The sequence below is a fragment of the Chlorocebus sabaeus genome, chromosome 24 (assembly GCF_047675955.1).
Source record: "Chlorocebus sabaeus isolate Y175 chromosome 24, mChlSab1.0.hap1, whole genome shotgun sequence".
NCBI lineage: Eukaryota > Metazoa > Chordata > Mammalia > Primates > Cercopithecidae > Chlorocebus > Chlorocebus sabaeus.
The window spans coordinates 36,670,951-36,743,039 of record NC_132927.1 but is presented as its reverse complement, the minus strand read 5'-3'; the positions used below and the strand labels follow the sequence as shown (position 1 = coordinate 36,743,039).

General features: G+C 37.5%; 1 protein-coding gene across 4 annotated transcripts; it reads right to left on the bottom strand.

Annotated features, from left to right (window-relative positions):
- Nucleotides 1–19,662: 19,662 nt before the first annotated feature.
- Nucleotides 19,663–68,286, bottom strand: PPM1A (protein phosphatase, Mg2+/Mn2+ dependent 1A). 4 transcript variants are annotated; one of them, XM_037984079.2, is made up of 7 exons: nucleotides 68,184–68,272; nucleotides 67,380–67,481; nucleotides 34,861–35,714; nucleotides 32,963–33,080; nucleotides 28,779–28,887; nucleotides 27,246–27,303; nucleotides 19,663–26,240 (listed from the first exon to the last, which is right to left on the bottom strand). In XM_037984079.2, the coding sequence occupies exons 3-7, from the start codon at nucleotides 35,692–35,694 to the stop codon at nucleotides 26,211–26,213; spliced, it is 1,149 nt and encodes a 382-aa protein (XP_037840007.1). In that variant the 5' UTR covers nucleotides 35,695–35,714; nucleotides 67,380–67,481; nucleotides 68,184–68,272; the 3' UTR covers nucleotides 19,663–26,210. The 4 variants fall into 4 exon arrangements, with proteins under 4 accessions (XP_037840007.1, XP_007985048.1, XP_037840008.1 ...); XM_007986857.3 differs by lacking the exon at nucleotides 67,380–67,481 and having other exon boundaries at nucleotides 68,184–68,286; XM_037984080.2 differs by lacking the exons at nucleotides 67,380–67,481; nucleotides 68,184–68,272 and adding an exon at nucleotides 46,982–47,004.
- Nucleotides 68,287–72,089: the final 3,803 nt, after the last annotated feature.

The window sequence follows — 72,089 nt, the reverse complement described above, 5'->3', positions numbered from 1 at the left end:
ACAGATCCAAACCATCTCATTCCACCCTGGCCCCTCCCAAATCTCATGTCATTCTCGCATTGCAAAATACAATCATCCCTTCCCAACAGTCCCCAAAGTCTTAACTCATTCTAGCATTAACTAAAATTTCCAAAGTCCAAAGTCTCACCTAAGACAAGGCTAACCCTTCTGCCTATGAACCTATAAAATAAAAAACAAGTTAATTACTTCCAGAATACAATGGGGTATAGGTATTGGGTAAATACTCCCATTCAAAAAGGGAGAAATTGGCCAAAACAAAGGGACTACAGGCCTCATGCAAGTATAAAACCCAGCAGGGCAGTCATTAAACCTTAAAGCAACAAAATAATCTCCTTTGACTCCATGTCCATATCCAGGACACACTGGTACAAGGGGTGGTCTCCCAAAGCTTTGGGCAGCTCTGCCCTTGTGGCTTTGCAGGGTTCAGCCCCCATCACTGCTCTCACAGGCTGGTGTTGAGTGCCAGAGACTTTTCAGGCTGAGGGTGCAAACTGTCAGTGGCTCTATCATTCTGGGCTCTGGAGGAGGGTGGCCCTCTTCTCAAAGTTCCACTAGGCAGTGCCCTCAGTGGAGACTGTGTGTGGGGGCATGAACCCCACATTTCCCCTCCACATTGCCCTAGTTGAGGTTCTCCATGAGGACTCCACCCCTGCAGCAAGCTTCTGTCTGGACATCAAGGCTTTCCCATACATCCTCTGAAATCTAGGTGGAGGCTCTCAAGCCTCAACTCTTGCATTCTGTGCACCTGCAGGCTTAACACCATGTGGAAGCCACCAAGGCTTATGGCTTGCACCCTCTGAAGGAGTGGCCTGAGCTGTACCTGGGCCCCTTTTAGCCATGGCTACAGCTGAAGTGGCTGAGATGCAGGGAGCAGTGAACTGAGGCTGCGCAGAGCAGCAGAGTCCTGGTTGTGGCCAGGGCTTGTGATGGGAGGGGCTGCTGAGAAGGTCTCTGAAATGCCTTCAAGGCCTTTCCCCCATAGTCTTGGCTATTATCACTTGGATCCTCATTACTTATGCAAATTTCTGCAGCCTGCTTGAATTCTTCTGCTGAAAATGGGCTTTTCTTTTCTACCACATGGCTGGGCTGCAAATTTTTTAAACTTTTAAGCTCTGTTTCATCTTTAAATATAAGTTCCAGTTTCAGGTCATTTCTTTGCTCACACATATGACAGCATAGGCTGTTAAAAGGAGCAAGGCTACATCTTGAATGCTTTGCTGGTTAGAAATTTCTTTGGCCAGATACCCTAAATCATGACTCAAAGTTCCACAGATCCTCAGGCCAGGGGGCAAATTGCCTCCAAGTTCTTTGCTAATGCATAACAAAAGTGATCTTTACTATAGTTCCCAATAAGTTCTTCATCTGCATCTGAAGTCTCCCCAGCCTGGGCTTCACTGTCCATATCACTACCAGTATTTCAGTCATAACTACTCAACAACACTCTAGGAATTTCCAAACTTTTCATCATCTTCCTGTCTGTAGAGAGTGAGCCCTACACACTCTTCCAACCTCTGCCCACTCCCCAGTTCCAAAATCACTTCTGCATTTTCAGGTATCTTTATAGCAGTACCCGACTCTCAGTACCAATTTTCTGTATTAGTCTGTTCTTGCATCACTATAAAGAAATACCTGAGACCGGGTAATTTATAAAGGAAAGAGGTTTAATTGGCTCATGCTTCTGCAGGCTGTATAGGAAGCATAGCAGCTTCTGCTTCTGGGAAGCCTCAGGAAACTTACAATCATGGCAGAAGGTGGGGGGAAGCAGGCACGTCTTAACGTGGCCAGAGATGTAGAGGGGCTAGGGAGGTGCTACACAGTTTTAAACAACCAGATCTCATGAGAACTTACTCATTATTAGGAGAACAAAGAGGGAAATTAGCACCAAGAGGAAAATCTGCCCCATGATCCAATCACCTCCCACCAGGTCCCACCTCCAACACTGGGGATTACAAGGGATCAACATGAGATTTGGGCTAGGACACAGATCCAAATCATATCATGTCTATATCTGCACTGTTCAGTATGATAGCTGCAAGCCACATGTGGTTATTGAGTACCTGAAGTATGACTAGTGCAAATGAGGAATGAAACTTTTTTTTTTTTTGAGACAGAGTCTTGCTTTGTTGCCCAGGCTGGAGTGCAGTGGCGCGATCTCTGCTCACTGCAAGCTCTGCCTCCTGGGTTCACACCATTCTCCTGCCTCAGCCTCCTGTGTAGCTGGGACTACAGGTGCCCAGGACCATGCCTGGCTAATTTTTGTATTTTTAGCAGAGACAGGGTTTCACCGTGTTAGCCAGGATGGTCTCGATCTCCTGACCTTGTGATCTGCCCGCCTTGGCCTCCCAAAGTGCTGGGATTACAGGCATGAGCCACTGTACCCGGCCTAAACTTTTAATTTTATCTGATGTTCATTCATTTTAATTATAATTTAAATAGCCACAGTGCAGTCCTGAGAGATCAGATTATTTTCCGAATAAAAAATATACTAATTTCACTTCAAAATTAAAAGGAGGAACTGAAGAAGTCTAGAGTAAGGGATAGTGGACATCATGACTTCTGTTTTCTAGGGCCCTCAGTTATTGTCTCTGGAGTAAATTCTTGGAGTGTTCTGGCAGATTTTCAGACATAATACAGATCAGAGGACCCAACTGAAGAAGCAAAACGCAGATTGATTTGAGGATGTCTCAAGAGCTTTTAGTTTGATCCTCACAGTTCATCTGGTGCTGTTATGGGAAGATGGACAAAGAGATCTTTGAGATCAGGAAAAACACAGATCAAAAAAAGAAAGCCAAGGTAAGGAGCAGAAGGTGGGAGTGCAAGACTGGGGTGGGATGGAAGGAGATTAAAAGTACTTGTTCTATAACATCCTTCCGCTTCCTAGTCCTCTCAAATCCCCTCTGAGCCAGTCTCCTACACCCAGCTGTATTTGGCCTGCCTTCATCCCTTCTTTCCTCCTTCATTCAAGCCTGTAATTACGGACACCAGGTGCATTGCTTCCACTCTTCTCTTGTGACTTTATCATTCACCAAGCTGTGAATGGTAATTTGCCAACCTCCATCGAAGTTTCTTTTTAAAAGCAGGATATGCTTGGTGTAATGTTACATCACTAAGAAGCCTGAAACAATAGAAAAGGAAATGGAATTTACCCAAGGAACAAAAATGTCTGCAGCTCACTTCTCTGTAGCCCTAGATTACAGTGTAGAATTCGCTGCAGGGCTCCGGGGGAACAGAGGCCGTGCCCAGAACGGGGAAGCGGCTTCCTGCAGAAGCAGCCCATGGGTTGGGTGCTTAGTAGCTGTAAGTGGGGCTTATATATTATATGCCAAATAGAGATTAGGGTAAGGAAGCAAAAGGCTGTAATTCATCCATTCAACAGATTGTAACTGGGGACCATAGAGTGGTTAAGGCAGACTTTCTGGGTTCAAACCCTGCCTTAACCAGTTAGTGATGGCACACCCTTGGGCAGGTCACCTTCTCGGAGCCTCAGTTTTTCATCTAAGTAATGCTGATGACAATGATGATGCCTACATTATGGTGTTACTTTGAAGATTTAAATGAGATGCTACATGGGAAGCACTTAGTGTAGTACCTAGCATGGGGTAAACACAGAGTGTCAACCATGTGGTAGTATTAGTTTTATTTCCTTTGCTTAGCCCTGTGCAAAGTGACTGTGGGAGAGAGTAGCCATGTTCTTCTGGGCATATCCTCTAAGCCTGTTATGTTCTAAGTCTTGAAGACAATGCTGCATCTGAGGCTGGTTTTACGTGTCTCTTGTGTCTACGGGCCTCCATGCAAGTCTCTAGGCTTAGGAACATGCACTGAAACAGACTGCTCCCTCCTTTCTCATCCTTACCATGCTCAGGAAACCTACTGGCCTCAGTTGAGAGGTTGGAAGGGCCCCTCCAGTGAATTAAAAGAGAAAAAAAAAGGGAATCATTAGTAAATAACTTTCATCTTGGATGACAGAGAGATGAACAAATTACCTATGGTGACTCCAACACAGGGAGCCCTAAGCTCTGTGTGTTCAGGTGGGCACAGAAGTCAGCCGGAGCAGCAAAAAATCCTGTTTCCCTGGCAGGGGAGGGTGTCCTGTCCCTTTCAGGTCAATGCATTTTCTAAGAAGCCTATTCTGGAGGATTTAGCAACCCTGTTTTAGAAATCAAGTTTCCCTGCCACCCCTCCCCACCAGTTCTTCTGTGGCCTCCACTGGCTTTGAAGAGCTGGTGGGAATGCTAGTTCCCTGGCTATGTTCCTTTCTCTCTCAGAGAAGGGGCTCAAGCCAAGGATTTAGGAATAAAGTGGAGTGGTAATGTGGGGCCCCTGGGAAGGAGAGGGGTCATGAAAGAGGATCAGATGCCTTCCCTCAGAGAAGGAGTATGATGCTCAGCCACAAGCCCCTTCCTTAACCAGCCTCTGCAATGGATGAAAACAGCACCCCTCCTCGATTAACAAAATAAACAATCAGCCGTGGTTTGCAAGTTAGAAATTAGGCCAAATTTAGTCACAGGGATACAATTCATCTTCACATCCCTTGAAATGAACTCTCCTGGCCAGTAGGAAGCAATTCCTGAGGACAGCCACCTCTATCAAGCTCCTGGCTCCATCAGGCCTGTAAGCAGCATCACTGGTGGGCCTGGAGATCACAGTGCTGGCTTCTGTGCTCCCCAAAGGCTGAGAACCTGCCTGGATATATTTCCAAGGTGATTTTTCAGAAGTCATGGTGATCTTTTTTGCAGTGAAAAGATTAATTGGCCAATCGGATGTTAAGACCCAAATGAACTTTAGGAGCAGTGTCTGCTGTGCTGCATGAAATATTCCTTGCTATTCATTCAACTTGACTCACACGTATCGGGGGGATTCACAATGTCTAAGAACAGAGGGTCACCCTGCCTGCAAAGCAGTGGGCGGGAACCCCAACATGAGCCCTCCTGCTGCTCATAATAATCACAAGGCCAGCTCTATAGGGGCTAGGGACAAAGCAAACAAAGCCACTTGCTGTTCAGGAAAAAGCTCTGTGGTTTATGGCTTTGAAGAAGTTGAAGGTGCCACAAAGAAGTCAGCAAGAGTTCATCCGAATCCACAAATCCCAAGACTGCCATGTGAATCAGGCCCTGTTAAAGGATGGTGCCGGTTGGTTTTGCTGACACACCAAAGGACTGGGGGCACTGGAGACGTGAAACCACTCAAAGCTTCCCCGAGTTCTTGCTCCCAGGAAGAGAGGAGGGGTCCCAGGTTGAGCCTCCCCAGACTGCTCAGGGCAGCCTTCGGGGAATAATTAAGAACTGTTTGGAATGACAGCAGCCCCTGTGGACCTTTCCCCTGCCCTGCTCTCCCTAACTTTACAAAAGCAGTTGAACCACCACAGACTGGCTGTGCCATTTGCCAACCCTTCTTGATTCAGCATAACTGGGTGGGACTCAAGAATATGCCTGGGAGGCTCTGGGATGGGGTTTTATCTTCTGTCTCCATAGTAACAACTATCACTTACTGCACACTCACTGTGGACGGGCCCTGAGTTAAGCAATTGACCTGCAAGTTTAACTCAGGGGGGAACTAACATTCCACATCGGCTGGCTCTGCCATTCTTCCACCCTGCCGTTCATTCCCTGGCTTGTCTCCTAGCTGTACAGCATCTATCACCGTTCCTCAATGACATGACAGGAACCAAGTCTTTCCCATATCTTTATCTCCTAAAAGGATTAGCTCAGGGACTTGTTGAAAATGTTAAGTAAAATCTTCCACTTTTGTACTGGATGTGGGATACTGAGTGCCTGCCACACTCACAGTCTCTTTTGGTGGCCTGGATGGATGATCTTGCTTTTATCCCACATGACCTTGCTGTCACAGGTTGGCACGTGAGTGTAAGGTAACTGTCTCACTGGCTGGCCCAACAAGTGCACTTGCTAATGGATGCTGACTAGCCAGCTGATCAGATCTCATCTCTTGGGGAATTTGGTTAAAGATCCATGGAGGGAATCCATCAGTTGGTGGCAGCAAAATAGCATTAAGTCACAAACACGGTGGAATTTTGGAAGTGAGCAGCAATAGATACCCATGTGTAAGAGACTGGAGCTGTTATATCCTTGAATGATATAACCCCAAGGCTGTATTTGTCTAGCTAAAATTATATACAATATTCAGAAACACATTTACTCTTCTAACCATCATCCAAATGTATAAATACTGTAAAATAGTTTGAGAACAAACCAAAATGTAAAACAGCCAAACTGCTAGTTCTTAGTTGAGCCCATTGTTTTGAAATTCAGGATGAGATCAAACACTCTCATGGCCCGAACCCTCCTTCTCCCCAACCCTTCTTCCTTATCTACCTCCGTCCTCCATGGTCCCCATTGCTGAGTGTGGAATGGGATCTCTGACCACTATATCTTTTTATTTTTCTCCTTTTTTTTTTTTTTTTTTGAGACAGGGTCATGCTTTGTCACCCAGGCTGGAGTGGAGTGGCACAATCATAGCTCACTATAACCTTGACTTCCTGGGCTCAAGTGATCCTCCTGTCTTAGCCTCCCAAATAGCTGTGGCTATGGGTGTGCACCACCACGCCTGGCTAATTTTTTTAATTATCATTTTTGTTGAGATGGAGATCACTATGTTGCCCAGGCTGGCCTCAAACTCGTGGCCTGAAGTGATCCTCCCACCTTTGTCTCCAAGAGTGCTGGGATTACAGGCAATAGCCACTGTGCCTGGCCCACAATGTCTAGACTATAAGCCCCTGTTTTGTTTTCCAGATGGGCTGCTGGCTGAGAAATCAAGGTCTTTTTGGAGAAGTTGTATCTCTAGTTGCTCAGGGAGGAGCATGTGGTCTGTCTACTACTATGCAGTGCCAAAAAATAGATACATTCCAATATGTAGGTATTTTTTTATTCCTACTAATTTTTTTTCCAAAATACATTATCTTTTTCTATTTTCACTTATCCCCAGTTAATGGGAGGTTGAGTACACTCAGTGAATCCACATATATTCATATATAGCTATACAAGATGGAAATGTGTTTACCTGATAGGCATTGTCAACAAATGTGACATGACAATGAACAATAATGACTATATTCTAAAAAATAAGTCTTGGGTTCAGCTTATAACATGACTAGCCTGTACAAAATTTTCCTTTTCCAAATCATTGCAGATTTGAGGACATCCATCCTGGGTGCAGTTAGAAGAAATAAAATGTCATTGAGCTTCTAAAATTACATGTTTATATAAATGTTGCCTGGAAGACACAATGGTTCCTAAAAGTTTCTGACCACAGATTGGTGCCTTCTGGAGGGTAGCCTTCAGAAATCCTGGTGGTTCCAGGTGGGCTAGGACTCAAAGGTGTGGTGTTGTCCAGAAACAAGGGACTTCTGATGCCACTCAGGATGGAGTGTCAGGGACCAGATTAACACTTCCACATGAAGCAACTAAGGAAACACACAAAATCTATGAAACACAGGTTTTCAAGACATTGCACAATCAGGCAGCGAGGCACAGGGATGCCTTTGAGAAAGGAAGTGTAAGCCTGATGAGTGCTTTGCTTTCCTGCCGGGGAGACGTTCCAGGCCACCATGGCACAGCGGGAGGGAAACAGATAAAGCCTAGTGGTTTGTTGAAGAGATAGACTTGTGGGTCCAGGGAAGGCAGGGCCACTCAAGTTCTCAAAACAGAGTCCTTGAGAAAGCTGAAGAGGGAAAGAGCTGTGGAAATCTGCAGAGGTTCCTGCAAGTCCTCAGCTGAGTTCCAATCAGTATCAGAGGAAACTACTTAAACCTGGGATAGGACCACCCAACACCGGGTGATGATGGAAACATGTTGCAAGTGACTTCGGTTTAACTGGGGAATTTAAACAGTATCACTCTCTACTTGATGAATAAAGAAGACCAGTTAATGATAAAACCCTCTTTTGCACTGGCTGCTAGAAAGACTGAAGCCAAACGAAGCTCACGTGACATGCATGTTCTATACCACCCTTATTTCAGGCTTAATCTTACTTTTGCTATCCTTGTTTCCCTTAATTCTAGCCCTGTCTCTTAACAAAATTACTAGATTGTATTAGTGATAAACAAAATTATCTGGAATGGGGACCAACATCAGGTTGAGGCTCAGGATAGAGGAAGCCCAGGATGAGTGAAAATATGTTAGGCACATATGTTAATTTTCAAAAAGCTAAAAGTGGGCAGGGCGTGGTGGTTCACACCTGTAATTCCAGCACTTTGGGAGGCTGAGGCTGAGGCTGAGGCAGGGGGATCACTTGGGTTCAGGAGTTCGACATCAGCCTGGGCAACATAGACCCATCTCTACAAAAAAATAACAAAAATTAGCCAGTGGTGGTGGCACATGCCTGTAGTGCTAGCTACTTGGGAGACTGAGGTGGGAGGATCATTTGAGCCCAGGAGGTCGAGGCTGCAATGGGCTGAGACCACGCCACTGCACTCCAGCCTGGTTGACACAGCACGACCTTGTCTCAAAAAAACAAAACAAAACAAAAAACCCCAAAATCTAAACTTTGGAGAGAAAAGGGAAAGCCCTTCTTTATAGTAGAATATGGAAAGAATGGAGTCAGAAAATAAACTGATGCTAAAAACTGGTGGATGAGAGTTTAATGAAGAAGGCTATTTACACAGTCTTGAATAATCTCCCCATTAATTACATATTAATTGTAAAGAGAAAAACATTGACTTCACAGTGGAGAGAGCTGGTAGGCATCACCTTAACTGAGGGAGCAAAGATAACATCACCAGTAATGGGACAAATAGATAACATGTGCCTCCCGATGTAATGTATTAAGGATGTGACGTCAGTTCCACTGGGTTCCTGCCAACGCTGAATAATCTGAAACTAATCAGAGAAAGCACTAGACAAACCCCAACTGTGGGATATGCTCAGACTAACTGGCTTCTATACCTCAAAAATGTTAAATTTAATAAAGACAAAGGCACGCTGAGGAACTGTTCCAGAGTAAGGAAACTATAGAGATATTACAACAGAATACATTTGCATAATCCCAGTTTGAACCATGGAGTGGAAAAAAATAGTTAAAATAAACATTTTGAGGTAACCGATAAAATTTGAATGGATTATGGATAAGGTAACAGTATTTTATCAATGTAACATTTACTGATTGTGATAATTATACTTTGATTTTTATGTAAGAAAATACCCTTGTTCTCAGGAAATATAAATGAAGTATTTTGGGATAAAGAAGCATAATGTTTCCAACTTCTCCATCGGTTCAGAAAATTGTACGTGTGTGTATGTGTGTGTGTGTGAGAGAGAGAATGGGAGAACAATTTTAAAAATGAGGCAAAATAAAAACAATTGGTAAATTTAGGTAAATGGTATTGGAAATTCACTGTACTATTCTTTCACCTTTTTTGGAAGGAGGTATAGGAAAACATTACCCAAGTTAAAAGTTGAATTTTTTTTAATTGTAAAAATAAGAGAGTTTGGTGTTAAGATGGCAACACCAAAGCTCATGTGCCCTTTAGGAATCTCCAGAGCCCTATCTCTTGACCAAGCTGTTTTCAGTTTCCTTGAGGAAAACTACATGCGCTATACTGAGTTAATGATTTGTGTGTTCTGTTAATGCCAGTGATGCTTAGAAACAGAGGCAAGAGGGGGTGAATGAACTTTGGTAGAGCAACAACAAAAGGCCTTGCAGGGCCCCAAGATTCAATAGAGCTGAAGAATTAACATCAGAGACATAGCCTTATCTACCTGACTTGGATGTTTTTATACAAGTCATTTACCAAGAACCCCCTCCCCAAAACACCTAGCTCTGAGTGGGGCCTAGGTTAAGAGAAAGCTAACTTTGGTACCTGGTCTCAAAACTCAGCAGAACTAATGGGTTTGGAGTGTCTGAGATGGTCAGGGTTTTGCAGCAAAACCAAGCCCTCTTTGACAAGCATCTGCTCTCATGTTACAGCATAAAGATGAGCTAATGCTCTTGGATTCACTGGCTTTATCAGACATCCATCACCCAGAAGCATCTAGCCTTACAGAAAAATTGATTGGCTTATTGAAGACCCATCCCAGGAGCAGCTGTGAGGTAGTGAGGTAGGAGGTAGTAATTGACTCAGGAGGTGGGACTCGGACACAAGGCCAAATTGAGAACAAGCTAAAACAGGGACAGGGCAAAAGCAGCTTTCCATAAGACACACCCACCAGCATGTCATATCAGTTACCACTGCCATGGCAACATCAACATTACCGTCCCTTTTCATGGCAACAACCTGATGACCCAGAAGTTACCACACTTTTTCTAGAAATGTCTGCATAACCGCCCCTTAATTTGCATATAATTAAAAGTGGGTATAAACAGAACTGCCTTTGAACTGCTACTCTGGACACACTGCCTGTGGGGTAGCCCTGCTCCATAAGGAGCAGTGCCTCTGCTGCTGTACACTGCATTGCTATCTAACACCAGCTCGCCCTTGAATTATCTCCTTCGTGAAGCCCCAGTTTTATGGTTTACCTGCCCTGCATCAGGAGTACCTTAAGAATATAGGATACTATCTTACAGGATTCTATTGCTAGTAAACAAGAACCACAGAACTTCTTCCTCTTGGCTAGTTATTTTAAATGGGGAGTGCAAGAACCATTATTACTGTAGGAATCAGGGTTGATCCTCACCAGCCAGGTAACAGGGAGGGGAAAGAAGCAGTTGGTAAGCTGTCTCCAACCTTTGCCCAGTGTTTTGAGGCAGAAAGAGAAAACCAACAACTCAATCTATCATCATAAGCTGGTGATCTTTTCGACAAATGGTTCTGGAAAAACTGAGCACCCACATGTGAAAGTCTAAAGTTGATACCTTACATTTCACCACATACAAAAAACAACTAACAAATGAATCCGAAAATAAGGATCAAAGCCCTAAATTTAAGAGCTAAAATTGTATCACTCTTAGAATAAAGTATAGGTGAAAATCTTCATGACCTTGGATTAGGCAATGATTTCCTAACTATGACACTAAAAGCACAGGCAAGAAAAAAAAACAGATAAATTGGACTTTACCAAAATTTAAAACTTTGTGCATAAACTGATACTATCAAGAGTACAATGGAGGCCAGGCATGGTGGTTCATTCCTATAATCCTAGCACTTTGGGAGGCTGAGGCAGGCAGACCGCTTGAGCTTAGGAGTTTGAGACCAGCCTGGGCAACATGGTGAAACCCCATCTCTACAAAAGGTAAAATTAGCCAGGCATGGTAGCATGTGCCAGTAGTCCCTGTTCTTTGAGAGGCTGAGGCAGAAGGATGGCTTGAGGCCGGGAGGTCGAGGCTACAGTGAGCTGTGATTACACCGGTGTACTCCAGCTTGGACAACAGAGCAAGACCTTGTCTGAAGAAAAAAAAAAAGAAAAAGAGTACAAAGGCAATCCACAGAATGAAAGAAAATATTTGCACATCATGTAACTGATAAGGGATTAATATTCAGGATATATATGAAGAAGTCATAACAATACACAAACAAAACCCCAATTCAATTCAAAAATGGGCAAAGAACTTAAATAGACATTTTCCCCAAAGAAGATATACAAATGGCCAATAATGAAAAGATGCTCGATATCATTAGTCATCTGGGAAATGCAAATCAAAACCACAATGAAATACCACTGCACACCCATTAGAATGGCTATTACTAAACAAGCAAAAAATAAGTGTTGACAAGAATGTGGAGAAACTGAAATCCTCATGTATTGCTGGTGGAAATGTAAACCAGTGCAGCCACTGTGGAAAAGAGATAGGCAGTTTCTCAGGAAGTTGGACGTAGAATTACCATATGACTTGGCAATTCCACTCCTAGATAGATACCTCAAAAAACTGAAAACATGCTCAAACTTATACACCAATGTTCATGGCACCATTATTCACAATAGTCAAAAGGTAGAAGAAACTCAAGAGTTCATCAATGTACAAATAAACAGATGTACAAAGGATGGAACAGATGCACATAGGATGGAATATTATTCTGCCATAAAAATTGAATTTCTTATACATGCTACAACATGAATAAACTTTGAAAACGTTATGCTAAGTGAAATAAGCCAGACACAAAAGACCAAATAGTATACAGCAGGTCCTTAAATAACACTGTCTTTTTCAATGTCATTTTGTTATAACGTTGGTAAGAAAAAAATGGATTCCTTGGCTGGTGCCACTGCCTGCACGATTGTCTCCAGGCCTCCAGTTTACTCCTACCTCCCAAAGAAGCACACATTAGGTGAATGGGTGTGTCTACATGGTCTGAGTCTGGGTTAGTGCAGGTGTGTGTGCCCTGAGATGGGATGGCATCCTGTCCAGGGTCAGTTCCCACTTTGAGCCCTGAGCTGCTGGGAGAGGCTGTGGCCAATGCAGCCCTGAACTGGAGTCACTGAGGATATCATTACCCTACTTGTTTTTATTAATCTTAAATGTATGTATAGCTGATATAGTTTGGCTGTGTCCCCACCCAAATCTCATCTTGAATTGTAGCTTCCATAATTCTCACTTGTTATGGAAAGGACCAGGTGGGAAGTAATTGAATCACAGGGGCAGGTCTTTTCCATGTTGTTCTCATGATAGTGAGTAAGTCTCATGAGAGCTGATGGTTTTATAAAGGGGAGTTCCCCTGCACATGTTCTCTTGCCTGCCACCATGGAGGACATGACTTTGCTACTCATTTGCCTTCCGCCATGATTGTGAGGCCTCCCCAGCCGTGTGGAACTGCGAGTCAATTAAACCTATTTCCTTTATAAATTACCCAGTCTCAGGTATCTTTATGAGCAGCGTGAGAACAGACTAATACAATAGCTCACAGTTATTTCAATTTGTAATAGTATTGCTGTTTGGGGCCTTTATTTACAAGTTTGATGATGTTTTTGTGACCAGAAATATGCCATAGGATCTTAACTGTTATTTATATCAATTAGCCTATAGTATAACAGGTTGCTTTTTATGTTGTTTTGCTGAAAGTCACAGTTTCCAAGAACCCGTCAATGACGTTAAGAAGACTTGCTGTATTATTCCATTTGCAGGGGATATGTAGACTAGGGAAATTCCTTGGGACAGAAAGTAGAATAGAGGTTACCAAGTTCTGAGGGTAGGGGAGAATATGGAGTTGCTTCACGGGTACAGTTTCTGTTTGGGATGAAAAAGCTTTCTTTATAGATAGTGGTGATGGTTACACACATTGTGAATGTACTTAATGGCACTTAACTGTACATTTAAACATGGTTAAAATGGTACATTTTGTTATGCATTCTTTACTACAATAAAAAACTATGTAAAAAAAGATAAAGCCGGTGCGATCTTCCTTGAGAAGCTAATTCGGGTGGCTAATGCTGATCAAAGATGTTTGGAAAAAAGGTCCCCCCACTTCCAGCTTTTATATATATACGTTTTGTACAGGTTATTTTCAATTATGATGGGAGATCAATCTAGCAAATTTAAATTAATCTTCATTTTATACAATAATCCGTATCACTGATTTTTTTGTTTTGAGACAGAGGCTCACTTTATCACCCAAACTGGAGTGCAGTGGCGTGAACACGGTTCACTGCAGCCTCAACATCCCGGGTGCAAGCAATCTACCCACCTCAGCTTCCCAAGTAACTGGGACTACAGGTGTGTGCCACCAGCCTGGCTCATTTTTGTATTTTTTGTAGAGACAGAATTTCGCCATGTTTCCCAGGCTGGGAAACATGGGCTCAAGCCATCTGCCTGCGGCAGCCTCCCAAAGTGCTGGGATTAGAGGCGTGAGCCACTACGCCTGGCCCACTTACTTTTTGTCTTTCCCATGCATCACAAGAAAATGATTGGAAATACTGTCACCAAATTTGGAAGTTTAAGGTAGTCAAACTTAAAATATAGGCTCTGTGGCAAACATAAAATCCACAATCTACTGTGGTGGTACCAGAAGCACTTCAGAGATAAGGAGTCATTATCTAGAGATGAACCCAAGGCTTGTGCCTCGGCTGATGCACAGCAGGATGCAGTAGATACAGCCAAGTTCCCCAGATGAACTGCCTGCCAAGTCTAAAGGCAGAAACTCCGAACTGCAGGAGTGGGTGGCAACGAGGCCTTGACAGGAGCAGCTTAGGCTGTAGCATGTTTCAGGGTTAGTGACAGCAGGGGTTTATTTAAGATTGGTTAATAATTCTCCCCAGCAGCTTTGGGTCGGAGCTGGAGCGGCAGCAAGATGAAGCATCTAGTAGGGAGCAGAGCCCGCTGAAATGGGTTTGGTTTTTGGTGCTTACCGCTTATATTCAGAGAATTTCTACTCCAGACTTACAGTCAGCAAGAAGACATCACTGTTTTACCTCACGTCCTAGCCACAACTGGTGTAAGTTACTGTTTTAGAATGGAAGAAAGGAGAGCACATGGGGTGGAGGGAAGCTTTCTGATAAAACTAAGGGTTTGGCAATGTTTTTGTCCAAATTACCATATTCTGAATGAATGGACTTTGTGTAACAGCTTCAGAAGTGGCTCAAAAATAGGCACACAGACATCTTACAATAGTTTCATCAGAAATAAATTACTGATAAATTGGAGGAATTGCTTTAGTGTTTTAAAAATTATAAAATGTCCATTGTGAAAAACTTGAAAAACATGGAATATGACAAACTACCAAGTTCTTGAATGTTTTTTGCTCTAATTCCACCTTCTGAACATTAATGTTGTTTTGGAGGATGGGAGGATGGGAGGATGGTGGTAGCGTGCAGCAGCAGCACTGAAGCAAGAGCAAACAGGAAGCCTCAAACAGCCTTATGTGGCCCCAGTCTCTGCTCCCACGCACGCTCTCAAAGTGCACCGTTAAAATTAAACCACTTCTCCTGGCACATGCTGGCCAGATGCTAGCCAGGCCAGCTACATGGTACTCAGCTATGGTAATGAAGAATGTTTCCCACTGTGGACTTACAGGTCTGTCAGGACCACTGCCAAGTCTCTCTACAGCCCAGAACACTCCACTCAGGTGAATTTTCCTGACTGGACAATCAGCCAAAATCATTGAAAGGCTGCTAGGTTGGGGGCATCACTGTACTGGGTGAGAGAACAACTTCTCCATGTATTATTAAAATGCCACTGGAGAGTAAAGCTGATTTGAGATAAGCAGCGTTTTTCATAACTGGGATGCCTACAAACAGTGACAGCTCTTTTCAAAAAGCAAAGGACATAAAAAGCAGGCTTTTTCTTAGGGATGCACTTTATCTAAACCTCTCTCTTGATCCCCTTAGGGAATCTAAGTGCAGAAAGTTCCTGGCAAGAACACTATCATCACTGGCCTCTGCTGCCTTCTCTACGTTATGCATACCTGTTCCCTATGCTGGAAAATTCTTTCTACTTAGCTCTGCCTATGCAAATTTAACCTTACCTTTAAAGCCGGGTGTTCCCACTCCCCCACAAATGCAGGAACATGAACCTCCTCCTAATTATGAGTCCTTATAATGAGACCATTTCATGTGGTCCCAGCCTCTCTGCTACCAGCACTCATCTCAAATAGACCAGTTCAAATAAGACTATGTCTCCTGACAAAAATAAAATGCCAGTCTCATCTTCTATAGACACACACAGATGCACAATCTTCTTCAGTCATCAAATACACATTGAACACCACAGTAGACACTAGGCTTGTTCACAAATATTCTGATTTGTTCTTTCAGGCCCTCCTGAACTGCCAATGTGACTTGCTTTGGCCAGTGAACCAATTCAGGTAGGGGGAACAGCTAGAGCCAAGTGCCTGTAAGACCCTAGGGCTTGAGTGGGACAGGCCTGTTCTGAGGTCAGCCATAAGACCAGTACATCTAAAGCAGACTGAGGAAGGTGAGTTCAAGAGGTCACAGGGACCAGATAAGATACGGGGCTTTGCAGGCCACTATAAGGACACTGGCTTTCTCTGAGTGGCAGAGATTTGAACAGAGGAATGACATGATCTGAGCAGGCACAGGGAGGATGCAGGGATTCACTGAGGATGAGGGGAGGAGTAATTTTCAGCCGAACCTTCCAACTTAACCTTCACTGCCAAAGGATTTTTAAAGCTTCCCAGGTCACTCTACCTTGCTGGCAGGTTGAGAACCACTACTTCAGAGAAGCCAGGGAACCGATAACAGAAGGGAAATCTGCAATCATTTATTTTAAACCTAGTTTTAATCACTTTGCTAATCAAACCTATGACAGTTGACAATCAAAGCTGCATTATTCCCTCCTCCCCCTAACTCACCCCCTCTGGAGGGGAGAGTTAAAAACATAATGGGGGAATGGGGCGTGGGGAAGAGACATGACTAATTTTCCAAGCATTAGAGACTGCTATAAAACATAAGGATGATTTATAAGGTGGCTAATTTCATAAAAATACGATTTTCCTAACTTTTAGAAAACATATCTTCTTTTTCACTTTTAACAACACTTCTTTCTTGCCCTTAGTATTTATCTTTTCTTCCCCTTCCACCTTCCCTTTTCCTCTTCCTCCCTTGCCAAGCAGAAAAATGCCAACTTCATTAAATGACTTTGAGTTAAAGTCGAAGAAAATCACATATTCTAAGATTAAAAAGTACATTTTCACATATTCAAATTTTTATACCCAAAGGATTTTTGAACAAAAGTGACATTCAGTCCAAGAAACTAAAATATCAAAGATGATTCCAAGAGATTCAGAGAACCGACCACATGATCTTCAAAAATTGCTACTGTATTCTTCCTTATCTCAAATTATGGAGACTTGCCCTCCAGGAAGTTTCCTTCTTGGAACCCTGCTCCTCTTGGGATGAAGCTTTTACTGACACTGTGGTCCTGTCAGATGCCAAATCCATCTGGTCGTGAAGCAGGGAAACCTCTGAAGGTCAAGTTGAACCAATAACACTACTGACAGTCACTGTAGAGTTGACCTTGAACAAGGATATTTATACATGCATATGTAATACACTTAAAACCAGACTGTCATTCAACAGTCTGGCTTATTTGATATGTTGCAAAAATCAGGACAGAGCACATGGCGAACAAATCCTTTATGAAATTCGAGGAGGCAGAATTTCATGACTTACTTTCCTAAGAGTACTTACAGAAGCCCTAAAATAGAATGTGGCCTGGGGACCTATACATTTAAAACAAAAACAAAGAAGGCAACAACAAAAAGCAAGCATCCTGATTTCAGACGTGAAAGTAAATTCTAAGGAAGGATACCCAGGGAGTTTCTTTTCTGTGATCTAGGAACAAAAACAGTTTCACTGGCCTTACCAAATGCTAAGACCACTTTCATTTTATTAAGGATCATTGCAGCAGGACATGTCTGTTAAAATACATCAGGAAAGGTGAACAGTTATAAAAGTCAAACTTATACCAAGTGCATGAAGACTTATTTGCTACACCTAATAAGTTTAAAAAGCCACTTATGTGCCTCCACTGTATCCAATTACTAGAAAATTTTTTTGTTAGGACTGTTCTGCAAACTTTTAGTTAAAAAACCCTTTCAGCATTGTTAGTAGGCAGTTAAAAGTTCAATGGCTAAAATAATTGAGAATAGCTCTGCTCTTATGATTTACAGTGAATCTTCACAAAAATATTTTCATTAAATATTAATAGAATCAAATATACATTCAAGACTGTCACATAGAATTAGAAGAACAATCCCTGAATGGTTGCAGTATGCTAATGTAAGGTACACATCTAATCCCTTTGACCCAGAACAGTTACACTCTTCTAGCAAATGCTTTGATTTTAATACTAGATAATTTTTAGCTGTTACCAAGACAAACACAAATAGTAAAATAAAATACAAAAAATATATTTAGAAAAGGTGCAGCATGGCCATAGCCTAAGTCAGAGTTTGAGTTGACACTGAGAACAAAGTTAGAGCCCTCAGTCACCTTTAACAAAGACTGCACTTTAAAGAACAATTATTTTCAGAGTTACTCACTGATGTCTCCAAGTCACAGACTAAATTGGATCCACATGTCAACACCCCAATAAAATATTAGAAGGAACTCTCTACTCACCTCAATTACGTAATTCAAAATAAATCCTTAAAATCATTTCCCCCATCTTTAGTCTTTATTATATTCCTCCCTGAACACTTAAATTCAGCAACCTTTCCTTTCCCAGTCACTGCTGGAATAACATTTCTCATACTGATGTTGACCTAATGCTAGAGCATCTGTACACATTTGATTTGTGTATCTTCAAGCCTCACATTTGGAAATTTGTCCAAATATACACAGCTTTTCTTTAAACGTCTCATCCAGTTCTTAAAAGACTTAAAATAATGAGAGAAGTACCAAATACTGACTTGCAATCTGATCATTCAAGAATAACAATTTCAGAAACAAATTAGATAAAACTGCCATTTTTGTAGATCAAAAATCAAAATATTGTAAATACTGCTAGTTCATATTGATTTCTGGAAAAACTTTCGTGTAGTTATAGAGAAGTGCTTTGGTATGGAAGACACAAGCCTATATCTAAACTATCACAGAAACATGTTGAATGTTTAGCTAATTCACTATTCAGGCACTCTGAATCACCTTAGATAGGGTATCAGAAGAAATACATACAATGCTCATGTAAACAACAGGCAGCCAGAAGAGCAAAATCTTTTACCAACATCTGGTAAGTTGCTGGTTTCGTGGCAAGTAAGCAAAGTTCTATAGAGGGCATGCAAACCAATTTCCCAGCATAATTCACTAAAAAATATAGTACTTTTCAACTATAATAAAATTGGACTTGATGGGAAGTTTAATCTGAGCTATTAAGTGATGGGAAATTTAATTTGAACTATTAATTGATAAAAAGGAAAAAAAGAAGGGCACTCCAATATAAGTTTCTCAGTAATAAATTAAGAAAAAAGAAATAAAACAACCTAAAGTAGCTTTGACATTCAAAAGAAAAGCTCCAAAGCAGGGTGAAGGGGGAACCCAAACCCAAAAAAACCCATGAACAAAACTGAATGATACAATTTGACGAGTGAAGAGGTTCCACTTACATATAAATCAAATAAAACCTTATTTGCCTTACTTAACCTTACTCAGTTCTAAGACGTTTTACCTTTGGTTATGAAGCTTCATTACTGTTCTATTACACATTTTACAATAAACAAAGTGAGCTCTTGTGGCTCACAGAATTTCACTTTAATTAACAGTTCAACTCTAAAAATTCTCTAATTATAGAAGCCATGACTAGAATCAATTAAACCTGTAAGTCACTTTCAGACACGAACACAGGATATAATATAGCCAATGATCAGAATTGGCAGAGGAAATAAACACCTTCTTTCTGCATCCTAAACACACACACATTAAAGTGCCATTTTGAAGCAGGCACTATACCACAAATACTAGGTGAGGAAGTCCTTTCCCAGACCACTCCCAATTCCCAATTTCAACTCTTCAAGGGAGTAATCATCTATTAGAAGACAGACAAATGGGAATGTTCTTACCAAAAATAAATTACTCTGGCTTCTTTATTTCTAGAATGTTTCATGACAAATAACCATCAACTGAAACTTTTTGGCTTTCAGTAAACTTCCTAAAATCAGGACGGAACAAATCTAGTTCAAATTCTATCAATTTATCTCTCAGTTGAAAAAAAATCTTTTAAGGTCTTCCAATAGCTAATTTCAAATTTTCCAGGTTTCTTAGAATAAAAATGCTGTGCAATATTAAACAACCATAAATACACACACATTATGCAATTGCCTGTTTATTTAGTGGCACCAGTTTTGCAAACTAGAAATTATTTCTACTTTTCATCTAACATACAATCTGCAACCATTAGCAGGCTGAATGCAATTTTTCAATGAACTTGAAAATAAACAGTACATTCTTAAAGTTAGAACTGAATTCACATATTTTCTTTGGACCAGGAAATAATACATAATACAAAATATACATTTATGGAATTTCTTTAAAAGTGTGGATCACATAAACTGCAAAGTGGGTGAGTTGCTATGAAGAATTTTGTTACACACTGTAGTTAAGAAAAATATTTCTGCAATTATATTAGTCTTAACATTTATAGAGTTTAAAAAATGAATCTCTATATAATGCAACATGCTTTTAACATGTACATGTCTCTCCACTTATAACGTTTATACAAATTAAGTGATATAACTCATTTCAAGAGTGAAATCAATCAGTATTGGGGCATATCACTACAAACAAGGTACTTTCCTGCAGATATGCTATTTAGTCAAGGGATAACCAGGTAAGACAATGGTTTCTATGTTCCAGAAGTCCCACAAATGGCAATAAGCTGTAATTAAACATCTGATTTTGGCAACAAATGCAAAATTCTGTTTGTTACACTGTACTTACTATATTTTAGGAATCTCATTAACTCTGTGCATTGGTGGTGGTTGTCTGTGTTGGATGTTATTTTAACATCCTGAATTAGTACGTAAATAACCTAATTCCTCAGAATATGAAATGAATTAAACATTTAATGAATTCTAATACTAGAAAGCTCAAAACCTTAAAACCTGGAGATCTGACAGGTAAATGTATTACTTGTTAACATAGTATATCTGCACTATGAAGGCCAAAAATGTTCCAGATACATTCAATTTCTGTTTTATCTCTTTCCTATTGAATTTCTAAAGTGGCAAATCTTAGAGAAAGACATTAATCTCCAAAACTTCTGAATACTATGTTTTTTTCACCTTTTAATCACTCTCCCCCCAAATATAGTATTTTTAAAAAAGTGTATTTTAATGTCAGATTCTAGCCAGGCCCCCCATCTACCTCTAGAGTGAAACAATTCCTTAAAATACACTCAAGTTATTTTTATGCCCTTGAAATATATTTTTGGGCTTTGCAGGAAAAGGGATGATGCCCTACTGTACTTAAGAATGGGCTCTTAACCATGGGGTCCATGAACCACTACAATATTGTAAACTTTAGTGAGATATGTATGTTATATATGCATTTTCCTGGGTAAAGGAGTCCCTAAGATTCATCAGTCTCACAAGGCCTGTGACCCCAAAAGAAGCAATGCTAAAATGATTTTGTGTCATTCACTGTACCTAATTAGGATATAACTAATTTTGTTCCACAGGTACCCAATCTCTTACATCAATCTAACTTACTTTAGATAGTACCATACAAATGCACGTTACTAAATAGTCTTATACTGGATCAGGAGGACTATATAAAAGAAAAAGAAAAACTCTAAACAATTTTTCTAAACATTTAGTTTAATGAGAAAACCATTAGTTGAAAACTGGGTTTTGGAGCAATGAAAAGAAATGAAGGGTTGGGTTTTCTAGTGAAGAAACATTGTGTTAATTCTTCTCAGTTGTTTCTATGACGAAGAATCAGTAACTCTTATTAATTTCCTTGCTGGAAAAATCAAATTTTCTGAAGCAGCAAAGGTTGATTTTTGTTGGTTTATGTGACACAATCGTTCTTATAAATTTACAGCCAGGTACAAGGAAGACTTTCCTATGGCTTTTAAAACAATTAAGAATAATCCTTCCCTAGCTATCCCACTGCCATTTCCCCATTCCTCCATCTCCCAAGTTTTCTCATTTTCAGCCCAGTTTAACATAGTTATTAGCTGGCCTTGATGAAGTAACACACTAAGCTTTCTTGCTCAAGAAAATGGAATTGTCCTGTTTCTGTTTGAAAAAAAGAGAAAACACCAAGAGGAAAGTAGAGGAAACGAGGGCAATATTTCGTGCAGGATAAGGAAGAAAAAAAGTCAACATTATCAACTTAAACAATCCTTTTTCTCCATCTCATAAAAATATAAGTTGTCAACTGCAATTTCAATACCATTATAAGTTTTTCTAATTAGCACTCCTATCTGCTAGTAATATAAATAGGAAAACAGTGAGAGCAGAAGCCACTATCTTAATATACAGAACAACTGAAAAGGAAAGAATCTGTGAACAAAATTACAAAATGTTTGACAATGAACTGGAACCAATGCCTCTCATCATTTCTATTAAGCGTTTTGACTATCAGTAATAACTAACATTTAACTGAGACTTATTATTTTGATCAACAAAACAATACAGTATTATACATTTTGAAAATGTATTCTTAAATATTTCAAGCATATTCCAAGGTAATATACAATTTAAAACATATATAAACCAAAACACATGGCACATAATTGAAGGAAGTAACACCAAATTAGGCTTCTAAAATTTTGAACTCTTAAGAAGGCTTCCTAATGCCTAAAAGAAAAACTAGAAGACTAGATACTGAAAAAAATGGTAATCTCACTAGCAGTATCTGTGAGCAAAAGTATATAAAACTCTTTAAGGTCCCTTAGAAGAAAAACCTCAAATGAGAAACAATTATATACTAAGATATTTACACATATTTTCTAATACGAAATCCTAATACTGTACAAACAGCCAAGTTTGAACTAAAAGTATATACCATGAAATTCAAAATGAAAATAAAACAAAAAATGGAAAAAAAAGCAGTACCCAATTTCATCAGTTCTTTCAGAAATCACAAGTTGAACTCCAAATGAGTTTGTCCAGTAAAGATGGGCAGTGAAATTATTTTAAAATACTAAAACATACTAATAATTTGGCTAAAATTTGACATTAACACTGGCAGTGTGTTACAAAAACACAGAGTTCTACCTAAGATAAATTTAGCTAGAGATATTTACATTTTTAAATGCCTTAAACTCAAACCCCACCTACATTCCCATGGCTGGAGAATTTTCAGAAATCTATTACCTATTCCTCTGAGTTACTGCTGTCAGCAGGAAGAATAAAGGCCATTCGATAAATGCAATCAAGCATACTGAATGGGCTTAAGCCTCTTCAGTCCAATTTTATTCTTATGCTAAGCAAAATTTTCTTCTGAATGATTTTTAACTTTGGAGAGAAGAAAATAAACTGGAGAAGAGTTTTCAGGTGAGTAAAGGAAGTTTATAAACAAGCTCTTTAGGGCAAGGGCCTGTGCCTTGATTAGCTAAGGACCTGGTAGATAACGGGTGGGCAATAGCTTTTTTTTTTTGATGAGTGATCCAGTTATAATACTAACATACACTAGATTATAAATTATCCAAATGTAAACTTGAAGCCAAGGATCTACTCATTTCTTTACAGTCCCAAGGTGCTTAGCCTAGAACAGTGTTTTACTGATAATACTCGAAACATTTTGTAAAAAAAACTGAGTTATTAGCTGGGTTAATATATGGTCATATGAATGATCACTAAAAGTACTGCTGTAATTCAGATTACTTGAATTACATAACTAATTTATTACTTAATCCAAATTTCTTAATGTTGAGATTAGTATAAAAAACTAATTGGCTACAGCAGTTGCATTAAGTACTCTAGAAGCAAGTTAATGCACTATAAAGTAAGTGTCTGAGATACTTCCCAAGCTGAATTAAGTATCACTTTGATTTTTTAAAGTAAGCGCTAATATTGATAACTGCTTCTATTGTCTATAAAAGTATATTCCCAAGAAAGTGGAAATTAGGAGATTCTACCCTGTTAAAACAATGAAAGAAAGGTCAGTGAAATTTTTAATATTAGGGTAAAACAAAGCCTGCTATACAAAATGTTATTTCCTATTCATAGCAGCAAATAAGACATTAAGTGATAAAAGTATATTTTGAGTACTATATTATCATCACACAAGAACTTTTTCCCTCCAAAGAACAGAACACATCAAACATTTGTGAGGCATTGCCCTGAGATGCTAATTAGCACAAAAAAAGGGGATGAGGGTGAAGAATTTAAGTGGTACAAGAATGAAGTGCACAGTAGAGGTGCAAAAGTGCCTTTAAAACGTACTGTTGGTTTCCCCCACTATTACCTCCAGGAATCAGGAACAGTCTGCTGTTACAATGTATACTTCCTTCCTGTATTTTTATAGTAAAAAAATTATTAGTATGGCCAGTGCTGATTCATGTGGAAAAGATTTAGTCTTCTGAGATCACTCAAATACAGTTCTCTCTTGTTTCCAAGCCTAATTTCAATACCAATAATTTTGACAGGAATATTTTAATTTTCTCTTGTTTAAAGACTCAAAAAAAAAAAGGCCGTAAATATGCTGTTATGGTTTGAAATATAGCTTTCCATCACATCCTCTACTTGTGATTTAAGTTGTGCATCTCAAAAGATTATACAGTCCAGTTCAAAGTTTTGCAATTTCTGGAACTAAAACTGTCAGTCTACTTAAAATATTAAGGAACTGGCTTGTTATAATAGGGATTTAGCTTTCAGTACCAGTATGTCTGGTAATTAAGTCTATAATACAAGCACTGGTATTCATTAAATGCACATTTAGATACTTGCAAAGTCATAACTTAGAACATTATCATACTTCGCACTCTACCACAGATTTAGACATTAAGTATTTATTGTAAGTATGGAATTGGTTCTGTAATTTCAACTGATACGAATTCCTAAATATAAATAGTACTTCAGTTTTTCTTCATTCATGCTGGAATAAGATATAAATTAAATACAATTAAGTTACATTTAATCACCTCACAAAATAAGAGGGATAATGAAAAAATTTGCTGGTATTTAACTACTTAAATCTGAGACATTTCACATTACTTTCCCCACTACTCCCCTAACTTTACATTAATTTTAAGGCTATATATACAAATACGCATATTTCCAAGTTAGGGAAAAAACAAATACAACAAAATGGACTATACTGGTTTTCATACACAAAGTTTTGATTTTGTATTCAATGTTGTATTTTAGTCTTACATTTTAATAGTTTTCTAGTGGGAATCTGCCTACTGAATGATTACATGGTGATAAATACAATATTCAACCTAAAGAGACAAAAATACAGAAGGGCAAAACAGTAATCTTTTCAATGTGACAGATTTTAAAACTTACTTTCACATGCTTAATCAGAGGAATTTAAGCCTAAATTAAATTAGGTTATCTTTACATCTACAATTCCTTAAGCTTTGAAAGTTATTTGTAAAGGCCAACGGCTAAATATTATCAACATGCTATATTTCAAATCACAAATACATCTTAACCACTTGGATTCTAAAGACATGGGCCAATTAAAAATCACGGGCAAACACACACAAACACACACACACCCCTACCATAGAGTGTTAGATTGTCAAACTTTGACAATTATTTTAATTAAACTGAGGCAAATCCAAGCTGATACACATCTTAATGAAAAATAAGCAGCCTGAAAGAAACTATTTAAAAAATAGATTAAGGTACAACCAAGAATTAAATCTTTTAGTCTTTCTAATGGAAGGAAACACTTTCATCTATGCCTTGAGTAACAGTGTTGTCCAATTAAAAGAGACTAACATCTTTCCCTATGAGAAACGTCTCATTACAATGGCACAGTGTTTTAAAAGGCCGGGGTAAAAGAGGAATTACACATACATGATTAAATTTCTTGTTTGTTAAATCAAGCTTTATTGATAAAATGGAATTCAGAATATCTTACTAGGAACAGCAGCAGGCCCAGCCAATCATGATAGTAAAAATGTGGCAGTTTCCTACTATATGTAGGAAGCTGCTGCTTATCAATTAGTAATTAAATGTAGGACTTGTAAAAGAGGTGCAAAGAAACAGGCATTTAGCCCCAAGATTGAGATTCTTATGAATACACTGTATTATTACCTGCAATACTCATGGAAACAACGAAGGAACATCCTGAAAGACAGTTAAATGAAGGGACTGGCTTTATCAACAATGCCAACTCCCCTACCAAGAACATTTAAGATAGTTTTCAATAACTCCTTGGATGTTCAGCTTTGTAAGATTTTGAGATTATTTTCCATAATCATCTGCACATTTGAACGTCTAGCTGACATGGCTACTGCTCTCCCTGTTCCAACCCCAAGTCCAAACACAACATGACTTGAAACGGCTATATATCTGTTGCATCACACAATAAGCCAAACATTTCTTGTAACTTTGATAGTGATTTAAAGCAGTTCATAATTAAATATGAGCATTTTGTACAAGGACAATTACACTTTACAAAAAAACAAAATCATACAACAAAAATTGCTGGAGTCTGATTTACAACATGAATTATGGTTTGAAATCACGTTTACATAAGTCTCAAATTTACAAAAAAAAAAAAATCAGTTCTGGGCTAGCTGTTGTACTGCTGAAGTTCTCTGATGTAATCATTCTCACCCATGTCATATCCCCTTCCTTAAAGTTGAGGATGGATGTTAAAAGGTTCAACAAAGTTGAGCTGTACTCTCCTTTGGAGGTGAAGGTAAACTCCATGACTAGATGAGCAGTTTTACCACATATCATCTGTTGATGTAGAGTCCTTTATAAAAGGAAGCAAAACAAGGAACAATGTTAAAATTTAGCAGTGCCAAAATACACCATAGTTTCTAGATAATGGAGAAAGATAATGTTCTGTAAAGATGACTTTTAGAAAATAAATGTTTTTTAAAGTATATAAGTATATATGTGTATATATGAAATATCAATGTTTAATCTGTTCAAAGAATTGTTAATCCTTTGTTTTGTTTTTGGAAAATATTTGAAATATGGTTTTATGGTGAGGCTGACCAAATTTATTACTAAATCAATAAATATATTAAAAAGAATTTTTTCTTTAATGAAATCCAATACAGTTTTAGAATACCACTTTTACAAACCTTTATCACATCAGAAAAGATTAAGAACTCAAGATGAGATGTGAAGAAGCTTCATAATGCAATACATAAAATATTTCAGAGCTGCGCCCACATGATTTTTAAGTTATCACTTTTCTATAAACATCATACAACAGAATTGCAATAGAACACTTAACTGGAGAGTATGGCATTCTAATATCTATTTATGCAAAAAATTCTGTAATATTTAAGTGAAGTGTATACTTCAGGACTCCTGACAAAGGTAATTCCAACCATATAAACTATTTAGTGGAGACAAACATTCTGAAGTTCTGCTGCAGCAGTTTACAAAACTCAGAATAAGACAAGATTCTGAGTAGAGATAGTCCCAATTTCGGAAAAAAAAAAAAAAAACCATTTAGTGGAGGCAAACCTTCTGAAGTTGACTGCTTGTAAAGACTTAAAAAATCCAGAATAATTCAAAAGGACTTTCTTCTTTTTTTGAGAGAGGTGGCCACTCACCATGATTATGTCCTCAATCACTAGAACTGTGGTGCAGGAGAGATCAGAGCAAGCAGAGTTCAAAGCAATCAATCAGGGGTGTGTGTAAGAGAATGGGTACAGTGAACAGCTCTGCAAAAACAGGTAGGAAGGATATGCATTTAGAGTGGAGGGGAAAGGAAAGCAGAGGGAGCTAAAATGCTACTTACAGTGTCATCATTTTTGTAAGGATTCAGTCTATTGTAAACGGCTTCAATTACATTCCTCCTAAGTGTAAAAAAATGCAGAAAATTAATTCTTCAGAAAGCAAAATACTGCTTAATAACTCATAGCCAGGTGTTTATTAAAATTTCTAAGATAATCTTATACTCAGAAATTATTTTAGTTCTATTTCTTGCTGTCAACAGTGAGCCTCACTTTAAGATATGTGGGCCCCTATGTTAAGTAGAGGTGAGTTCACTCTAAAACGTCTTATAACACTCTACCAACCCAGTTAATAGAAGGCTAAAAATTACAGATTAAAAAAAAAAAAGTCCATATAGTCTATCTCCATTTGAACTGGTTTAAATGGTTATGAGTCATCAATGGCAATGCCATTTTTAAGACACAATACTAACATAAGCTAGGTAAGAGTTGCATTGTGGTTTTGAAGAATCAGAGTATACTTTATAAAGTTTCTACTTTTCTTAATGCCCTTTTTAATAGTTCTATTAAAACTGAAATGTGAAATAAGACATTTCCATGACAAGTCTAGGAATTAGTTTTGAGTAACACTTTATTAAAAATCTGTAGTGTATTTACAAATTATAGACTCCCTACTTCCAAAGTTGATTTGACGCAATTTTATAGATCGTTTCATAGAAAGCCGTATGGAAAAAAGTTTCCAAGAAATAAAAGCTTCAAACAGGAAGTTCTACAATCACTATTTAGTGATTACAAAGAACATGGTCATACTTGCAAAACACGGTAGAGAATCGAGAAAATTAGTCAATAATGTATCTTCACTGTAAGTACAAGAAGTCTTCACTTGTAGTTTTAGCACATTTACTCTATATCCAAATTCGAGCCAAAGGTATTTGCAAGTTTTATGTTTGTAAGTCAATTATATGGATATTTGAGGTAAAAATGTTTTAAGCCTTGGAACTGCTTGAATTTTCCACTTTATTATGTAAAGATGTAACCTTAATATTTAACACAAAGTAGTCCAATTCTATGAACTGAAGTGGAAAGAGAAAAGACAAGAAATATATTCTTCTTCCCTGACACCTAAAACCAACTAACCAGCAATCAACAACCAAAAACACTGGGAAAATCAGACATAGAAACATCGTCCATAAGAGGAAAGGGAATTTTCAGGGTGTTAAGTTACTCAGGGATTGACCAAATCAAATTATACCACTACTAACGATGACACTTAGAATTTTGTAAATTTTTAATGTAGTGCTATGTAATTTAGTTTAAAAATTCTTTCAGTATATTACCTCGTTTATGCTCTATAAGGAAATCAATGCCAACCAAACTTCCAATAAAGACAACCCTCACTGCAATTAGTTACAGTGATACTGATATCTAAGTCTAAACAAGCTCTAGATAGTCTAACACTAAAAAAAAATTGAAATCACAGGTTAAAACACAGATAAATGCATCAGTTCAGAAATTAGGTAAACACACATTTTATCAATGAATACCTAACATTTTCATACACTGGCATAAAGCGTAAGAGTGTACAGAATGTAACTTACTTGCTTGCCAATTCACCCCCTGGTGGGAGGCTGGGGATGTTCTCACTCGCTAATGTGCGCATCACATGGACTAAGTCGGGGACGCCTTCCCCCTGCTTCTTTATGATTTCTGGGAATCAGAAGTACTTTTTTTGTAAGTGTTATCCAAATTTAATTAAAAAGAAAACCGAAACAAAGATAACCTAGCTTTTTAAAGATGACATTTACCACATCTGAGATATTTCTAATCTGGTATTATTAAAAAAAAAAAAAAAAAAAAAATCAGGTTGACCTTTGAAGATTTATGACAAAAAATGCACAAAATGACACATAAGATTAACTTCAAATCAAAACTAAAATATGAAAAAATATTTCATGTTAAATCAGCATATTATATAAGCAAGGATATGTGTGCACAAGTGAGAATATCCTTTCTTAAGATGTCAACTAGTTACTTCTTACATCACTTCTCTCTTTAGACTGGAAACATGTTTCCTGAACTTTGCCCTATATAATTCACTGCGTGGAATTTTAAAAAACAAACAATTTCAAGATTTGAAAATAACCCTTAATTGCAGGGGAATTTATAGATTATATACTAACTCAATTACTTTATGTATGTATTTATATTTGTAAAATGATACTTAAATAGTATGCACAGATTATGTACTTGAACATCACTGTCTCAGTTTAATTCTTCTCTAAAGTATCTTTAAACAATATACTGTATAGATATATAATACCATTACCTTCACTGATTACTTGAACAAAGCCTTGAATAGAAAAGGCCTAAATTTCCTTACACAATGCTTAAAAAGAGAACCATCTGATAAACCATACAACTGCATTTAAAAGAATTTTAAAATATCCAGTTATTAAAAGGGCACAGCAATATGATCTGTAGTGCTGTTGTGCAGATGCATACTGTTATTCACATCACAGAATACAAAAAATTATGAAGAACCTTACAAAGAACTCTAAAACTATTCCTCTAAGTATAAAAAGTCTTCACTTGCAGTTTTAGCACACATACTCCACAAGCAAATTCCAGTCAAAACTATTTGTAAGTTATATGTTCAAGTTTTGTTGAGTTTTTGTTTTTCAATGTTTACAGTAAGAAATGGTATTTTCTTCATTATTAGTGGGGCAAGAAATCATCATTCTGCTTCTCAATCTGTAAATACCTTTGAAAATAACAATGCATATAAAGATTCATCCTTCAATCAGGCCTCAAAATTTTTAAAGAAGACATGGCTACCCATAATATTTCTTTAAATGGTTCAAACTGTCCTTTTAGAATAAAGGCCAAATTTTTACCATCTATTACTTTTTTGCCTTAAAAAAAAAAAAAAAAAAACAGTCTTAAATCTGAACAAAAAGCAAGGATCTCAGATTTGGTTTGCCAAGTTCCTTTATTGTGTAATCTTTAACATCTAGTATATTTGTTCTACATGGTTCTAATGCTGGAAATCTGCTGTACAAAAATAAAGGGATTTGATGTTTACCTAAACTGCACAATTTCACAATCTAAAACTAATACACTTAACATACAGTCTCCACTAAGCCAATACAATTATTTGGATAGATAACTGGATACAATAGAAATAAACACTGATGATAAGTTGAATCAATAATGGTTTCAGGTCTAAAAAACATTACCTTGAATCATCTATACTTGATGTATCTTACATCTCTTTTGTTAAAATATAAATTAGGATATTTAAACTGTGAAGAAAATTACAGGAAAACAAATTCTCGTGAAAAAATAATGTAAAGCTTTTAAAAACAGTTAATATCTCCTATTCCACGTGGGACAACACATTTAAACTACCTGACCATTCATACTATACTAGCCTTGCTTCTGTCTGCTTTCAAAAAAGAAAAAGAAATGAATTTTTAAGAAATATTCCTTTAATTTCTGTTATCTATATGTTTTACTTAGAATTGTAAAGACTGAACGCTTCTTCTAAAGAATATTTATGTATAGAAGATCCATGTTTCACATACATATACACAAACACATTCTGCTCCTTTCCACTCCCCTCCACCAAGTTTCAGGGATTCTATCAGTTATCTCCAAATTAGCAACTTTAAAGCTAAGGTAGTCAGTAGCAAAGATTTTGAAAATATATACATAAAAGTATAATTTTAAATTGGTTTAGAAGGACCACAAAATTAATAGTAGTATAAATTATGAGCTGAATCTTTTCACACCCCCAGAGAGTCAAGTATTTAGAAGGGAACAAATAAGAGAAAAGGAGAGCTGGAAGGCCTTTCCTTTTCTATGTTGTGGACAGAGAAGCCAAAAATGTTCCAAGCAAATAAAATGAGGTTTAGTAGGTCACAGCAATCTAGTGAAGGCATGTATTTAAAGAAAGAGAGAGAGAGAAGAGAAAAAGGCATTCGGGTGCCTGCTTTGGAAGCTGAAGGCAGTATTTTTCACTGAGGACATACAACAACTTTTACAATACAAACAGTTACATTCTATGTTTTAAAATAGCAGCAATTTTAATGTAGTATTTAATTTCTAGTTGCAGTCTCATCAAATCTGAGTAAAAAATACCATATTTAATTTATGACAATCTCCAATTGAATGGTACAAGTATAACAACACTTTAACATATCAAAAATATTGAGTATCAATGTAAATTCTGTCCAGGTGGCAACTCTTGCTTGATTAAGAAATATAAAACTTATTATTGTAACAAAATTACGTAAAGTGAATATTTCATAATTCCATCTAAAACTTAAAGAGTACACACTAAAGAAAAAAGCAGCAATTCATTTCTAAAATTGGATCCCATTTCATAGTAAAAATATTAAAATACTTATTATTTCTTTAAACCAATAAGAAAACATGTGTGCCCAAGTTAAAGTGCCAATACATTAAATATCAACTTATCCCTATACATATTATTCTTACGAATTTATATTTTTCCACTAATCAACAGTTTGAACCAATGATTGTAGCATTCTAAATATTTTAAAATGTTACTATAATACCTATAATTTATACTGATTCATTTAAAATATAAAAATTCCAAGACCCTTGGTAACAGTAAGGAGACAAATTCGTTGAACAGTACCGTCCAATGAATGCAATACTAAATAGTACAAACACATACTAGATGTATGACTATCAAGTGGCGGACGGCAATAAAAACAAAATAGTAACCTCTAGACAGTACTAAAGAACAAAACCAATCATGATTCTAGTATCAGACTGATTATGATTGGTATCAAACAGTAAAAAGGGAAAAAACAAAATTAAAGTGAATAGTAACTTTAATAATGCAGGCACAGTGGGATGTAGGTGTGGCAGGTCAATGTTTGCATGCGATTAGAGGTCTTTAATGTGCAAATTAACGACATTAGGAACCTAAAATGCATTTTAACGCTATTTTTTAAATTTAATTTTTTTCTTACTTTTTTTCTACCCCAGCTCACCAGCATTTTCATGTTTTAACACTATCAAAGTCATGTCAAGTTTTTCTGCTTAGAGAAACTGCATAATATATACTTACTGCATATATGCAATAAACTGGAAGTCTCTGCAGAATTATGAGGAATATACTTCAGAAATGCCCAACTTACTTCTTAATCTTACTTGGCAGTTACTTTTCTGCCAGGTGGAGAAATATTATGTCTTTTATTGAGGTCTATCTTGTTTAGGTGAGACAGTTTATGGCTTAGGTAAGAAGCTCTGAAACAGTTTAAAGTAAATTTTTTAAAGTTGTGTATATAAAGTTGCTAATGACGAGTCTATGATTTTCAAGTTATAGAAAAAAGGCCCTAGAAATTAAAAATTAATATACACAGCTTTTCATAGAAAGATGGTATTCAAATTATCACCATCACAATCTCTTTGTAATTAAATAAACCACAAATCAGATTTTCCCGGCATAAAATTACTCATGCCAGTGAATTAAGAATTTTAGAGCGCACAAACATTTTAGCCTTTTAAAACAAAAGTATCCTGAACAGAATGTAAGTTACTTTCCACGCTAGTTGTTATTTCTAATATAACTGTGATAGGACAACTGCATACATCTTAACAGTTACTACAGAAATGTCCTTTTCCACTTTCGTACACTAGACACTAGATGTCAAAGACACATAAAAATCTAAAAGCTAAAATGTTAAAGTTTGACTGTGTTGAAGATTTTTCTTTAATAAAGCTACTTATTTTTTGTTAAATGATCCACCTTCTACTCTGCATTCCAGGTACTTGTCCAACTCTGCCTCCTTCTTCACTGCTTCTGGCGATACTTTGGGTGCATTTGGAAAACAGATCAAAATCACACTCATGTTGTCTCGACTTCCCTGGGAAGAAAAAAATTTGAGAAATCTGAGTTTTCTTTTTGCTCTTCAAAGCCTTGAGAACCTTTACAGCTGTGCCAATTAGCTATACTTGTTCTAGTGAAAATGTTACTTTTAGGGAGAAAAATTATATATATGCGCGTGCACGTGCACGCGTGTGTGTGTGTGTGCAATGACTCCCACTCCCCCGAACAGTATAGAGAGAATACAGTATAACCAATACTCCAAAAGACAGGAGAGAAACATTACAGGTTAATCGCACTGTAATAATAATTTTTTATAATTCTATAAAACAATACTATTTGTAAACATTTACTGGTGACTTAATTTGAAGTGATACCTAACACAAATATACATGTACACACACATTCATTCCATACAACATGACAGAAAATTTTAGCGGCATTGTTTACAATAGGATTTGACCTACAGTTACACGTACCTGATAAAATTACATTTAAAATAAATTATAAATTGTGGGGCTAATACATTTGCTTCATAAGTAGAAATATGAAATAAGAGGTAAAACTACACATAAGGTTTATAAACTAGATTTTAACTTGTATAATTTTAAAAACTGACAACTTTTTAGGAACTACATTCATTTTTAAAGACATCTAAGTATTCAAATGCTGTAATTAAAATATTTGAGTATCAAATATATCTAAGAATTTTTAAAAGTCAACATTTGTTTTAAAAAAAATCAAAGAATAAGTTAATAAGCATTATTGACAAAACAGAACAGAGTGTGGCAGAAAAAGCACTGAACCCAAGTTAAGGGCTTGATTTTCTAGTCTTAATGCTGCTACCAATGCATAAAACCTTGTACAAGTCATTTATAGTATCTCTAGGAAAGGGTGTAGCATGTATTATATGCTAAACTAGGCATTATACACACACACACACACACACACACACACACACACGCTTATTAATTCCTCAACAGTCCTATAAGATGCTATTATCTCCATTTTAAAGCTGAGAGAGATTGAACAATTTGTTCAGGAATGTAGAGTACAAAAGTAATAGAGGTAGGCTTTGGTCTCAAGTCTGTCTGACTCGTTAAAGTTTGTAGAACCTTCTCTGGCTTCAGCTTCCTCATTTGTAAAATAAAGGGGCTGAGCTAGCTCACCTATGTATATTATCCTATTTGATCCTCCTGACAACCCCATCAGACAACATAATAATGTCTTACCCTTTTTATGATGAAAAAAACTGATTATTCAGAGTTTAAATAGCTTACCTAAAACCATACAGTCTCATGTTAAGTCCTTCCGACTCCATGTACAAGGCTATTTCTATTACATCACATCTAATGATCACTACATTCCTCTTTTAAGTGCTACAGACCCATTAAACCTTAGTTTCAAAGTATTAGGATATCATAAATGTACTGAAATATCACATGGTCAAAATATTAAAACTCTAAAATAGCTTTTCATTTATAGACACTAAGGCCTAACCCTCCCCACCCTCTTTCTTTCAAAACATGCATTCTGATAAAATCTTTTTACCTTTGATAATCTTCCACATTATTACAAAGCTCAAGTAGTAAGACTAAACATTCAGCTTATAACTCTTGCAGATATGGTAACTGGATAATTTATTTCTGCATAGTGTTCCTATGATATATTTTCATAACTGGTGAACAGTATCCTACAGTATCCTACAATTGTGCCAAAAACTTAGTTTTCAGAATTACAGATTCTAAGATGATTAAATACTAGGGTAGTGATTAATACGACATAAAATCACTTTATGTTTTTTTAAAAAGTCTAGCTACCTTATACAAACAGGTGTCGACTACTTCATTGCAAACTTTCTCAAGGTCATCAGTGACTTCAAGTCTGGATCTTACAAAATCACAGAGCTCTTCATTTCCCATAACATCCCAGATACCATCACATGCAAGGATAATGAACTGATCATCTTCTTCAGATCTTTCAATATCATGGACTTCAGGCTCTGGTGAGACAAGCTGCTCAGTAGGACCTTTTCCATGGACACATTTGTAATCAAAATCCCCAAGGGCCCTTGATACAGCCAGAGAGCCATTCACACGCTGAATCATTACAGAGCCACCTGCATTCTGAATTCGTTCTTTTTCCAGCGGATTACTTGGTTTGTGATCTTGTGTGAAGAAATGAACTTTCCTGTTCCTACAAAGTAAACCTCTTGAGTCTCCACAGTTAATGAAATAAGTATGTTGGGGAGAAATTAAGACACCTACAGCTGTTGACCCACTTCTATCTGCACCATGTTTCTTCTCTGACATAACTCTCATGTGTTCATCAATCTCCAGAAAACCTGTTCTGATTCCATTCTTTACATTTTCCACAGAAGGTGCTCCTGCAGACCCTTTAAAATCCTGGTTATTGGTGATGTGATCTAACAAATGCTCACAGCAGTATTTGGCAACCTGAGAACCAGCATGCCCATCATACACAGCAAAGAATGACCACGATTCAAGTCCACTTGGCAAACCGATCACAGCCGTATGCGCATCCTCCATTTCAACACGCCAACCTTGCATGCTGCTTAGCCCATATCGCAACCCATTACCCTGCCCCTGGGCATTATGCTTTTCCATCTTTGGCTTGTCTAAAAATGCTCCCATTATGTCTTGATCCTCTAGGTCTGCAAAGGAAGAGAAACAGAAAAGTCAATAACTGTCTTATCAACAAAATATGTACCAAACAATCTTTTTAGTAAGTGAAAGAGATATGCAGGAATTCAAAACTCTTGTATTAAGCAGACATTCATTGTGTTGCCAACTTTGAATCTGGAGATTAACAAGGAGGAACTGGGGAAAAGCCTGATGAAGCACAGCGCACAACAGACAAAAAGGCAGAAAAAAACTAAAGCACTGGGATAAAGGGGAGAAGGCAGAAAGGAGACCTGGCAGTGGCCATCAACTTAAACGAACCAGGCCAAGTGTTTAAAGATACAATGAACATGTGAGCTCAGGATTAAGTTGTACATGTATCAATCAAGAAAAGCCAAGCGAATTCATGACATACCCAAAAAACCTACTAATTCAAATATCTTGGTTGAACATTCAGGGATTTTCAAGCTTGATTCCAAACTCCCTAGTTTTATCGTCACAGCATGAACTCTGAAAACCTAAAAAATAATCTACTCCCAATGCTCCAAATTTGCATGCTTCTTCAAGCCTTTGCTCATGTCAGTTTCCTTAACTGGAAACTCTTGCCTCATCCTTTCTATTTATAGAAAAAAGTGCACCTATCCTTTTAAGTCTAGCTTACATTCTACCTTTTCCATGAGGTTTTTCAGTCTTTGATAAAGTAAGTTATTAAATTACTATAAATGCTCTAGCCTCAAATTTCAAGTTGCAAGCAATTACATATACAGATAACAAAGTGTACTATATACATATATAACACAATTACTACTAGTAATCTATTAATCAAATAGTAATAACATGTACCATTATTATTATACTCTATGACCATTAGGTATATAAAGAAAATCAAAGGGTCTAGTGACAGCCCTGCTGACAAGCCTGAAGGCTCAGCTAATTGAATCCTTTCCCAATACTCAAAATTTAACACTCCCTGGTCTAGAATGGGCCCACACAAGGCAAAAAGACAGCTGGTCAGAATTTACCTTGGCCCTTACCTGAACAATAGCTTAGAAATGTAGAGACCTGGGTTCAAATAATCAAGTAAGTCACAATTGAACTAAAGGCAATCCGAAAGAAGGATAGCATGACGAACAGAAATTTAATGCAGGTGAAGAGGAGTTAGGTAGTAGGGAATAATGGCGGAGAAAAGTATCTAGGTAAATCACTATGCAGCTTTGAGCCTAGGGTATGGATGATGCTAATGATACTCAGCTCAGAGAGGAAACTTTGAGAAAAAGGGCAAGAAGAAAATCCTCCTAGGAAGGAAAGAAAAACATTTGTTTTCCCCTTCATTTTCCGTGTAGGTCCAAACTGATACATAAGCAGAAAAGACTGGTTGATTGGCACGATAAAACCATCTGCCTCTGCCTCCTAGTACAGTTCAACTAATGGAACGTAAATAATGAAAACTAGCTATCATTCATCCTTTACGGTGATATTTATCAGATTATTTTTCTGACATCAAGTTGATACACATTGCAAAGGTGAGTATTTTGATTGGATAAAGAATAACGTAATAATGACACCTTATTAGCAGGCAATGTTTAAGAAGTAGTCTAAGTCCCTCTGGTAAGTGTTTTACAAGCATTACTTCATTTAATCTCTTCAACAACTCTCTAAGGCAGGTAATATTATTATCTCCAATTTATAGATGAAGAACCTTAGCCAAGATTAAATAACTTGGCCAAGATCACTCAACTAATAAGTTTAACGGCATCAGGGCTCTGCTTCAAGTCTGTGTGACTCTAAAGCATTGTTAACCCCTAAGAAAATGGGTCTCTACCATGGCTGTGCAACAGAAAAATAAATATTTCCAAATCAGAATTTCCAGGGTAGGGTTGGAACTTAGGTATCTATGATTTTTAAATTTTCATATGTGATTCTGAGACACAGTAAGACTGCAAACTGCTGGAAAAGATTAGATGCAATGCCTAAGGCAGAAGATGGGGGCACGTTAAGGGCCAACAAGAAATAATCAACCAAAATTGCAGTAATCAAGACCACTATCCTAGGTTACAAGACCACTATCCTAGGTTACAAGACCACTATCCTAGACTAGAAACGAGGTGAAGCTTTACAGAGGAAAGACCCCACTATCTTGAGAAAAGGTAAGAAAAAAAGAGATGTGAGTAAAACCCAAAAACTTAAACACATTTAAGAGACAAACCAACAGAAGAGAATAGTAATGATAAACTTTCTTCCTCTAAGAATTCACCAATAGCATGAAGTACTAAAGAAAATAAGTTACAAAATCAGACCAACGTGAGTTTAAATTCTGGCTCTACTACTTAGTAATAGTGTGACTACTGAACCTTTATGAATCTCTTTCTCCATCCGCCTCTATAAAACGTATATAAAAAGGTGGCTGGGTGTGGTGGCTTACGCCTGTAATCCCACCACTTTGGGAGGCCGAGGTGAGCAGATCACGAAGTCAGGAATTCTAGGCCAGCCTGGCCAATATGGTGAAGCCCCGTATCTACTAAAAATAAAAATTAGCCAGGCATGGTGGCACATGCCCGTAATCCCAGCTACTTGGGAGGCTGAGGCAGAAGAACAGCTTGAACCTGTGAGGCAGAAGTTGCAGTGAGCCAAGCTGAAATCGCATCACTGCACTACAGCCTGGGCGACAGAGCGAGATTCCATCTTCAAAAAGAAAAAAAAGTATATAAGAAGGCACTAACCTTACAAGATTCTTATGAGGATTAAATGAAATAATGTATACAGTGCACAAAGTATAGTGTCTAGCACATTATAAGTAATATAGACATTATACGATTATTACACCATTTTTTCTGCCAGAGGAGGCAGTCAATCACAATATTTCCTCCTTGCTGCCAGCTCTGATTACCATTACATTAAACTTCTACATGATATACTTTAAAAGACACTTTAAACACTTCATTAGAAAATAGGGGAAGGCACATTTAAAACAAATGCCATTTCTCATCCATCTGGCAAAATCAAGAGTTGATCAGAATGTGGAGAAACAGGAACTCCCCTAGAGTGCTGACAGGAGTTTAAATTGGTTCAACCACTCTGAAATGCAACTGGCAACAGCTAATTGAAGAAGCTGAAGATACACTTAAGCAAATAATCAGCAATTCCACTTCTAATTGTAGATCTCAAAACAATGTTTTAAAAATAATGAACATGGGTGATAAAATCAGTTTAATCAGTATGGGTTACACACAACCCAATCAGCTGGGTTGTGTGTAAACTGCATTTTAAAAAGATAAAATAGGCCAGGCACTGTGGCTCACGCCTGTAAGCTCAGCACTTTGGGAGGCTGAGGTGGGTGGATTAATTGAGGTCAGGAGTTCGAGACCAGCCTGGCCAACACGGTGAAACCCTGTCTCTACTAATACAAAAAATGAGCTGGGTGTGGTGGCAGGCGCCTGTAATCCCAATTACTCAGGAGGCTGAGGCAGGAGAACTGTTTGAACCTGGCAGGTGGAGGTTGCAGTGAGCCAAGATCATGCCATTGCACTCCAGCCTGAGCAGCAAGACTGAAACAATGTCTCAAGAAAACAAAACAAAACAAAATAGAGTGCATCCCAGGTGATAAAAGTAAGTAAATACTGTTTCTTGAAGTCTTTTTCCAAGTGTATATTTGTATTTACTAAGCTGAGGTGTATATAATTCTTACTGTGGTCACAATAAAAAGTATGAAACATGTTGTCTTGAAGAAACTCTCCCACCCATCCATCCAAGGTGACCTGTTCAATGATCTTTTTGGAGAATCATAATAGTCAATGTCAGAAATAACCTAACTGCTCATTAGAAGGTAGAATGAATAAATAACAGAATACAATTTATCAAAAACAGATCTAATTACATAAACACAGCTATTCCCAAAAAACAAAAGAAGACAATATGCTGAACAAGACAGCAAAACAATTCTATACACATATTTGGTGAAAGTATAAAAACAAGGATAGGATGAATACAGACAAACTTCAGAATAGTGGCTGTAAGCTCCATGAGAGCAGGGACTTTTTGTTTTATTCACTGGTGTCTTCCTAGCACTTGGATCACAGCCTAACACACAGAAGAAGTTGAATGACTAGTTTCTCTCTGGGAAGACAAAGAAAAGAGAATGGCTTCAGAAAAGGGTCTAACACAATGAGATACAGCTGTATCTGCAACTGGTGTTTCCCGGACTTTGAAGCAGTAACAGGGAATTTAGGAACACAGTATCTGCTTTAGTTTTTCTAAATTATCTCTGCTTTTAGCTTTTCTTTGGTTCATCTAAGGTAAGCTGAATTTCTTCAAAAGTTACCTGTACTAAGAAGTCAAAAAAAAAAGAAAAAAAGAAACTGGGAGCCAAAGAAAAGCAGACCATGAAATCTTTTAAAAGCACATAGGATTGTCTTAACTAAGATTCACTTCTGTATTAGATTAGGAGCCTGGCTTTCCTCCTTATTTTTTTCTATAGCCTACATTTTTATCTCTGAACAATTACATGAGATAACCGGTGGTCACAGGCTTAATAACAACATCTAACATTGATGGAGAGATTACTACTAGTCAAGCACTGTTCTAAAGTTTTGTATATCTATTAATAACTTCTTTAATCTTCACACCAATCCTAAAAGATAGGTACCCTGTTTTACTCATGAAGAAACTGAGCCACAGTGAGGTTAAGTCATCTGTTGAAGGTCAACAGCAAATTGCCTTATCTTTGTGTCTCAATTCCCTTAACTACGATGAGGGAGGGAGGCTGAGGAGGGAGGTACTATGCTTAAGACACTTGACATCTACTAGTAAATCATTCCTCAACTTCCTCATCTGTACAGTGGGCATATTAATACTTTCCTCTGAATGCTGCTGCAAGGTTTAAATGAGGCAATGCCTTGCAAGGCACCCATACAGAGCCTGGCAAAAATGAGGCACTCAGCAAGCAGACACTGTTTAATTACTAATTCCTACATACACAGCCACATCTAGATTCCAACCTCAACTAGCAGGGACCTTACTCTCACTTTTATAAAGAAGTACAGTAGTTATTTTCCAGATACACACATGAAACTACCAAATGATTAATTCTTTAAAGTTAGAATATACTTTCTAAAAGCAAACCCCAGACTTTAAAAAATATATACAGTATATTAGAAAATAAAAATGTAACAAACCAAGTAACCATCTGATAAAATTTTACGTTTAGTTCCATAGCAACTGTAAATACATAGTCAAGGGTAAATTAATAGTTCTGTGGCTGGACTTTTACATACTGAAAATAGGCAATATAAAAATCTTACCTCCTTGGGTTCTGAATAATTTGTAGAGTCCTGGTGAAGCAGCCAACTATAAGCTACATGGATACAAGAGCTGATTATATAAATATAATACCAAAAAGTACTTACTTGCAAATGCTATGTTTACACAGTCATCTTCATAAGTGGACTACTAAAGAGTATTTTATTTAGTCCAATAATTAAATTGGCCTATATCCATAAACAGTAAATCCCAAGGGGATTCAATTTGTCCATGAAAGTTTTTAGTTTCTGAGAGAAATTTTAGTTCTCACCTAGTCATAAATCTATTCTTGACTACAAGCTGAGTCTCATCACAGCACTACTATTATCGGTTGATCTGAACTTTTCAAAACAAAGTACTATGACAAAAAATAAGACTGAATTAATATTTGACATAATCAAGAAAATTTTGTGAGTATTTTGTACCTTTTAAAACCAAACTAATCTCTAAATTGAAAAATTCTAAGGCTGGGCCAAGAAGTCATTAATTAATGTTCAGCCACTGCCTTTTACTAAGCAAAGCTGAACTCACAGTAGAGTCTTGAACCTGGTCATTTGGTTTAATCCACTCAGGATTATAGTGAATAATAATTTTTTAAATGCTCTATATATTTTGTTGTTAAAATCCCTAAGCAACATGTTACCCCAAAGTAACAAGAGTTATTCAACGACAATTTGAGCAGAATCCTTAAAAAGTTGAGTAATAAAACCCTACATTATATTTTTCTATTTACCTAGGGACACATAGCCTAATAGAGAACCCCTCCAGGCTCTATAAACAAAGGACACAGATACATACAATGTGGAGAAAATTATATTCTCTTAGCAAATAATACCAGAGTGATTCTTACTAATATAACAAAAGAACACTGCTAAACAGGCATTCCAAGAAGGGTGGATGCTGGTAACTAGAGGACCTTAGATGACCACTGAGATAATAGGTGTGGTTTTAAACATTTGGGAGAAAAATTTAGAGTAGACTTGCATTAGAGATAAGAAATCTAAAGCTGAAGGGAAATCCAAAGAGAAAAAAATATATAGTAAGAGACTACAAGCTCCTTGGGGAAGGTGGGGAAAAGGAACATTAACAAACAGCACAGGCCACAGTGTATAATACGGCAATATTCAAATTATCTGCAGTGAGATGTAGAGCATAAACTCTCCACTGCTACCAAATCTTTATATTCTACATTGCTCACTAATGCTTACATATGTATGGACTTTGTCCTCAAAGATAAGGACAAATGGTCAGCTGACTTCTGGAACGCACATTTATTGAACAATAGAGTATTAAGCAATATACTGCATACCTGGGGTTCAAAGAAGAAATGCATAACCCTTGCAGCTACATCTCTATAAAGGATAATTTACGCTACATAAACTACACTTAATTTCCCAAGCTATGTGAAATGGTAATAAATTCTACTTTGTAATCCAAGGCAGCCATCTCAAAGTTATCCATGGTAATGAGAAATAAGCACATTAACAAAACTGTAGCAAATTTGGGGAAAAAAAAAAAAAAGGCTAATCTTTGGAAATTTTTCTCCCGTTTGGAGCTGAAATTTCCCACTGATTGTTGCTTTAAAAATGATTAGAACCATGGTGGCACATGCCTGCAGTTCCAGTGCTTTGGGAGACTTGAGGTGGGAGGACCACTTGAGGGCAGTTCAAGACCAGCCTGGGCAACACAGTGTGACCCTGTCTCTGAAAAAAATAATTTTAAAAAAGATAAGCAGGGCATAGTGGTGAATGCCTATAGTCCTAGCTACTCAGGAGGCTAAGGAAGGAGGACTGCCTGGGCCCACGAATTTGACGCTACAGTGACCTATAATGGTGCCACTACACTCCAGCCTGGGCAACAGAGTAAGACACTGTCTCTAAAAAATAAAAATTACTCATATTTATAGTTACAAATTTGATTTTGATAATGTGTGTAATTAATCAGAGCCAAAATGTAGAAATGACTTGTCTAAACCTATTCTACAAATGAGAAAGTGCAGAGAAATAGAATAATTTGCCCAAGGTTACAAAGCTGGTTCAGCAGTAAGGTTAAGAATAAGACTTAGGTTTCTAGACTTACACTCCAATTCTCCTACATGTGCTATCCTGTATACTTGCAAATGAGATAATGAAAATCTAAATGTGTAGGCTTTTTAAAGACAATGTACAAGATAAGGAAGACTGTCACAGAACAAAACTAAAACTTCCCTCAGCACCGTATCTTGTTCTGCCTACAAGTCTATGTATTTTCTTTTCTAAATCTCTAAAACTGCCAAAGATAAATGACCTTTAAAAAAAAAAAAAAAAAAAAGGAAGAAGAGAAAAGAAAGAAATCTAGAATTTTCTGTCTGGGACTGAAAGATAACAACAGTGAACTAATTACAATTTCTAGCAAAGCCAATTTCAGATACTTAGGCTAAATAAAGTGTAAAAACGAACAGAGAAAAATAAGATGACTTTTTTTTAATGCAGAAGTTAAAAAGAGGGAGACTCAGTATTCATTAGCGCAAAATTAGAAACTACCCACCAAGATACGAGATGACATTGAATGAATAAAACAATTGCAGACTGACTGTCAATTAAAAAAGAGGCACTCTGAAAATAGTTTCATGGAAATGAAAAGCAATTTACTGAATTGAAAATTGCAATAGAGACAATGAATGGCAGATTGGATGCTACAGGAAAAAAAAGGATCAATAAATGAGTGAATCATTTCAATGAATTCTTTCAGAACCCTCTCCTCCTACTTTTCTGCTGTAATAGGACTGTCCTCTCAATGATGATAAATCCTCTACTAGACTAGCTTTGGTGCCCATGTTTCAAAGGAGTCTTAAATGACTTACAGTTTTTTCAGGGATCTTACACTATTTTCCTTTTTCTCCTTTGTATCAACCTTTCTCAGTTGGAGTGTGACTTTTAAAGCCACAAGTGTCACCCATGTTACGCATTTAAAATAAGTTTTCATGTGACTTATTCCCCTTGAGCTACCTACCTGCCTCTCTTCTCTTTACAGTTAAACTTCTTAAAAAAAATGCTGATGCTCCAAAAGGCTGTCTGGCCGTTCTACCAAATCAAGTTCCTCCAAGTCACTTAATCTACGGGACACTTTTAGCCCTCCTCTAACTGGTTGCTCACAGAAGCATTCAACTTTAACACTCCCTCCAGAAACACTCTTCCCATTGGCCTTTCAAGATGCTACACACACTCCCAGCTTTCTTCCTACCCCTAAGCTTTTTTGTAGTCTCCTATGCAGGCTCATTTTCATCTCCCAAGCCATTAAACATTAGCATTCCTCAAGGCTTACATGTAGACCGTTTTCCCATTCTGTGCTGCCTGCCTCCCTGAGCACTCTCACGTATCTGCAGCTTTTACGAGTGAATGGCACCATCATCCACCAAGGTGAATACAAACCAAGAACATTCACTGGGTGTGGTGTTGCATACTTGTAGTCCCAACTACTTGGAGGCTGGGGCGGGAAGACTGATTGAATCCAGGAGTTCAAGACCAGCCTACGCAATACAGCAAGACGCCAACTCAGAAAAAGAAATAGAAACTAAGGATATATTTGATACCTCTCTCTACCTCATCTCCCATCTGTCCATCATCAAATCCCATGGGTTATATGCTTCCTAAACATTCTCAAATCTGTCTACTTTTTTTCTACCAATGCCCTGGTCTCAAGCTACTATCATTCTCACTGCAGAATACTAGCTTCTTTAGTCTCTTCACATGGATCCTGGCATCCCTCTAATTCATTCTCCAAACTGCAGCCTAAGGAAATCTTTCAAAAGGCAAATTTCACCATATCACTTCTGTACTAAAAGTTTCTCCAACGCCTTCCACTGCTGGGGGTAGGAGGTGGATAAAGAACTACTTAATATGGCTCACATTAAGGCCCTGGATAGTTAAGTCCCTACCTACCTTCTCCAGCTTCCTCTCACTTCATACTGTCCCTTCCCCTACATTCTCTACTCCAACCACAAGGGCTTTCTTACAGTACCTCGTACTTATCATACCTCCTTCCTCCAAATATATAAACAAATGCTACTTTCCCTACCTTAACAGCTATTCTCTCATGTCTTAGTTAATTCCTACTCATTCTTGAGATCTCAACTCAAGCATCAGTTCTTCAAAGGAGCTTCCTTTGAGTTCCCTAGGTCAACTCCCCTAGCACAAAGTATATAGTAGATTATTAATAAATATTTGCTGAATAAACTCAAAGAAAATCAGATGCAAATAAAAATTCAGTAACAAGGAGAGTGCACCCAAAAAGTAAATATGCATATAAAAAGCAAGACTTTCTGAAGGAGAAACAGAGAAGCTATCATCAAAGAAATGAGAAGAAAGTGTTCCTCAGTTGAAGCCTTTTCAAAATTAACAAGCTCACTGAATTAACTGTTCAAAACCCACTCCTAGTTGTTCACAACTATAGAAATGCAAGGAAAAGAAAAAGAAATACTACAATGCAAGGTTCTAGACAAAAACATGAGCAATCATAAAAGGAAAGAATATCAAACTGGTATTAGCCATCTTAACTGCAAAACTGAATCCAAAAGGTATTAGAGAATAAACCAAGTTCTAAGAGTAAAGGTTCATGAAACTAGAATAACATATCACCAAACTGATAATGGGTATGGATATAAAGAGCGTATGAATGTATACTTTGTGTCCTCTGTGTCTTTTTTTGTTTTTGAGACAGAGTCTCACTCTGTCGCCCAGGCTGGGGTGTGGCAGCACGATCTTGGCTCCTGGATTCAAGTGATTCTGTGCCTCAGCCTCCCAAGTACCTGGGATTACAGGCATGCGCCATCACGCCCAGTTAATTTTTTGTATTTTTAGTAGAGATAGGGTTTCATCATGTTGGCCACGTTGGTCTCAAACTCCTGACCTCAAGTGATCCCCTTGCCTTGGCCTCTCAAAGTGTTGAAATTACAGGCATGAGCTACCACCGCCAGCCTCCTGTATGTCTTAAAATGTCTTCCACCCTCATCCCCCCAACACTCCCACTAGTGTACACACATTCCTGGATATAAAGTATACACTCATAACATCTTTATAAAAAATCTGTGAGAAAAAATTCCAGCCAAGCAAATATCTACTCATTATATTTCAAAACCAATTTCATCTCTGTATGACTTTTCATTAGTTTAACTCCAATAACATGATAAAAAAAGAAACTTGAATTCATAAAAATAACACATCTAGAAAAACAAAATCATGAACATAAAGTAAAAAGAACTTAGACTTGCCCAATTATCCAATAATTGGGAGACACTTCATGTCACGTGACACATCAACATCAAAACACATGAAACATTAAAAAAATGGAAATACCTGTCATCACAAGATTAAAGTTAAAAGTTATAGGTCTATCCAATATGTGATGCTGGACAAGTCCTCTGGCTTAATGTCTAACTTTCCTCATCAATAAATAAGCAACCTTGATTATCTGTCAATTACCTTGTTCTGAGAAATGTATAAAACGTTAAATGAGAAGACTAAAGTTCTAGGAACACCTAAGTAAACATCATTAGTAAAGTAATACTTTAAAATCATGTGGATGGAATTCCCATTAAAAAAACTCTTATTCTCAATATCAAGATTATAAGAGACACACAAAATTATTTCACTACAGCAAGACCAGCTTGTAAGAAATGCAAAGAAAAAAGCAGCTACAAACTAGGACTACAAGCTGATAACCTGAATTTGACCTTCACATATTTCCTCTCCCCAGAACAACATGCATTCTCCAGAGTCCCCAGCAATCTTTATTGACCACATCCAATTCAATTCATGTACTTTTCCACCATGGCATCAGAGTTTGCATCATTCGGTAAAGAGGACAATATCTGTGATTCTAACAAACAGCAGAATCTATGAGGCTTTACTCTCATCCAATTTTTGACTAATATGTCTGCCTCACTCTAAAGTAGCAAAACAAAATGATACCTAGTAGGCTGAATAATGACTCCCAAAGATACCAGTCCTAATCCTATAAATGTTACCTTATTTGGAAAAAAAGGTCTTTGCAGATGTGATTAAGAATCTTGAGATGGAGAGAGAATCCTGGATTATCCAGAGACCTCTAAATGAACTCACATGTCCTCAGAAGAGAGAGTCAGGGGAAGATCTGAAACACACAGAGAAGGTGATGTGAAGACAGAGCAGACAGAGATTTGAAGACGCTGGTCTTAAAGATTGGAGGGATGTGGCTACCAAGCAAGTGATGAGGCTGACAGCCACTGGAAAGTGAAAAAAAGCAAGAAACAGATTCCTCCTTAAAGCCTCAGGAGTGAGCACATTCTTGGTGACACCTTGATTTTGGCCCCGTGAAAATGATTTTGAACTTGTGGCCTCCAGAACTGTAAGAGAATAAATCTGTATTGTTTTAAGCCACCCAGTTGGTGATAATTTGTTATAGCAGCCATGGAAATTAGCACAATGCCCAACAGTCAAGTTCCTCTGTTGAGAAAGAAAACCCGCCAAACTTGTAAAGATGAAAATGTGCAGTAATTTCAACAAGCATCACGAGAAAAATCAAGAGAGACAAAAGTTTCTTACCTGTAACAGGTTAATAGAACCAAATCCCTATCATTTCTCTAAAAAATACTGAAATACGATAACTAAAATAATTTAATATAATTCAGCCTGTTAAATTCCAAGGAGGAAAGAGGTAATGGTATCCTAGTATACTGACAGAAAGGCAAGGAGTATCTAGTTACTCTATTTTTGGGCAAACAACAGAGGAAACTGCCACCCTTTAAGTAAAAAAAACAGAAACAAAATTTATGGAACTCATACAAAAATTCTGAAATAAAAAAGTACTCAAGAACATGATGTCACAGTCTAGAAGATTTGCCTTAGAAAACTAGGTGACAACTTACATATAAGAAAATTTTTAAAAACCTAATTTGTGAAATAGGAATGAAAAGAATCTAGAATATAAAAAGTATCAACAGAGCCTTAAAAAAGATATTTGAGAGAAAAAATATTGCAATATTTTAAATGTCATGAAAAGTAATAATGAGGAATGAAGACTCTAGAGCAAACAATCTGCAAGGGGCAAAAATGAACAGGACAAAAACCATCCAGTATGCAAGTAAGCATAAAGAAACAAAAGCAAGTAGACTGGAGAAAAGATACACACAATGCAGATCCAACAGCTTAATTAGCACACTGTAAATAAGAAAACCAAATAATGGAGGAAAAATTAAATTTCAAAGACAGAAGACATAAATCATAAACTAAGGACTGAACTTGTTGATTGAATGGCATTTATCGAATACTAGATACATTTAGTAGAAACTGACCAATACCAAAGCATAATCTGAAGATTATGAATTTTAAGAATACAATTCAGACAAAATAAACATGCCACCGGCTGGGCACGATGGCTCACGTCTGTAATCCCAGCACTTTGGGAGGCCGAGGCAGGAGGATCACCTGAGGTCAGGAGTTCGAGATCAGCCTGGCCAACGTGACAAAACCCCATCTCTACTAAAAATATAAAAATTAGCCGGGCGTGATAATGAATGCCTGTAATCCCAGCTACTCGGGAGGTAGAGGTAGGAGAACCGCTTGAACCCAGGAGGTGGAGGTTGCAGTGAGCCTAGTCACACCATTGCACTCCAGTCTGGCTGACAGAGCAAGACTCTGTCTCAAATTAAAAAAATAAAATAAACATGCCAAAAAAAAGAAAAAAAAAAGAAAAAAAAGAAATTAGGCTGGCCCCAGACTTCTTTGCAACATCAGATGACAGGCAACGAAGTAATGCCTATAAACGTTGAGGATAAAGAGGTTTTATTCCAAGAATACTATGACCAGCAAGGCTGTCATTTATATGTAAAGGCCATAGGAAGACATTATCAAATATGCCAGCCCTAAAGTAATGTTATCCAAATTTCATATCTGAAAAAAAAGAAAAACTATTTAAAGATAGATTCATGCAATCAAGAGACTAATCAAAACCAAGAAAGTAAAAAATAAAGATGTCAGTATAAAACTACTTTGCTGTGGTCAAAATACACTAGGCAAAAAAGATACTAAGAATTGCAATTTCAATTTCAGACGAAGTAAATCACAAGGAATAAAGCAATAAACAGAATAAGAGCTATGTTTTAAATTGGTAAAAGATGTGGTCCAAAATTTCAAGACTATATATTCTGTTCAAAAACACTTAAAACATTAATTGAAAAATCAAACATTTATTGGATTATATGTTGGAAAGAAAAGCTTATAGATTTCTAACACACTCCCCCATCCTACCCCACAGACAAAAAAAAAAAAAAAAAAGAAAAAAGAAAATGAAATGACACATCTGACTTAATACATTAACAGTAGATATTGATAATGTGTACAGAAAGAAGAAAGCCTCAAACATCTGGAAATTGCTTTAAAAGTAAGCTTTGCATTGAGTTTGTACATTTCTCCAGTTTGCATTGAGTTTATATATTTCTACAATTATAGAATATTTAGAAACAATAATGAGAAAAATCCCCTATCAAATTCTGAGATGTGACCAAACCTTATTAAGAAAACTCACATTTAAGCCAGCAATAGTGTGCTGAAAAATAGGAAAAAAAAATCCATACTTAGTTTAAAAAAATCAGTATACTAAAGAATATCAGTATACAAAATATTCAACCTAAAAAGAAAAATGAACCACATACACATACAAAATAAAATAAAAGCTGAAGGAATATATTATGTAAAATTACAAAACATGTTATATGTGAAAAAAATAAAATAGGTAAGCAACTAGTCTAACTAAAAAAATTATTTAAAATTAGAAGTCAAACAGGCTATACTCACCTCACAAACAGAATTTTATTGTTGTAAAATAAATCACTCTGTACAATTCTCTGTTAATAAATTCGAAAATATGGAGGAAAGTAACAGTTCTTGGAAAACAATTTTTTGTTTTCAATTAGTGCTAGAGTGAAGACCAGAAACTTGGAACAATATGAGAAAGTTATTAAAGAACTATTCCTCAAAAAACTCCAGAGTTCCTGAAAAACAAAATGCAGAAAGACTAAAGAACCAGTCCAGGTTAATAGAGACCAAGGAGATCAAAACAAACAGTAATATGTGATTATGGACCAGCTTGGATGAAGGCAGAGGGTGAAGGAGTGCGGTGGGGAAGATTGTTATAAAGGACATTACTGGGACAACTGATAAAATCTGACTATGGGTCGTATATTAGATAATAGTATTGTATGAATGTTAAATTTCCTAAATTTGATAATTGAACTATGGTTATGTAAAAGAAAGTTATAGTTCTTGTTCTTAGGGGGCACACATCTAAATATTTAAGAGTAAAGGTTCATGATGTCTGTACTGAGTCTTAAATGGTTCAGCAAAACTAAAAAATAACAAACTGTGTGTGTGCATGCCAAGAGAATATGAATACATATATGCACATACACAGGGGGAAAAGTTTGTAAAACAAATGTGGAAAAATGTTAATAACTGGCCATTTAAATAAATATGGAAGTTCATTATATTATTTTTGCAAATTTTAAATTTGGATTGTTCTCAAAATAAGCTATTAATAATAAAAGTGCATCAGGCAAGATTATTTCAAAACAGGACCTTTAAAGCCTTAAGGAAGCATGTAACTCTCAAATTAAATTATCTAGAGATTACAGGAAAAAAATTCCAATTCTTTTTACAAACCTATCATAATCCTTCTATAAAATTTGACAATGACAGCACTAAAAAAATAAAACCACAGTCCAAACATACTCATTAATACAGACGCAAAAACACAAGTAAAACATATATTACAAATCACCAAATAGGGTTCATTTTAGGAACATAACAATGAGCCAGCATTAGGCAGCTGACTAATATAAGTCATCTTTGTAAAAGTTTAAAAAAATTCATATGATCATCTCATCATATTCTAAAAGAGATTTGATAAAATGTATTCCTTAATACTTACTTCAAGCCAAAGAGGAAAAACCTCAGTACTAGAACAATTCCCAGGAAAGAAAAAAGAACAAGGACACCAACTCTTATCCCCGTAACTTAGCAATGTCTAGAAATAATGGTTATTGAGATAAGCCAAGGCTAACAAAGAGAGGCATAAAATTATAAGATCAAATTATTATTTGCAGTTAATGACTACATGATGGCAAACTCAAAACCTGAAATGATAGGGAAAAAATACTCAATAAGATTATCTGACTATAGAAAATTATATATGAAAATGATTAACAGTAATCACTTAAAAAGTTAAGAGAAAACAAATAAAAGTATATTTAAATGAATAACAAGAAATAGAACCTTTTTAAGAAGAGGGCTTCAGAATAAAACACACTTTTTTTCCTTGGATAGGAAGATTCAAAATTGTGAAGATGGTTATCCTCCCTTTATTAATCTATAAATTCAGTATAATCACAACTGGACCTTTTTGTTCCCAGACCTTGATTAAATAATTTCAAAATACATATGAATAAATGTGAATAGCCAAAACAATCCTAAAATCATGAGCATCTGCAATACCTGATACTTAAACTGTAATTTCAAAATTACAGTATTTAAGAGGCAATACTAATGCAGGAATAAACTGATGAGTGAAACAGAACTGAGAATCCAGAAAGAGCTCTCTGGGAACAGAGATTCAATAATGGGGGTCTGAAAGCTGATCTTTTCCACTTCTGCCCTCCAGTGATGGGTAGCTGAATCCCTACAACATCACACCTTAAAATAAATACCAAGAGATTAAAAGATTGAAGTCTGAAATATTAATAATAAAATGATACCAGTAGATGTAGGCAAATATTTCTGTAATCTTACAGTAGGAAAGGACTTTCTAAGGATGACAAGAAAAGACTGACTTCAAAGGAATAAGGAAAAGTGACTCCAGAGAAAAAAACTTCTACACTATAAAATAAAGCTCATTAACCTGAAAAGCAAACGTCTTTTAAGTATCCGCAATATATACATAAAAGTTAATATTACTACAATATACAAACAGCTATTTTAGAAGACAATAAAAATGAACACTTTAAAGGAAAAGAAATGGGCAATGAATGTGAACAGGCAATTAAATAAACAAAAGAATATAAATGGCTAATAAATATATGGAGCAATGATCAATCCTGCTAGCTACTAAACACAAATTTTTTATACATTACTTTATCAAAGATTAAAAAATTGTAACACCCAATATTGTCAAAGGAATAAAAAAAATACCTCTCATAAGTAGGAGAGTTAACTAGTATCTTTCTGAAGGGTATGTAGGATATACATTGATTTTAAATGCTGACTTCTGCTAAGATTTGAATGTCACCTCCAAAACTCATGTTGAAATTGAATTGCCATTGTGACAGTAATAACCAGTGAGTCCATAAAAAGTAACTGGGTGATGAAGGCTCTGCCCTCAAATGCCCTTATCTTAGGAGTGAGTTCCTGGTAAAATGAAGTCTGGCCCCATCTTGCCCTTGTTTGCTCTTGTGCTCTCTTGCATTCCACCACAGGATGATAGAGCAAGAAGGCCCTCACCAGATGCAGCCCCTCAATCTTAGACTTACACCAGCCTCCAGAACCGAGAGCTATATAAACTTCTATTATTAATAAATTACCGAGTCTGTGATCTTCTGTGATAGCAACACAAAAATGGACTAAGACAACTAACTTCCAACCAAATGGATCTGTATATTCACTTTTGAAATGTACTTCTGTTCCAAACACTTTAATATATGTTAAATATATATTAACTATACAAACAAAATACTAAAAAAGACCAAGCCACTGAACTATTTAAATACAAAGCAGTTTGTTAAGCTACAACTGTGAGCCTTCTGGGCTCAAGCAACAGAGATGGCCAAAAGTCTACATCCTGTAGGGATAGTAACAGGCACTAAAAAGGTACCCATGCACGGCTGGGATAGAACCTCAGGCTCACTGCTTGAAACCAATACCTAAGGTGGAGAGGCTCTTCCAACCTATGAAAGGAGCCAGAAAAAGCTACTACTAACCACTGCATGGGGCTATGGTTTAGATGAAACTATGTGTCCAGTAAGAAATATAGATCTTAGTTTGTGTCTTATTCTTGGAAAGAGAAGCCTCATCCTGATGTTACCAAGAATCAAGGGAATCAAACCTCCAATATAAAGATGTGGTTTTAGATGGAGATGTAGGTGCATGTAAAACCACTGGATAAGAAGAGTGAAAAAGAAAACAAAACAAAGAACTTTCCAGTCAACAGGAGACTGCAAAAGCAAACTCAAAACACACGAAGAAAACTAAACTAAGATGAACAGCAAACAAAATCAACAACTGTAATTCATTCTAGAAGAAAAAAATGACAATCTGAAAATAATTTTAAATGTTAAAAGGAAGCCACAATAGCCACTAAGGGGAGAAAAATTAAAAACAGGCAGAAATCAAACCAGAAAAGGTGGCTGCTAGAGAGAGAGCCTGAATATTTTTTTTAAATTCACTGAGAAATAAAAACTGAAGCCACATAAACTCTAGCTGGACAAAGTCAAAGTGTGAATTAGTAAATTAGAAAATGATACTGAGGATCCACCTAGAACATAATACAGAGACTAAGAAGGAATATGGGAAAACAAATATTCAAAGATATGAAGGCTAAGGAATTTTCTAGAAACAAAGAAAGGTATGAGTCTTCCCATCAACAATGTATTTCAAAGAGGAGCTATAGATAAAACAACATAGTTAAGCATAATTTAGAAATGTGTTTAGAATATCAAGTATGGCAAAACAAGCATTAACATGTCACACTTATAATACGCAAGGCTCTGTTCTAAGTGCTTTAAAACTTAATCCTCATTACAACCCTATGACACAGATACAATTTTATCTCCATTTTGAACTTGCCCAAGGTCACACAGTAAGTAGTGTTGAAAGAATAAAGAAATACAATCTTTTAAAAAACTACCAGAAAAAAAAAAAATTACATACAGAAGCGTAACAATTAGGCACAGACAAGACTTCTCAGAGATTCAAGTTTGCCAAGTTTCACAAGACAATGAAATAACATACTGAGGGTGCTGATGGGAGGAACCCTATCAACCAAGAATTCTCTATCCAGCTGAAAAACAAAGTAATGCATAAAACATACTTTCACACAAAAACTAAGGACATTTACAAGCCAGCCTCTTACTAAAAGGATTACTAAAGGATGTACTTCAGCAAGAAGAAAAGTGGACTCAGAGAAGATGCAAGGAACAATAAGTACAGAAACTGGTAAAAATACTGGCTAATTAAACAATTTATTGAGTATAAAAAGGAAAATGAAACTCTTTTATGCTAAAAAAAAAGAAGTGGAAATTAAATTGTAAGCAATTATACAGAGGATGGAGAAATGTTCAGTTTAATCAAATGTCAGCTCATAAAAAAAAAAAAATCACCAAATACAGAAACAAACTACCATAAGTACAACTTCCTAAGGACTTCTGATATTGGAATTAGCAAATATAAGATATTATATCTATGGACAAAATGCCCGACAACGTATTTTTTTGAAAACTAATGAAAAATAAGAAACTATAAAAAAATTATCATGCAGACCGAGAAAGAAATACTACTTTCAGAAATAAAAACAATTGGCTGGGAGAGGGTGAGGGTTGAAAAAGTACCTATTGGGTACAACTTTCACTATTTGGGTGATGGGTACACTACAAGCCCAACCTCCACCATTATTCATGCAATATCCATGTAACAAGCATATGCACACCTCTGAATCTAAAAAAATAAATTTTAAAATGTTGATATTAAAAATTCAAAGGGTGAGTTACATAGATTAGATACAAATGAAGTAAACCAGTCAACTGAGTTGAAGAAATAAAATAATAAAGTTGCCATTTGGGAAGTGCTCAATAAAAAAGTAAATACATAAAAGTATGTTCACTTCAAAAAACCTACAAAGGCCAAAGGAAAGGGGAAGACAAAAAAGAAAATCAAATTCTCCAACAACAGTAACATAAATGGTCCATAAAAGTAGGCTCTAAGAATTTAAGACCTGCACATTAGGGTGCCCCTGAAGCCCAGGAACTTTTTTTTTTTTTTTTTTTGAGATGGAGTCTCCCTCTGTCACCCAGGCTGGAGTGGAGTGGCGCCATCTTGGCTTACTGCAACCTCCACTTCCCAGGTTCAAGCAATTCTCCTGCCTCGGCCTCCTGAGTAGCTGGGACTACAGGTGTGCACCACCACATTCGGCTAATTTTTAAGATTTTTATTAGAGATCGGGTTTCGCCATGTTGGCCAGGCTGGTCCTGAACTCCTGATCTGCCCACCTAAGCCTCCCTGGGATTACAGGCATGAGTCACCACACCCAGCCAAAACCTAGGAACTATTAACTTATCTCTCTATTCATGTCAATTCTCTGCAACATGGCTAAGGTAGTAGTAAAGTTTAACATTTATTGCACTACGAGAATCAGAAAACATCAGCAAAATGATAGTGCCTAAGTAGCAGAGCTTACTTTTGTTTAACAAATACTCTTCTGTTATCTCCTATTTTATATATTTATGATTTATATTTAAATCACAGCAATCTTTACATCCTCACATCTTTAAAGGTAGAAGGGTTTTGTTTTGTTTGTTTGAGGCACAGTGTTGCTCTGTCACCCAGGTTATAGTTCAGTGGCACGATCACAACTCAAAATTATAGCCTGGAGCTCCTGGGCTCAGGTGATCCTCTCACCTTAGCCTCCCAAGTAGCTGGGAGTATAGGTGTGCCACTACATCCAGCTAATTTTAAAATATTTTTTTTTAGAGACAAGGTATCACTATGTTGCCCTGGCTGGTCTCAAACTCCTGGGCTTGAGCAATTCTCCCGCCTCGGCTTCCCAAAATGCTGGGATTACAGGCTTGAGCCACCATGCCTGGCCAAAAGTTTTCTATTAGTTTGCGGTTCTAGAAAGTCCCTCCAATTTCCCTCAGCACTAAAAATATTTTCACAGACTTCTATGTTTAAATACTCCTCTAATAATACTCAGTCCTGTAGATTAGCCAGTTAAATCAACAAATACTCTTGTTTCTCCTATAATACAGATCATCTATAAAACAGGAAGATTTACATAGAGGAAATCTTTTATAAAGAAACAAAAACAAATTATATATACACATTTTGTAAACTTGGTTTCTGCTACTATAAACATTCAGATAACACATTTTATCTATTAAATAATGAATATCAATTACTCTGAAGAAAACATAACCTATCTTTATCACCTGTTCCTTAAAAAATTAAGTATAAGATATTGCAGGCAGTATTTCTGATAAGAAACTGAAAATAGAATTTAAAATATATCATCATCCTAGTAGTCAAACAGAGGTACCAACAGTCTAACAATGTGTATTCCCCTCCCCCTAAATTTCCAGTCTGCTTATTAAAGGACTTTATTGACTTTACACCTATATGTGATTTATCACTCTTCTTGGGGCACTTTAACTGAATGCCCCTAAAATCTCAGTAACAATCCTGATCTAATCAGAAAGCCTTTGACCTATAAAATCAAGGTATGATTTTCTTTGGAAGCTGCGATTTCTCATTGAGCTCCATTTTCTGGCTAAAAAGTGAACGACGCAGCCCGCTGAATCTGACAGCACCTAAAATAGGATTCTTCCCCTCCTACTTGGACCCAAGGGGGATAGTGCCATTTAATCCTCTGGAAGATTTATCTGAAAAATAATCCCAAGGTGATATGGGTTTCCTACTCTGTACTGGTTCCAATCTGAAGATGTTAGAACAAACCAAAGAGAACACATGATTATCGTTCAGCTTCAAAATTCCTACACACTGTTCCAGAAAGAAAGTATCTTAAGGGTACTAAAGCTCATCAGAAAACGAGGCTATCCTTTGTGCTTCACTGACATATGCCTAAAATTCAAAATTCAGTACTAAAAGTTTTAAATATTTTACCTATGTTTTACAACATCTTTGTCTTTTATTCCTTCCCTCTAGGTTTTATTCTCTCTTAAAACAGCCTCCAAGTTTTATTCTAATGCCCACAAACTCAGTATCCTTGAATTTTTAATGTCCCTTTCTAATCCTGCTCTTATCACTTTGCCCCTCCTCAGCCTGAGCAATCTCTTCTTCTGTATCTCCTTTCTTGCTTTTAATTCTTCCTCATTCTTGGACTTAGTAGGGGATTAAGAAGGTAGACTCTAGGCAAGCCAGATGCAAAGGTAAACATATCACAGTAAACTCATGCAAGTCTGAGTTTAAGACTTAAATGGTATTTACGGGAAGCTGAGAGGCTGCTGAACAATTCACAGTGAAAAGCACCACTAGGAGTAAGGGCTAATGGTACACATTCTTTTGAGTTATACCAGTAAGGAGTCTGGTTCTTGGTTTAAATGGGGATGCAGTCTCTCAATTACTTAACTTTTTCCCAGTCAGACAAGAATTGTTATTTAAGTTGTAAAAGAAAGCTAACTTAATCATAGCTATCTCATGAGGCATACAATACACATGTAAGTGAAAAATCACTAATAAAGTTACCTGTATTCCATTTATATAAAATATCTAAACTAGACAAATCTATAGACAGAAAGTAGATTAATGGTTGATAAGGGCTGAGAGACGGGTGAATGGGGGGTGACTGCTAATGAGTACAGGGTATCTTTTGGAGATGATGAAAACGTTCTAAAATTAAATTGTGTTAATGGTTGCATAAGTCTGAATATACTAAAGTACTGAACTGTAAACTTTAAATGGATGAATGTTATGCTATGTGAATTATAAAGCAATTTTAAAAGATTACTATGATTGTATGGTTTTTTAATCAATATTTTACATAAAAAGGTTAAAAAACGTAACTATGGATTATATATAGCAGCATAAAAAATACTCATGCTGTAGTAAATTTTTTTTCAAAGGTTAAAAAAGTTATCTGAAAATTTCTCAGCCGACAAATATTTCACCTTATAGCCTTGAATATTTACTTCACTTTTTCGGTTAAATATTTACTTACCCTCCTTCAACAATAAACTTCACCCAAATGAATTCTAATGCAAATGAACTGTAACTGAGTTCAATGTGCCCCAAATTAAGACAATACAAAATTTCAAAAAGCAAATCAAAATCAACCAACTGAACCAACTAAAGTAAACCGGGTAAAGTTCTTCTATGCTAAAGACCAATTTTTTTAACCCCAAAATTATTCAAAAAATAATTAGTCTTTGCTAAATCGGTTAAAATATAAAAGTACTCAAACCATACTCTGCACAGATACTGGCAGCAGTTTCAATCTCACAAAGTGCAAGTGAACACACCTTGTCACTTCTGATGTTCTTCATAGGTTTCCTGATTTTTTATTTAATGTATCAACATCTTCTAGTTGTGCTGTGATCTGAAGTACATAAGCAGTCTTCTTAAATTTCTATAAAGGCATGTATTACACAAGTTTTTAAAAGTAAACTTTGTAAGTATATAGTTGCTAGAAAAATATCTAAGCTAAATTTAGTTGGAGGGCTCTAGTGACTACAAAACTTAGATACTGACCTATTTTCACTACAATTATAGTACAAGCAAAACACTAAAAAGACTTACACGGCATAGAACTATTTAGTTCTTAAAGTTTTTAAGAATGCTTTAGCATTTACAATCTCAATTTGCCTCATCTGTTAACTAATTCAGATTGATCAGTTTTGGACAATTTGTCTTACTAGTTACGGATAACCTGTCTTACTAGTTTTGGATAACTTGTCTTATTCAAGTTATCCAAAACTGAAGAGGATTCAATTCCTAGTTTGCTACTTTTAAATCCCTGCATAGTTGAGGATTTGGACTCAGACTAACCGAGAAAACAATAACTGACTTCCTGACCCAATCTAACCTTTTTTCTCTCGCTTAAACCTAATAAACAAAACCCCTCACATAGAGCATTTACAAATGTTTGCTGGTAACCTTATATACTTAAGTTGAAAGAAAGGAAAAATATAACTTATTAAACATTTAAGATGGCAAAACATTCATTTATATACAAATACATGGGGATTCTAAATATTTTACATATATGAAATGTCCCTGCTGAAAAAAATGACCAAAAGCATTTGCCTCTAACAGACTTCTGTTGATATAATCTAACATTTTTCAAAATAGAGTCACTCACTGAGTTCATGAATTGTGACATGAGATACTTTTTGTGTAGGAAGATAGATGCTGAGGAAAGACAGAAAAAAACCTTTTCAAATGAAAGTCTATTTAATAGCTTAAAAAATGTGTAACCACCTACCCTCCTATACTTGAATAGCCACACCCCAAATCACATGGCCCAAAATGAACTTCTCAACTCCCGCCACTTCTTAGTTTCACGTCTCAGGAAACAGATCTATCCTTAGTCATAAGCTCAAAGAATCCTCTATTTCCCTTATCACAGCACTTACCTGGTGAATTATCTCTCACTTTAGATTTTAAGATCCAGGAGGAAGAAAGAGATCATGTCTTTTTTGTTCGTATTTAGCATATGACACTTGACGAATACATGAGACAAATGAATAACAGCCATTATACCCTGGCTTTTCCCTTGTCAACACTGATTATCATCTATGTAGGAAAAGGTATTTTCAGAGAAGCTGGCCTAACAAACTGTATCCTACCATTTTCCATCTATAGAATACATGGTTGTCTTTTATCCCTATAAAAATACCATAATGGATTTCTAAAAAGAAAATATTGGACCCTAAAAGAAATCTACGGCTTAATCAAAACTTGATTTTCAGACTACTGTTCATCAATGACTTTAAAAAGTTTATCGACATCATTAGAGACACATTCCCATTATTGAAAAATGCCACATAACGAAGGGAACAAAAGAGAAAAAACGTAGTTATGACATATTTTCTTTCCCTGAGCTATTTATTTATTCATCTGCTCATTCATTCAACATTCATGGATGGATTTTTTCTAAACTTTTCTCTACGCAAGAAGCCAAGTATAAAGTAATTCAGACACAAACAAATTTCTGGGAGCTGGGAAATCCATTTTCAATGTATTCTAGCCAAAAATATCTCTAACTTAATCTTGGAGTTTTACTACATAAAACAACTAATACTATTCACACTTACAGAGCTACTTATTTTACTGACTGTAGCAAACAAAAAAAGATCACACTAGACGGCTGACTAGCTGAAACACCTGCTGACTGTATCAAGAAGCATTTATGCAGAAAGAGAAAATGAAGATGGCAGATACAGACTAACAGGGTAAGCTGTGGGTTGATCACAAAACAAAAGCTGCCACTTCTAAGATTGGCCCTTTGGCATCCAAAAGGGCCGTACAGGCTCTCAGAAAGGATAATACCCTACTGCTTTACAAAAAATGAAAATTTTATTTACTATCTACTTAACATTCTGAGGCATGATGGTATACTGCAAAGATGTTTTTCTAAAGCCTGGTAAGTTACGAGATTCTGTTTGGAAAACGAAAACAAAAAAATATATAACCATACCTTATCTTTTATCATTCACATTTTCATTTCTGAATTTTGGTAATAAAAGTAAGCACACTTCATCTTTATACACACAGTACCAAATTTGATGTGATCCTACCAGTCACGCTAAAGAAAAAGGTAGTACTAAGAATCCAAGACATTCAAAGTTGGCAATGAAATATATTCTTATTCTTTGAAATGGTACAATATACAATTATTAAATAACATATTCTTTAAAATAATTAAGCCACCTAAAGTATAATTAAAAAAAGAATGTTTACTTGCATCCCTGCCTGAGGTGGTCATATCATAGATGAATACAAAACACCAGCCTAAATTTAAAGTGAATTATACATGACCCATGCTTTCTCATAGTCTGTTATATTTCCAGCTCACATTCAATTTTCTGTCATGTGTTCATCAGAAAATGAACAGGGAGACTACAAAAATTTAACAGTCATATATTGATTATCTCTTTAAAATGAATGAAACAAGACCTGTTTTTAAGGAATTTATTTTCAATAAACATTGAAGTTTCCATTTATAGTATAATCTCTATTGTAAACTTAGGTAGCTTGTGTTTAAGACTATCTTCTTAGACTCACTATTTCATCTGAATAAAGGAGCAGTGAAATAATTTATATCAGTGGGTTGCAAAGTAGTAAACATGAATAAATTTTAAGTCGTAAGAAAAAAGTGTGTATGGCTTGTAGAACTAATTGTATTATAGCCATATCATATACTTTTTTAATATTAAAAAATGTAATAGCTCTTCTTGGGGAAAATTTTTAAAGGGAGCTAACATATGATAATATACTTTTCAAACTTAGTGTACATCGCCACCTCAAATCCCAACTCAATCACAAGATTCACTCTCTGGGTACAATGGAACAATAGTCATATACTTCATGTACAAAGATTTTCTGACCCATCCCAATGGCCAAGAGACTTACTTTCAGCAGTAGCAATGAAAATGCATGGATCAACCAATTACTTTTGAAAAGTCCAAGGACATGTATTAGGCTTCTGTTACTAGCTCTGAAACTCTTGGCAAATAACTGCTCTGTTTCGATTTCCTCATCTGCTAAGATATAGGTAGTAACAGCACCTAGCTCATAGGGCTGCTGTGAAGATTTAATGAGATAATAATTGAAAATTTATTATAATAGTCCCTGGCACATAAGCGCTCAATAATGATAGTTATCATTGTTAGTTGCTAATGTCAAGGTTAGGAAAACATAAGAGGCACACAAAGAATCAAGAGGTCTCATTAGCATTGTTCTCCAACAAATGGATCTAAGCAGGCACTGACTGATTATATGAAATTATCCATTTAAAAAGCCAATACATTTTACGTTTTTTTTTTTTTTCTTTTTTTGAGATGGTGTCTTGCTCTGTTGCCAGGCTAGAATGCAGTGATGCGATCTCGGCTCACTGCAACCTGTGCCTCCCGGGTTCAAGCAATTCCCCTGCCTCAGCCTCCTGGGTAGCTAGGACTACAGGCGCATGGCCACCATGCCCACGCCACCATGCCAGGATGGTCTCGATTTCCTGACCTTGTGATTCGCCTGCCTTGGCCTCGCAAAGTGCTGGGATTACAGGCGTGAGCCACCACACCCCGCTTGTATTTTCCAAACACTGAAAATAGTCTAGCATTTTGATAAGCTTGAAAGTCTAGTTTAGAGGTTTATTTGAACACAGAGTATGCATATTATTAGATACTTGTTGGGTTCAAATTAGGTCAGCTGATAGTTATCTCTCTTTAACACATCATCTAATTCCTGTGATTCCAAAATTCCTCTCTGGTTAAAAGGACACAAAGTTCATGATAATATTTGCAAATGTAAAATACTCTGAAAAGAGATATGTGATTATAAATGTCCTGTTAACCCTCAAAGCCAAAATGGAGGAAGTTAAAATGATGCCTGCAGGTCCAGAATCAGTCACCCTAGTCTTCTACATCAATATAAGAACACTGCCACACTTCAGATTTGTATTATCTTCACACTTAAATATCCAGGTTCGGAAAAAATAACATACAGGAAGCGAGTCAGAAACGTCCGCTACAATAAAGCTTGTAACTACTCCTACTATCTCCTCCTACAACAATCACTTCCACTCCAGGTAGATTTTGCTTAATATTTACCAAATATCTGAATGTCTACTATCCATAAAGCACTGTGATAGCCGCTAGCCTTTGGGTAAAGTAAAAATTTATTTTTCCCTTTAGAATTAACTAAATGCAGTTATAATTTAAACACAAATACCTAAAGGTAAAATATATGACAGAAATAATACACAGACATTGCTTTAAGTACAGAGAAAGGAGAGATTAAACACTCTGGGGGTCAGAGACGACTTTGTGGAAGAAGAAATATTAGAAATGAGCTTTGCTTAAAGAGAAAACCAAAGCTGGAGAAAGAAAGAAAAGAATTCCAGACTGCACATTAGCAAGAACAAAGATCCATGGAGAGAAAAGAGTGTGTTCCAGAGATGGCAAGTGTATCAGTTTGGTTAAAACAGATTAGTCTTGAGGTCCAATCATGGAAAGTGACAAAAGCCAAACCAAAAATTCTGAACTTTATTCCAGAGGTAAAAGGGAGTCACTGAAGTATACTGAGAGAAACAATATAACGAAAAACCATATTTTAGAAAGAATGTTGATGGTTAATAGAATGGGGGAGGAGATGCAGTACAAGATGGTAGCAGGAAAGAGACCAGTTGGAATGCTAATATCTTGGTTTGGGTCTGCAGTAGTAAGACCTGCATTATTCCAAGACAATTTTTCAAACTTAACCTAGGACTCACATATAAAGCCTTAATGCCTTTTATAAAGACTCCATTTTTAAAAAATGGTAATAACTGAGTTAATCAGAATGATTTAGTTTCCTTACTCTCTTGCATCCTTTCCTGTAGCAATGATATCTTCCTGCTCATTTCTCACCATAAACTGTAACTCCCCTTCAAGATACCAACCCTCATCCTTCCTTACTGATCATTCTAGCCTGAACATTCACCTTTGCTTTATTACTGTTACTCTTTATCCGCAATTTAACCATCTATTCCCACCTAATCATTAACTCCAAACCCTTGACGTCTTGCCAGCTTTGCAGAGCCAAATAAAGCTACTCATACTCAACTTTCTCTTTCTTCTATTACCTCTTAACTTTTAGTCTATTCAAATGCAAGTGCTCTAAATTCCCAGAGTTTACAATGTCTTCTAAATTTTCTACTCAATCTCTAGTTTGGCTTCCAGGCTCACTGCAAAAGCTATACTGAAAGACAACCCTCTCATACTAAGCAAGTCTCTATATTCCTAAGTATCTCAAGATTTCATATACTCAATAATAACAGCCACCATTTATGTGGCACTTTCTTCATGGTAGAAAATATCTCAAGTGATTTATATAATTATTTTTTAAATCCTCAAGATAACCTTACAACAAAAGTATTTCCATTTGACATAAAAAACAAACAAACAAAAAAAAACAGGTTTAAAGAAATCAAGTAGCTTACCCAGGAACACCTGGCTAGGAAGTAGGAGAACAGGGACTCAAACTCTGTCCTAACTTTCAAAGGTTAGTTTTATCACCATGTCCACCATGGGGCCCTTCAATGTGGCTCTACTGATTACATCTGTTCAGAAACATTTCCCTAGATCGTTCATTAAGGATATCAACCACTGGAGAATTATCATGGATTCCATTCCTTAATCTAAACAATGGTAGTTGAAGACATAAAATGTTTAGCTTCGTTAACTTCTGAAACTTTGGGAATGAGAAAATGAACTTAATTTCTTAAATCTTTTCTGAATGTTTTAGAAGAAAACATTAAAGTCTTGCACTGGAAGACTTTACATAAACTTACATGGACTTGCTTAACTCTAGGAATCTATGAATCGTAAGTGTTAATGTTTAGCTTTTGAAATTTTGGTTCCTGGTAACAAGGAGGTTCATCTAATTGTGAAAAATCCACTCAGTAATATCTTAAAAAATACTTTTATATCTACCCAGATCTGATCCTGGCATGTTATTTAGGTTCTCTGACCCTGTATTTCCTTATTTATAAAATGAAGATAACATCATATATTTTAGAGGGTTATGGCAAAAAAATTAAAGCCTAACACAAATAAATGACCAAGAAAGTATGGCTTTCATTACTTTCTTCTGTATCTAAAAGTAGTTTAGTCTCAAAAGATTTTAATTCTAAATCTTATCAGCCACAAAAACTAATCGTGTTTAATCCAGATCTTAAATACAGATACTACATACACTTGGTCAATGGATTCCAAATGAACATATTAAGAATTATAAAAACTGAAGATCCGTCCTTTATCACACATTTACTCAAGGAAAGCTTAAAACATCTCTAATATTATAAAAACAGTATCAGAGTCTAGTTTATTGATACACATTAAAAGCCTGTACCTTTCCTCAGTTTCTTACAAAAATTATAAAGTCTATTACATTTCAGATAAAGGTATATAGAAACTTGCCTCTCTCAATTGTTTACTTTCTGTAGCTCTGACCTGCCACAGCAAAAGAAAAGCCAGGTTACGAGATTATCTAGGTAGTACATGGATAGCTAGGACATTCAAAGGTCAAAATCATCAAAGAATATATTCTGGAGACTCAGAATGAAGTATAAAATTGTTATGTAATATGGAGAACATAAGACATTAGAAAGAGTGAAGAGTAAAGAATATAATCTTTTGATTTTGATATAGGTTAACCCAAGTTTATTTCATTTTGAATGGCTAATAATCCCAGGTCAGTTAATTTATGTATCTTGGCTAATAGCAAAATAATAAACACAACTTAGTTTTAAAATTTGTTATTTGAGATGGAAGACAGGACACACTGTGACATAAAATTACTACTCAACACAGAAGACGACACAACTTTTACCCAGTTGCCTCACCATACCTTCTCCCCTTCTCCAAGGTTTATATATTTCACAGGGCCATGCCTTGTTTTATCTTCTTGCTTAACTCTTACAAAACCCTGCCAGGGTCAATTTTCTTACATGGCCGTCTCTTTCTCCTGATTTGATTAAGGATGGAAAGTATTCAAGAGTATACTGACTCAGAGTCAGGTGCCCAGGCAAGAGTTAGATAATCATTTGAGAGGATCATCAAAATATCACCTTGCTACATTATTTCTACATGACCATAGATTTACATCTTAAAAAATTAATCCAGTTCTCACAGGCATTTCAGAGGTAACAAGTTCCTTGTGGATATATGCCACTCTTTGATTAAAAATTACAAATAAGCACACACACAGTTAAAGCAAAATCAGCAGTACATTCTACTAGCTATTAGAGTAAACAAATGGCCTAGGTATAATCTGAACAAACTCAAAGACTATAGGTATTTAGTAACTGCTTAGCAATATTTACCACATGACAAAATGATGTTGCCATAGATTTCTTTCAAAAACAAATGAGGTATTACAGAATTTTCAAAGGTTTAACAAGATAAGACCCAGCTTGAAGTGACAGAAAAAACCTTCATAATGTATTTTTATAATGTCCTTCACATCAGACTACCAAGGGTCCTGTGCTTGTTCAAACCTGTAGTCTCAACCACCCTCTGTCTCCCATGAAATCTCCATCCTCCTCCCTCTCAAGAGTTTCTCTACACATCCCAATCCCAAAGAAAAATCAAGAATAGCTTACAAGAATAGCTTTTCTAAAGAACCATCACCAACTTAGAATTTGTTAAATAAAACAGAACTGAGAAAGAAATCCAGCCTTAGAACACCGAAACATCTAAGTGCCTCACACATAACAGGTATTTATTTGGCAAAGGTATGTTGACTAGTCACACAATATTGATAAGAAAATTTAAAAATGTAATAACTGGACAGTACATGTGATAATCTAATCTGCCCAACTGGCTTTACTGATTTGGAAGCTGAAACTCAAAAGGTTAAAGGACTTGTCCATGGACACAGATATTTTGGAGCATAGCCATGACTAAACAATCCTTGTCTCCTACTGCACTGTTCCCTTCAACAGGTCATATACCTCAGTCCATCATGTAAAAATATACAATATATATACAAAATACATAAAAAGATACAAACAAAATAAAAAGGAATTTGATGACTATTATTTCTCAAATATAATCGAGGTAGTTAACTTCAAACATTATCAGTCTTAATATACCTTTCCCATAATGTAATTACTTCACTGATCTAAAAATGTTTTATGATATCAAATTAAAATGTCTTAAGCAACTGCCATGTGGTGCAGGAAGTTCATTATAGTTTCAATAATGTGGTACTGCTGTAAACTTCCAGGTTAAAAGTAATCATTCTTACATGACTGAAAGTTTAATCAGATACATGTAAGTTACACGTAACAAGAACAAAACTGTAACACTTGGAAATGTTACTTTGTGCTTCAAATTATTTATTGGTAAAGAAAGCATTAAGTCAATAAAAGTAACATCTAAGAACAGAAAAATCTCCTTATTTTCAATTTTCTCATTTGTAAAATAAGGAGTTACAGAAAAACAATCTTTGGGAAAGGCCCAATATGTAGCAAGATAAAAGTATAAAAGTGAAGTACTTCAAAGAGAGTTGGGGGCCAAACTCTGCTAAATTCCTCAGTGCTCTGGAACCCTAAGTCTCAGCAGAGTGGTGTTTCAACAAATCCCTCCACTCTTCGGAGCGAAACACACTCAGTAAAGTGGTTGTGTTTAAAACCCCAACGTGCAAGTTTGAAAAGACTGTTTTACACAACAATGTTTAAAATTTTCTAATTTCTCTCAATAATGTCAAAATCATTTCCTTTGAGAAAATGGCACCTATCTCTCACACTCTTCCAACCACTTCTTGAAACACATTCAGCTCATTATTCCAATTAGCAGGAAACTCGGGGTGAGGCGGGGGTAGCACACAGATCCCACGGCTTGGACAACTGAAGCATGACCTTTGTGGATTTGTAAGTACCATGTGGTGTTTGAGGAGAGAGAAGAAAAATACCTCAGGTGATGAAATTTTCAAAACGTATCTAAAACTGCAGTTGGTAGAAGGCTCTCCACAGCCAGGTGTCTTTCAAGAAAAGGATCCAAGTTTAATTAAAATCTACAAGCAGAACAGAACCATACCTCAACCAAGCTCTAACATCAAGAAGTTTTACCCAATTTACGTAGTTAAAAGGATGAGAAATCGGAATTTACTTCAATGGATTTGTTCGATGCCTTAATAATGAATGAACTGGATGCATCACTCACTGACTTGAGTTCTGAAGGAGCTTCTCAGACCTGCCCCCTGTAAACCCTTAAGCAATTTCTACAGAATTAGGTTTTTCGAGGCTAAGCCCGATTCAAAAGAAATCTCCCCGCCTCCCTCCCAGGGGCCAAAGCCCAGGACAGCAGGGGCGGCGCGCCCGGGAGGGTAGGGGCGGGAGGACGCCCCCTCCCCGCTCGGGAAAAGTTCCGCACGCCGCTCTCCGGACAGGCTGGCCTGCGGCCCTCGCCCGCTTCGCCGCCACAAACACCCCTCCCGGCCGCGGACTGCCAGGGGGTCGCGCCCCCTCCCCGCGCCGCCGCCACAAACACCCCGCCCCCGCCTCGCCGCCACCGCCCTCGCCGAGCGTTAACCCCTCGCCGCCCGCCGCCCGGCTCGGGGGAGGAGGCCGGCCAGGGGGTGGAGTTGTCGCGTCTCCTCCCGGGAGCGCCCGGGCAGACGCCCGGCTTGTTTACAGGCCCCAGGCCTGCCCGCCGCCGCCGCCGCGCAGGCCCGCACCGCCCGCCCGCCCGCCGTCGGCCCAAGCGCCGCACTTACCCGGAGCAGCCGCAGGCGGGCAGGTCCCTGGTCGGCCGAGGCGGCGGCGGCGGCAGCCGGGGAGGGGGTCACCGCGGCAGCGGCGGGCCAGGTCAGGCCGGGGAGGGGGCGGAGGAGGGGAGGAGCCGGGTTGCGTCCGGGCCCCCGGCTCTCGGCGCCCTCGCGGCTCAGATCATCCGGGCGTTGGAGAGGGAGGCAGAGAGCGGGTCCCGGAGGAGGAGGAGGAAGAGCCGAGGACTCATCGCTTTCGCGCCTCACCTGTCTAGCGTCCCCCCACCCCCCCTCCCCAACCACCCGTTCCGGAGCAGCAGCCGCCTGAGGACCCGAAGCTGCGGGCCGGACCGGCGCCGAGACCACTGCTCTCTAGCTCCCGCGCGCGCTCCCGTCCCTAGCGCCGCCGCCGCCGCCTCTAGCGCGGCCCCGCGCAGGCGCGCTCACGACCGCGTCGCCCCTCCCCCACCCTCCGCTCGCCCCGCCCCGCTGGCTCCGCCGCCGCTACAGCTGCGGCGCGGCGAGCAGCTACAGAGACCCGGATGTCGTTGGGCAGGAACTGCGGCGAAGGCTGGCGGGCGGGGGAGGGGCCGCCACAGATGACGTCACTGCCCTACCCAGCCTCTTTCTCCGCTGCTGCCGCCGCCGTTGCCTTGCGGCCTGGAGCACCAGGCTGAAGCCGAAGGGAGCGTCCGGATCCCGGATAGCAGCGAGGACTCGGGCCTTCACGTTCTGGCGCCAGGGACTGGACAGAATGTGCGACTATTCGGTGCCCAGTAGATGGACAGCCCCTCCATGTCTGGCCCTTGGCCAAGTAGGGACTTGGAAGCTACCCCTACGGCGTCCGCACCCCGAGCCCTGGCTCTTCTACCGGCCTGCAGATACAAACCCCACTCCCTGCGAAGATGGTGTACACGCAGCCGCGATCACAGACCCGGAGCTGTCCACCCCTCTTGGGCGCCGTCGCGGTCTGGCCGCTGCCCTTCGAACCCATGGTGGATCCCAGGCAGCTGCCGGACCCCCCTACCCCAGAGTCCCACGCCTCCAGAGCCTTCCTCTCCCAGTGACCGCAGGAAGCCCAAGCAGGTGCCACGGCCACACACCTCGCGTCCCGAAGGGCAGAGACACGCACACTACCACCGCCTACCCACGTGCGAGTGCAGCTGATTCACGCACGGGGCACATGCTTTTTCTGGCAGGTTTTCCCTCTGTAGCTCAGGGGATTCCACATTGTATTTATTTGCACATGTTAGATAATCACGTGATTCTGTCCCAGGGGACCTCCAACGACCTCCAATGAGGTAGGTGAAGGAAATAGGATTTTTCAAAATCAGGAGAATAATCAGAAACATAACAGCTGCTTCTATTAAGAGGTAGAGATGAGCTAAAGTTAATAGAAACTGCACGTGCCAGCTGCCAAAATCCAGTTCAGCTAGCTAGAAAACCCGACCCACGCTGCTTGCAGACGCCGGGTATAGAATGACAAACCCTAGGCAGCCAATGAATCGCAGCCTAGGAGCAGTACAGCCTGGGTTCCCATTGGCTGGGGTGCCCTTCCCTCTCTTGTCAGCGGCTTAACCGGTTCACAAATTTGACCTACACATTCACAGGAAAAGAAGTTATAAGAAAAGTCCGTATTTTTAAAAGATGTTCTGATGCACACACAAAACAAAGACTTCACTGTAGAAGGCAGGTTCTTATACTGGCCAAATTGAGTTCTGGCCAGTAAAAAAGGTAAATTTATGTTGAAGGCCTCTCTGTTTTACTTGAGGAGCTTACTACAGCAATTTGCACCCTACTACTTTCTATCTCCTAAACCATTTTGTTGCCCCAACTCTTAGATCAAAAGCAAACTATTCATTCTTTCTGGCATTCAGCAAGCATTTAGCTGCTTTTAAAGTTGTAAAAAGCCATCTCCAATTTTCTCAACATGACTTTGGGGAAGGTTCTGTTTCCTTTACTTTCAGACCTAGAACCTAACAACAGGATCAAATATATAATCGCCAGTCACTGGCAAACCAAATCTTCAAGGAACGCAAAAATTACTCAATATCTTTGGGGTTAGAATTTCTTAGAAGAAGATGAACATGGATCATTTCCAGATATACAAAATAAAAATAAAATTCACTATGCATTTGGTCTCAGTATCATCTGCGGATACATTTCCTAATTCTCCACATACCTCCCCACACCCCCCCAAAAAAGAAATTAGATCAAAGATCTTTGAAACGCTACCTTCTTGGAATCCTTAGTAGTCCAGACAAGTAACAGCATGAGTAGCGTGCTGGTGGACTCATTAACATTCTGAACTAGAAAAGCTCATGTGGCAACCATTTGGAGCGCTCTTAAAAGACAAATTTTCTTATTCGTAAGCAGAAGTTGGGTCACTAGTGACAGTAGTGGACAGTAGAAAACTTGAAAAGCCTGCCTATCTTTCTGCTTCCTTCCTTTAGGCTTCCACACCTTTCTTCTCTCTGTTCTGCACTTGGAGAATCTGGGTCAATTGTAGCAGAAGAGGGAGAGAAATAGAAAATATGAACAGAAAGAGATTTGCAAGGAGTCTACACAGTGTATACAGTCTGCTGATGAAGCGGCACCTTCCTACTACTTTTTATTTCTGAATACAGCTTGCTGGGACATTTTGGTATGAACTGGGAAACTCATGGGTAATAAGATTAACATTTTAAAATTTGAAACAAAGATATGAATATTGTCTGATTACCTATGTTTAATATCATCATATCCCCTTTTATTAAACCTTCTGCTAAGGTGGGGGGACTAATAGAAGGGAAAAAGAACATTGAAAAAACAGGATTGAAAGTTATCTTCTGAACTGTAAGACTTTGCCAGGCCTCCTACACATATTTGGGATGTTCATAGTAAGATTTTAGTGGGAATATATTGCCATGATGATAACATTTTAGTAATTTTTATAGGTATATTATAAAATTATCTTGCTCTGCTTTGGAAATCTGTTTATATTTCAATTAACAAAGAAAAATATTATCTACAAGACTGGCTTTAAAGTCCTGAATTTAGCGTGTGTTGATAGCCTAGTAATTGGGAGGCTTGGGGTGAGGACAGGGGTTGTAGAGTGGAGTCTAAAGTTCAGTCTGGTCAGCAATACTTTCTTTCCCTTTCCTCCATAATTGTGACTTAAAAAAAAAAAGATTTACATTCCTGCTCCCAAATTACTCTCCAGGAGAGTCACCCTTGAGGCAGACTTACCTGGATCTCTCAAAATATATGTCAGTAATGTGAGTGACTCCCTCAGGAGGCTAGTATTTGAGAATACCCCTCACTATCCTTTTACACTGAAGCCAGTCACTACTTGAGAGTTAGAAAGCCATCCAGAACATAGGTTCAACAATTCCTCCCTCACTACCTGTTTCGTATTTTTTTCTCTCACACATCCTCTTCATTTGGTTTCTTCTCTTCTCATTTCTCCTTCTCTCTCTTCTCTTTTTCTTCTCTTCTCTTTTTGCCTTCTTCGCCCTTCTCTTCCCCATTCTTGTCTTCTCTCTTTTCATTAGCTTAGTACAAATTATAGCTTCTGCCATCCATTTTGTCCCAGAGCAGAACATGCGAGCAGACAGTGCCCCAAATGAATTTCATTCAGGGAGAGGGTGTACCCCCTACCTCAGCCCTCCTTCCTCCCTCCCCTACATCATAATGTGTTATGAGAAACTTAGCTGCGTAGAGGATTGTTACAGAATGAAAAGGATTAGAGAATCCTGTCCTGTGTGACATCACTGGGGCAGCTCCGTTAGGGTGGGGCAGAGGGGAGCAGCCACCAGTCTTAGGCTACCACTGTGGCTCATCCTGGGGCCTGAGAGAAACCTAGGCAACTGTGAACACCACAGGCCAAGCCTTGGATAGTCTTTAGGGTAGGCTTTTACTTCAAGATAGCCGTAT

Coding starts and splice junctions, on each gene's coding strand:
- PPM1A (XM_007986857.3), bottom strand. CDS start 35,694: ATGGGAGCATTTTTAGACAAGCCAAAGATGGAAAAGCATAATGCCCAG. Junction 33,081..34,860: donor TCGACACCTGTTTGTATAAG/GTAGCTAGACTT, acceptor TTTTCTTCCCAG/GGAAGTCGAGACAACATGAG. Junction 28,888..32,962: donor CCTGGAATGCAGAGTAGAAG/GTGGATCATTTA, acceptor TCTGATTCCCAG/AAATCATAAAGAAGCAGGGG.